This window comes from Ornithorhynchus anatinus, chromosome 3 (genome assembly GCF_004115215.2).
Source record: "Ornithorhynchus anatinus isolate Pmale09 chromosome 3, mOrnAna1.pri.v4, whole genome shotgun sequence".
Lineage (NCBI taxonomy): Eukaryota > Metazoa > Chordata > Mammalia > Monotremata > Ornithorhynchidae > Ornithorhynchus > Ornithorhynchus anatinus.
Window position 1 is genome coordinate 4563238 of NC_041730.1, and position 71483 is coordinate 4634720.

Consider the following 71483-nt stretch of genomic DNA (forward strand, 5'->3'; position numbering starts at 1 on the left):
TCATCTGTAAAATGGGGATTGAGACCGTGAATCCCACGTGGACCAGGGACTGTGTCCAACCCCATTTGCTTGTAATAATAATAATGTTGGTATTTGTCAAGTGTTTACTACGTGCAGAGCACTGTTCTAAGCGCTGGGGGAGATACAAGGTCATCAGGTTGTCCCACGTGAGGCTCACAGTTAATCCCCATTTTACAGATGCGGTAACTGAGGCACAGAGAAGTTAAGTGACTTGCCCACAGTCACACAGCTGACGAGTGGCAGAGTCGATGCTTAGCACACTGTCTGGCACATAGTAAGTGCTTAACAAATACCATCATCATCATCGTCATTATTATTATTGCAGAAACACGTTGCTTCTCAGTAGCAGGCGCAGTATTTTCCCCTGATCAACCAATGGATCACATTATATTTTCTATGGTATTTGTTAAGTGCTTACTATGTGCCAGACGCTGTTCTAAGCACTGGGGTAGATACAGGCTACTCAGGTTGGATACAGTTCATGCCCCTCATGGGGCTCACAGTCTTAATCCCCATTTTACAGATGAGGGAACTGCAGGGATTGTCTCTCTCTGTTGCCGAATTGTCCATTCCAAGTGCTTAGTAGAGTGCTCTGCACATAGTAGGTGCTCAGTAAATACCATTGAATGAATAAGTTCCCGCAGTAAGCACTAAGCACTCAATAAGCACCTAGCACGCAGTAAGCACTCAATAAATAATGATTGAATGAATGAATGAAATACCACTGACTGATGGATTACGGACATCCAGCTCCGGTAGATCTGGAGGCCCGATTTAATAATAATAATAATGATAATGTTGGTATTTGTTAAGCGCTTACTATGTGCAGAGCACTGTTCTAAGCGCTGGGGTAGACACAGGGGAATCAGGTTGTCCCACGTGGGGCTCACAGTCTTAATCCCCATTTTACAGATGAGGGAACTGAGGCACAGAGAAGTTAAGTGACTCGCCCGATTTACCTACCAAGCCGCTTGTCCCAGTGGAAACAGCCCAGGCCGGGAGTCAGGAGACCTGACTTCTCATTCCGGCCCTGCCAACTGGTTGCTGCCTAACCTTGGGCATGTCACTTTGCTTCGCGGTGACTCAGTTTCCTCATCTGTAAAATGGGGATTCAATACTTGTTCTCCCTCTTTACTAGACCATGAGCCCCATATGGGTCAGGGACTATGCCCAATCTGTTTAGTTTGATTCTACCCCAGGGCTTAGAACAGTGTAAATTCATTCCTTCAATCATATTTATTGAGTGCTTACTGTGTGCAGAGCACTGTATTAAGCGCTCAGAAAATACAGTTCGGCAACAGATAGAGACCATCCCTACCCAACAACAAGCTCACAATCTAGTGAATTACACGAAGAGAAAATTCTAGCTCTGACTGCCGTGAGACTTTAGGGAAGTCACTACTACATCCACCCACATGTGGCTTCGTGGCAAGAGCCCCGGCTTGGGAGTCAGAGGACGTGGGTTCTAATCCTGACTCTGTCACTTGTCAGCTATGTGACTTTGGGTAAGTTAATTAGCTTCTCTGTGCCTCAGTTACCTCATCTGTCAAATGGGGATTAAGACTGTGAGCCCCGCGTGGGACAACCTGATTACCTTGCATCTACCCTAGCGCTCAGAACAGTGTTGGCACATAATAAGCGCTTTACCAATACCATTCCAAACAATCTGGCACAGGGACCGGGGCTGCCTGATGATCTTGTAACGTTCACAGTGCTCGACACATCCTAAGCGCTTACAAAATACCATGATTAGTATTATTCTTAACTTGGCTCCCCGCTGTCCCTCTCCTCCTCAACTCCTCTCGGAAACAAACCTCCACCCTGCACGAGTCAGAACCAAAGGAAAAACCATTTCGTTTTATTGTTTAATAAAAAACAAAACAGACGTAACCTTCTGAAAACATCTTTCTACACCGTAATTTCACAGAAATTATCTCAGAAACAGTGTGGGGCCTCCCTCCGGCTCCTCCTCCATCCTTTCCCCCCCCGGGGAAGGGGGGGACCGAGTTGAAGGGATGCCAGACCTCCCCCCCCACCCCATGGTGAGGGGGCGACCCCCGACTCTTCAATCTCCGCCCCCTCCCCCAAGGCACCATTTCCAAGAGGTGCCTTGGGGAGTGGGCTTGTCTCCAGGTTAGGAGCTCCCTTCCTTGGCAGTGATGCCGGGGGGGCAAGGAGACTAGGTGGGGGTGGGCAACACTGGGTCTGAAGGGGGAAAGGGGATCCTCCCCCCATGCTTAGCGGCCCCCGCCCCACGGCCCCCGGGGACCCACGTCTCTAAGAAATCAGACCCTTGAAGAAGAAAGAAAAATCACAAAATAACGCGGCCTCCGGCTGGCGGGTCCGGAGACCCCCTTCAGCTCGTCGCAGCCTGGACAGCCTGGTTGGGGAGGGGGTCCTCTGTGCGGGGCGAGGCCTGGGGGGAGGGTCCCGGGGGTCGCCTGGCATCAGTCCCGGGGAGTTTTCTTGCTGCGGGCGTTCCACATGCCACGCTTGGAGTGGTAGTAATGGTAAAAGTTCCTGAGCCGCAGCCGCTCCACCTCCAGCCCGCTCTGCAAGACCCTGCCGGGCCGGGGGGGTCAAAGATGAGGGGGGTGGACACATGCGGGACGGGGGAACGGAGGGGAGAGGACTTAGGGTCCGGCCTGCCCTGGCCACCAGAGGCCCCAGCTCCCCCTCCGGGGTAGGGGGCAGAGCTTTGGGGCTAGAAGGCCTAGAAATAACAATAATAATAATGATGGTATTATTAAGCGCTTACTATGTGCCGAGCACTGTTCTAAGCGCTGGAGTAGATACAAATAAATGCACTCACTCGTTCGATCGTATCTGTTGAGCGCTCACTGGGTGCAGAGCACTCTACCAAGCGCTTGGGAAAGTACACTACAGCAATAAAGGGAGACAATCCCTGCCCACAGTGAGCTTAAGGTTTGGGCTGAGGGGAGGGGGACAGAAAACAATACAAGTAAACAGGCATTAATATGAATAAATAAAATCGGGTTGGACACAGTCCAATCCGAAAGACTGTGAGCTCGTTTGGGCGGGGAATATGTCTGTTTATTGTTGTAGTGAGCTCTCCCGAGCACTCAGTACGGTGATTTGCACATAGTAAGCGCTCAATAAAAACAGTGGATGGATGGATGGATGGATGGATGAATGAATGAACTCCGGTGGCTTTTGGGGGGTAGGGGTTCCCACTGACGACATCCCCAGCCCCACCTGGGGTGGGTCACCCGTTGTCCCTCCTGGAAAGAGGGTCTCCCACTGCCCCCTCCCTCAGCTACATAGGAGGAGAGTCTTCCCCCGGCCCCACCCCCAGCCCCACCCCGGGGGTCTCCCACGGGCCTGATCCCCACTGGGCCCGGTGTGGGGGTCCCCCAGTGTCCGGGCCCCAGCCCCTCCCGGGCGGTACCTGTCCAGCAGCTCCCAGTCCTCCCCGCCCCAGCGGTCCCGGAACTCCTCCGTGTTCATCCCCCCGACCCGGTCGAAGTCGGACTTGTAGATGCCGAACAGGCCGAAGCCGTTCACCTCCCAGTAGCCTGTGGGCGCCGCGAGGCACGGGCAGAGAAGGGGCGCAGAGGGATCAGCCTGGGGCATCCTGGGACCCGGCGGGCCCAGAAGGGTCGGCCCAGGCCCCTGGGGGGCACAGAGGGGCAGCCCCCCCAGCCGCCCTGGTGTGTGTGTGTGTGTGTGTGTTTGTGAGTTAGAGACATTATTACGGTTGGGATCCTGGTAGGGGGGTTACCACTGGGATCCAGTGGGTTATCACTGGGGACACAGAAACAGGGATACAATTGGGGTCCCGGGGAAGGGGGTTATTAATAATGATAATAACAATTATGGTATTTGTGAAGGGCTTACTATGTGCCAGGCACAGTCCAACTGCCAGGTTGGACACAGTCCCTGTCCCGCAAGGGACTCACACTTTCAATCCCCATTTTCCAGATGGGATAACTGAGGCCCAGAGAAGTGAAGTGATTTGCCCAAGGTCACAAAACAGGCAAGCGGCAGAGCCGGGATTAGAACCCATGAGCTTCTGAATCCCAGGCCCGGGCTCTATCCACTACGCCATGCTGCTTCACACTGGGGTCTCGGGGGGTCATCAGTGGAGTCACAGAGGCAGGGTGGGGGTCCCGGGGAAGGGCGGGGGGGGGGGGGGTTACCGTTGGGCTCCCGGGGCGAGCTCCCACAGCTGAGGCGCATGACGATGGGGGCGTAGGCCAGCCTGCCCTCCACGCAGTGCTTGCGGATGCTGTCCAGGATGTTGGCGGGGAAGTGGATGTGCAGGTCGCAGAGGAACACGATGCCGCCCTCGTCCTGTCCCGGGGCCGCCACGGTCAGAGGGGGCCGCCGGGACCCGCCGCCCCTCTGCCGTCCCCTCCCCGCCTTCCAGCCCCCAGCCCCTCACCTCAATGGAGTCCACCCCGGCCTGCAGCCCGGCCGAACGCTCGAAGTTCCCCATCCGCTTCAGATATTGATACCTGGGAGGGGTGAGAGCCGGTGGGAGACACGCTGGAACGGAGGGTCCCGGCCCTGCGGTGCCCCCCGACCCAGGGTGGGGTGCCCCCCGGGGAAGCCATGAGGCTGGAGGGCCGGGTCGAGGGGCAGCGCTCAATAATAAAGACCGGGGTATTTCGATCTGAAAGCCGGACAGTGGAAAAAACAGGATTAAAAGAGCATCGATTATTTTGAAATGTAGTGTTGGAGAAGGCTTTCGCCAATAACGTGAATGGCCCCAAAAGCAAACAAATGGGTTTTGGGGAGCAAATGAAGCCAGAGTGGTCTTTGGAAACCCAAATGACTCCACTTAGATGAAGCAGCGTGGCTCAGTGGAAAGAGCCCGGGCTTGGGAGTCAGAAGGCATGGGTTCAAATCCCGGCTCTGCCACTTGTCAGCTGTGTGACTGTGGGCGAGTCACTTAACTTCTCTGTGCCTCAGTTCCTTTACCTGTGAAATGGGGATGAAGACTGTGAGCCTCACGTGGGACAACCCGATTACCCTGTATCTACCCCAGCGCTTAGAACAGTGCTCTGCACATAGTAAGCGCTTAACATATGCCAACATTATTATATTTTGGACCCCTGATCAGGAGGACGAATTCTCTGGAGAAGACGCTAATGCTAGGAAAAATCCAGGGAAAACGTGGAAGAGGCAGACTGGCGGCTAGATGGAAGGAGACCATAACAACGCTAACGGAAGAACCGTTAGCAAGCTCACACACTGGGGCAAAAGACAGGACGTTCTGGAGAAAATATATCCACAGAGTCGCTAGGAATCGGAAACCACTCGACGGCACTTGATAATAATAATTTATGTTTACTAAACAGCTGGGGTAAATACTAAATAATACTAATTATCGTGGTATTTGTTAAGCGCTTTACAATGGGTAAAGAGCTGGGGTAAATAGTAAATAACACTAATAACTATTGCGGTATTTGTTAAGCGCTTAATATGTGCCAGGCACTGTTTTAAGCGCTGGGGTGAGCACGAGCAAATTGAGCTGGACGCAGTCTAACTAGTAGATCAGGGACTTTCTCTGTCCCACGTGGGGCTTACAGTCTAAGGGTAGTGGGGATGGAGAACAGGTATTTAGTGCCTGTTTTATAGAACCGAGGCTCAGAGAAGCTAGATGAGTTGTCCAAAATCACCCAGCAGGCAAGTGGCGGAGGTGGGATTAGAACCCAGGTCCCCCGATTCCCAGCCCTGCACTCTTTCCACCGGGCCACGCTGCTGGCCAGAGGCAGGGGCGTGAATGGAAGCCGCACGGTCTAGTGGATAGAGCCCAGACCCGGGAGTCAGAAGGACCTGGGTTCTAATCCTGGCTCCACCCCGTGTCAGTCAGCTGGGTGACCTTGGGCAGGTCACTTCGCTTCTCTGTGCCTCAGTTCCCTCGTCTGTAAAATGGGGATTGAGAGTGGGAGCCTACTGTGGGACAGCGACTGCGTCCAACCTAACATATCTACGCCAGCGTTTAGAACGGTACTTGACACCTAGTGAGCGCTTACCAAATAGCCCCATTATTATTATTCTTCTTTGGTTCTGCCCTGCCCCCACCGGGAGTTGGGGAAGGGAGAAGAGGGAGCGAGGGGGGTGGCGGGTGGGTACCGGGGCAGGCGGGCATCCCTCAGGGCCTGCTCCACGTCCATGTCGTCGCTGTCGAAGTCCACCAGGACCACGCTGAAGTGGGGGTCGCCCGTGACGGCGAACAGCTCGGCCATGTCGGAGATGAACTGCTGCACCCAGCGGGCCTGGTTCTTCACTGCTCGGGCAGAGGGGGTGGGGTGGGGTGGGGAAGGCTGTCAGGACCCGCCCTCACCCCCCACCCCCAGTGCCACCACCTCCTGCCCACGTCCTGCCTCTGGCCTGGAACTCCCTCTCTCCTCATAGTCCACAGACAATGACTCTCCCTCTCCTTCAAAGCCTTAGGGATTGTCTCTGTTCCTGAACTGTACTTTCCAAGCGCTTAGCGCAGTACTCTGCACAGAGAAGCAGCGTGGCTCAGTGGAAAGAGCAGGGGCTTGAGAGTCAGAGGTCATGGGTTCTAATCCCAGCTCCGCCACTTATCAGCTGTGTGACTTTGGGCGAGTCACTTCACTTCTCTGTGCCTCAGTGACCTCATCTGTAAAATGGGGATGAAGACTGGGAGCCCCACGTGGGACGACCTGATTCCCCTGTGTCTACCCCGGCGCTTAGAACAGTGCTCTGCACATAGTAAGCGCTTAACAAATACCAACATTATTATTGTTATTATTACAGTAAGCGCTCAATTAATACGATTGAATGAATGAATGAAGCCCCATCTCCTCCCAGAGGCCTTCCCTGACTCAGCCCCCCCTTTCCTCATCTCCCACTCTCTTCTGCGACACCCTGACTTGCTCCCTTAATCTGTGGCTCAGTGGAAAGAGCCCGGGCCTGGGAGTCAGAGGTCATGGGTTCGAACGCCGGCTCTGCCACTTGTCAGCTGTGTGACTGTGGTCAAGTCACTTCACTTCTCTGTGCCTCGGTCCCCTCATCTGTAAAATGGGGATTAAGACTGTGAGCCTCGCGTGGGACAATCTGATTACCCTGTATCTACCCCAGCGCTTAGAACAGTGCTCTGCACATAGTAAGCGCTTTACAAATACCAACATTATTATTCTGCCCTCCCAGGCCCAAAGCACTTATGTCCCTATCTGTCATTTATTTATTTCTATTTATGTCTGTCTCCCCCTCTAGACTGTAAACTAGCTGTGGGCAGGGAATGTGTCTGTTTATTGTTCTACTGTGCTCGCCCAAGTGCTTAGTACAGTGCTTGGCACACAGTAAGTACTCAATAAATATGATCGAATGAACGAACGAGTGGATGGGAAGCAGCATGGCCAAGTGGCAAGAGTCCAGGCTTGGAAGCCAGAGGATGTGGGTTCTAATCCCAGCTCTGCCACTTGTCTGCTGTGTGGTTACGGTCAAGTCACTTCACTTCTCTGGGCCTCAGTTCCCTCATCTGGAAAATGGGGATTAGAACTGTGAGCCCCAAGTGAGACGTGGGTTGTGTCCAATTTGATGACCTTGTATCTTCTCCAGTGCTTAGAACAGTGTTTGGCACATAGTAAGTGCATAATAAAAACCATTATTATTATTATTATTATTAATAAGGAACCTCAGGGTTTGAGCAGCCTCCTGAGGCAGACCAAACTGTATTGGTACCCTTTGGTTGATTTCTTTTGTCCAGCTGCCCAGGTTCTGGAGCCCCCCAATATCACCCCTTTTATTAATTAATTAATTAATTAATTAATTCATTCATTCATTCACAGAGCCCGGCTTGGGAGTCTGCGGACATGGGTTCTAATCCCGGCTCCGCCACTTGTTTGCTGTGTGACTTTGGGCAAACCACTTAACTTCTCTTTACCTCAGTTACCTCATCTGTCAAATGGGGATGAAGACTGCGAACCCCAAGGGGGACAATCCGATTCCCTTGTATCTCCCCCAGTGCTTAGAACAGTGCTCGGCACATAGTAAGCGCTTAACAAATACCCCAATCATTATTACTATTCTCTGTGCCTCAGTTACTTCAACTGTCAAATGGGGATGAAGACTGTGAGCCCCGCGTGAGACAACCTGATTCCCTTGTATCTACCCCAGTGCTTAGAACTGTGCTTGGCACATAGTAAGCACTTAACAAATACCACAATCATTATTACTATTCTCTGTGCCTCAGTTACCTCAACTGTCAAATGGGGATGAAGACTGTGAGCCCCACGTGGGACCACCTGATTACCTTATAGCTACCCCAGGGCTTAGAAGAGTGCTTGGCATATAGTAAGCGCTTAACAAATACCATTATCATTATTATTACTGTTCAGTACCTTCAATCATATTTATTGAGCGCTTACTGTGTGCAGAGCACTGTACTAAGCGCTTGGGAAAGTTCAATAAAGCAATAAGGAGAGACAATCCCTGCCCACAAGGAGCTGACAGTCCAGAATCTAGTCCGCTCTCATTTCCCTTCCTTCCACGCCCTAGGGAGGGGGTGACATCTGGTGGTGGAAGGATTCATTCATTCATTCAATTATTGTGCGCTCACTGTGTGCAGAGCGCTGTACTAAGCGCCTGGGAGAGCCCAGTACAACAATAAGCAACCCCAATCCCTGCCCACAACGTGTTTACTGTCTAGAAGGGGATTAAAGATTAAGAGATTTAGGATTAAATCGACCACAAAATCCTGCAGAAGCCATCCTGTCCCTACCCCTGCCTCCGGAGAGACCCGCCCTCCCCCTCCCTCGGGGATTAATAATAATAATGATGATGGTATTTGTTAAGTGCTTAGTATGTGCCAGGCTCTGTACTAAGCGCTGAGGGGGCTGCCCTGCTGTTTTGAAGATGCAAACTCTTCAGGGAATGAGGTTCCGTAGCCTCGCTCCCCTCCGGTGCACTCATGGTATGGAAGTTGATGATGATGATGGTATTTGTTAGGTGCTTACTATATGCGCTTAACCTCTACGCCACGTCCTGCCTCTGGCCCGGAACGCCCTCCCTCCTCAAATCCCACAGACGACTACTCTCCCCGCCGTTCAAAGCCTTATTGCAGGCCCATCTCCTCCCAGAGGCCTTCCCTGACTAAGCCCCACCTTTCCTCATCTCCCACTCCCTTCTGCGTCGCCGTGACTCGCTCCCTTTATTCATCCCCCCTCCCAGCCCCACACCACTTATGTCTAGATCTGTCATTTTATTTATTTCTATTTATGTCTATCTCCCCCTCTAGACTATAAGCTCATTGTGGGCAGGGAATGTGCCTGTTTATTGTTTTATTGCCCTCTCCCCAGCGCTTAGTATAGTGCTGTGCACACAGTAAGCGCTCAATAAATACGATTGAATGAATGAATAAATGCCATCGATCGACTGGACCCTCCAAGCCCCTGGCCTTGGTGCCCTCTCCTGGCTATCCTCTCCGAAGTGCTTAGAGCAGTGTTCTGCACACAGTAAGCACTCAATACGATTGATTGATTGATTGGACCCTCCAGCCCGACCCAGCCCCTGGCCTCGGGTGCCCTCTCCTCGCTATTCTTAAAAGAAACAGTGTGGCTTAGTGGATAGAGCCCGGGCCTTGGAGTCAGATGGACCTGGGTTCTAATTCCAGCTCTGCCACATTCCCGCTGTGTGACCTTGGGCCAGTCACTTCACTTCTCCGGGCCTCAGTTCCCTCATCTGTAAAATGGAGGTTAAGAGCGTGAGCCCAACGTGGACGGGGACTGTGTCCAACCTGAATTACTTGTATCTACCCCTGCTCTTAGAACACTGCTTGGCACGCAATAAGTGTTTAACAAGTACCGTGATTTTTATTATTACCATTCAGTGTCCTCTCCCAAAAGCTGAGTCCAGTGCTCCGCACGCCGTAAGCGCTCAATAAATACAACCGACTGGATTGCCCGGCACCAACTGGCACTCACCCGGCACCACGAAATGCACCATGACGTCCTGGCGCCAGCCGAGCCTCAGGGGCCGGCATAGAACGGCCTTGCCGTCGGGGCTGGGCCGGGGGGAGAGGGTGGACGCGGGGCCGGTGGGCGAGTCCTCGGCGCTGTCGGACCCCCGGCCCTGGGGCAGGAGCAGGTAGACGTACTCGGAGAGCCGCACCTTCCGCCGCCCGCGCTCCAGCAGCTCCAGCTCCATCAGGTAGCGGTTGCCCCTCGCCGTGTCCCTCCGCTTCTCCACGTTGACGATTTTCAGCAGGGTGTAGATCCTGGAGTGGGGGGAGAGAGGGGCACCGGGGCTGGGATCGATCCACAGCACTGGGGGTTGGGGGGAATCATCATCGACACATAGTAAGCGCTTAATAATTGCATATTTTTGAAAAAAAAGAAGAGGCAGGGGTGGGGAACCTAGTGGGGAGTGGACAAGGGTTGGAACTCGGGTGGTAGAGGACGTTGGAGCTGGGATCTTGAGACTGGACACCAGTCAGTCAGCTCGGGCCCTTTCTCCCCGGGTGGGCGGTAAAAGCCGTCAGCCCCGCCACCCCCCAGGCCGTAACCTCGTTTTGGGGATGTGTCTGATCTATTTTACCCTCCCAAGCGCTTAGTACAGTGCTCTGCACACAGCAATAATAAGAAATGTGGTATTCGTTAAGCGCTTACTATGTGCCAGACCCTGGACTGAGCGCTGGAGCGGATCCAAGCAAATTGGGCTGGACACAGTCCCTGTCCCACGTGGGGCTCACAGTCTCCATCCCTATTTTCCTGATGAGGGAACTGAGGCCCAGAGAAGGGAAGTGACTTGCCCAACGTCATGCAGCAGATAATTGGCGGAGCTGGGATTAGAACCCATGACTTTCTGACTCCCAGGCCCGGGATAAGCGTTCAATAAATATGACTGACTGATTAACAAATTCCATATTTTAAAAAAAGAAAAGAAAGAGAGGGTTTGGGGGCTGGGGAACCTGATTGGGAGCGGGCTGGGGATAGAAGTTGAGTGGAAGGGGGTGCTGAAGCCAGGATCTCCTTAATAATAATAATAATAATAACAGTATTTGTTAAGCGCTTACTTTGTACCAGGCACCGTACTAAGCGTCGGGTGGACACAAGCAAACCGAGATGGACCCAATCCCTGTCCCACGCGGGGCCCGCAGTCTCAATCCCCATTTTCCAGATGAGGGAACCGAGGCCCAGAGAAGCGAAGCGACTTGCCCAAGGTGACGCGGCAGACAAGCGGCGGAGCCGGGATCTCCTTGGCCGCTCAGTCGCGGACCGCGAGACAGGTAAATGATACCGGGCACCGGCCGATCGGGTGGGGCATTTCCTTCTTCCCGCCCTGGAGGGGCCCTCCCCCGCCCTCGTGACCCACCCTCCGTTCTTGTCGTTGAGCTTCTCCATGTACTGGGCGACCAGGTCGACGACCTCGGGCTCGCCCAGCTGCAGGTTGCCGGACACGTTGCAGCGCAGGTCGTTCCAGTCGGAGCGCAGGAGCTCGAAGTCCACGGCGCCCACGCTGAACGTGCGCTGCCAGTTGATGGCATCCTCCGGCCAGCCCGGCCGCAGCTCGCCGGCCGCCTCGTAGCTGTAGTCCGACAGCTCCTCCTCCCCTTCCTCCTCCTCCTCCTCCTCTTCCTCCTCCTCCCCACCCTCCTCCCGGGCCGGCTTCCCCTCGCCCCCCGGCCGGGAATCAGTCGCCTCGGACACGGCGAGGAACGACGTGGTCCGCGCCTCTTCCGTCGGGGCGGTCTCGGACGCGGGCACGGTGGCCCGGGCCCGGCGGTCCGCAGGCCGGGGCTCTGCGGCCTGAGTCTGGGGGCCCGGGACCCCGGCCCGCTCCGGCTGACCCCTGCCCGGGTCTGGGCTCTCTGCGGCGGGCGGCCTACGGTCCGGCCCCCGGGGGAGGTGGCCGGGCGGGCGGGGGGCGCGGGGCGAACGAGGACGCAGGGCCAGAGGCTTGGGGTAGAGGAAGGCCCCGGGGAAGGCCGGGGCCGGGGGTCTCCGGCGGTGCCCGGGCTGCAGGCGGGTCACGTACACCTTCTCCGTGGCTTTGGGCATCTTCTCCCGGGGCTCGGCCTGGTCCCGCGGGGGCAGGGGCAGGGCCGCACGGGGCAGCTTGGCCCGGCCCGGGAAGAGGGGCACGGACAGCAGCGGGAGCCGGCTCAGGGGGTTCCCGACGTCCCGGCGGCTCCAGCTCAGGGAGCGGGGGGGAGGAGGCGGGGGGCCCCACCGGTGGGGGCGGCCGCCTCGGAGGGGTGACCCCGGAGGGCTCTCTCCTCCGAGTTCCCCGGCCTGGAGGGCGAGGGGGCGCCTTCCGAGAGGCCCCCGAGTCCCCCGAGGCCCGGCCCGGGAGCGGCGGCGGGGGTCTGCTCCTCGCTGGCCGGTGGGCCCTCTGTGGGCTCTGGACTGTCCTCCGCCCCTTCCTCCTCTTCCTCCTCCAGGAAGTCTGAGGCGAGAGCCGGCAGGCCCGCCCTTTGACCTCCCGCCCTCCGGCCCCTCCGGGAGACCCCAGCCCCTCCCGGAGACCCCCGCCGAGGGCCTACGTTACCGAGCCACTTACTGTCCGGGTTCAGGAAGAGGAAGGCTCTGCGCTGAGTGTCTCCCTCCTCCTCCTCCTCCTCCTCCTCATCCATCTTCATGTACTTGTAAAAGCCAAACCTGGGGGGGATGATGGGGTGGGGGCGTAGAGATGTGCAGAGCACCCCCCCCTTCCCACAACATCATCTCCAAGGGATCCTTCCTGGCCGGAGACCCATCTGTGTGTCTGTTTAATGTTGTACTGTCCTCTCCCAAGCGCTTAGTACAGCGCTCTGCACACACGCAGCACCCAAGAAATACGATTGAATGAATGGGGATCAGAGGAGGGGGAAGGAGGCCCCCGGTTGGGGAGACAGTCGACGACCCCAACCCCACCCCAGACCCACATCCAGCCAGACGGTTGGGGTCCCAGCCCCTTCCCCCCCGAGATTCCAGCCGCCCCCCACCCGACCTACTTCTCCAGGTAGAGGGGCGACTCGCGGTAGAAGCACTTGTTTTCAGTTTCCATGTGGGTGAGGCGGGTGAAGTCGTTGGGGTACACGAACGAGAGGTAGACCTGGGGGCCGGGGAGGGGGGCGGGGAGGGCGGTGGGGCCGTGGAGGAGGCGTAGGTAGGTCTGGGCCCCCCTCCTGCCTCCACCCTAGTCCGGGCTCGGGCGACCCCAGAGGGGCTGGCGCTGGGGGTGGGGGGACCCCGAAGGGTCTGACCCGGGGAGGGGCAAGGGGTTCCCGGAGGGTCCCGTGGGGGTGCGGGGGAGGGGTTACTCACAAACTGCAGCCCCTGGTAGCGGGCGATGGGGAAGTCCTTGACCACATAGGTTGGGGCGTAGGCACAGGGCACCAGGACGTTCTCCACGTGGGAGGGCTCGATGCGTGGGGCTGGGGGTGGGGTGGGTTGGGGGCACAGGCTCCAGTCCCCCTGTGAGATCTGGGCTCTCCCCCCACCCCCAGAAGGGCAGGCAGGGGGCCCAAGACACACACAGGCGGCCAGTGCCCGGTTCCGGCCCGAGTCACCTGGACCTCCTGTAGTCCCCCTGCCCCCCGCAACCCTCCCCACCCTCCTAAGCCCCCTCCCCGGGCCCGGGGGACGCCAACCCCGGGGGGTGAAGGAGAGACAGTCATTTCCCCGGCCTCTGTAACAGCCTCCTCCATAGGCCTCCCTGCCTCCAGCCTCTCTCCCCTCCAATCCACAGTCATCGCTGCCGCCGCACAGCTCTTCTCGAAGCGTTGTTCCGCCCACGCATCTCCGCTCCTCAAAACCCTTCACTGGCTTCCCGGTTCCCTCGAGCGCTTACTACACCGCTCGACACACAGTAAGCGCTCAAATCACTTCTCTGTGCCTCGGGTTCCTCGACCGTAAATTGAGGGATCCGGCGTCTGTCCTCCCTCCTACCTGACTGTGAGCCCCATGTGGGACGGGGGACGCGTCCCACCTGATTAACTCATATCTACCCCAGTGCTTGACACAGAGTGAGCGCTAAACAAACACCATTAAGAAAATACCGCTCATTGATTAATCAAGTGAAACCTTCTCTACTTGTAGTTGGAGAGCACGTCTTCATTCTGTCGTTCTTTCCCAAGCGTTTAGTACAGTGTATCGGACCCTGGGGGCTCAATAAATACCATTACTACTCTGGCTACCGCCATCCACCTCTACTATTACTAATTTAGGCCCACGGCCCGATCTCCCTGAGGTCCGCGGCCCGATCTCCCCCCGCACTCACTGAGGAAGAACGTGTCCCGAGGGTCCGGCTTCAGCATGTCAGCGCCATGGTCCTCCCGCGGCGGCCCCCACCTGTGGCCCCCCGCATGGCTGGCCAGGGACTGTGGCACGTGGGACACATCGTTCATCTTCAGAGTCGTCTCGTCTGGGGGAAGGAGCTCCTCAAAGTTCCCCCTTTCTCTCCCCCCCAGCCTCCTCCCCCAGGGCCCACCCAGCCCCGGGGCCGGGGAGGGACGTAGCAGCGGCAGGGGCCGGGAGGGAAGGGACCTGGGTTCTAATCCGGCCTCCGCCACCTTCCTGCTCTGTGACCTTGGGTGAGTCACTTCGGTTCTCCAGGCCTGCTCCTTTCTCTGTAAAATGGGGATTCAATACCTGTTCTCCCGCCTGTGTAAACTGTGAACCCCATGAGGGACAGGATTGTGTCTAACCTGATTATCTCCTATCTGCCCTAGCGCTCAGTATAGTGCTTGGGACGTGGTAACTTGTACATGGTCGTTACTCTTTAATTAATAACAATAATGGTATTTGTTAAGAGCTTACTACGTGCCAAGCACCGTTCTAAGCGCTGGGGAAGGCACAAGGTCATCAGGTTGTCCCACGTGGGGCTCACAGTCTTCATCCCCATTTTACAGAGGAGGAAACTGAGGCCCAGAGAAACGAAGTGACTTACCCAAAGTCACACAGCTGACAAGTGGTGGAGCTGGGATTAGAACCCACGATCTCTGAGTCTCAAGCCCGGGCTCTTTCCATTGAGCCACGCTGCTTCTCATTATTATTATTATTGCTTATTCAGACTCAGAGAGCCACAGACACGGATGGGAGGTGCTCAGATGCAAAGAGAGGGACGGAGAGAGTCAGCTAGGGGTGAGGAGGGGAAGGAAGGCTAAGGGAGAGGAGGAGAAGGGGAGACTGTAAGCTCTTTATGGGCAGGGAGCGTGTCTTCTGATTCTTTCGTACGGTCCTCTCCCAAGCGCTCAGTACAGTGCTCTGCACCTGGTAAGCACTCAATAAATGCCATTGATTGATTTTACCTGTATAGAGCGAGAGGTATGGGGAGTCGATGACTTCGAACTTCAGGCTGGGGAGGAAAGCCCGCCACTGAGGAAGAGAGAGGGGAGTTGGACCTCTGCTAGGTGTGGCTGGGAGAGGGGACAGACCGAGGGTAGGGGCGAGAAGGGTGGGAGAGAGGGGTACCATGGTGGGGAAGAAAAGGGGGGAAGCACGTGGGGATGGGGGTGAGGCGGGGGGGGGGGGAGGACACTCACGCCGACTTCCACGTGGTCCGATCCGTGGTCGTCCTGTTTGTGGAGCAGCTCAAAGTAATAGCGTCGGGAAGACATGAGGCTGCGGCGGATGGGGAAGGGCCGGTTGAAGGCTCTGGTGGGCCCAGGGCACCCATGCCACGCGCATCGTCTCCCCCTCTCCTCTTTCTCCTGTCCCCCCTCCCCTCTGACTCCCACCCCCTCCCCCACCTCCCTCCTGGGTGATGAGATGAGCTCTCCCCACTTGCCCCCTCCCCGCCCGCCTGTCCGTCCGTCCCCCCACCCACTCACCGCATCGGCTTGGAGACTTGGGAGCTGAACTTGGTGAACTCTCCGGGGGCCGTCCACTCTGAGCCCGCCTGGCGGGGAGGGAGGGACGGAGAGGTGAGCAACCGGGGGCCGGGGTTGAGGGGTGGGTGGCAAGAGGGTCTCTGGAAGGTGCCGGGGAGGGGCCGGCAGGTGCCCTCCCTCCTCTGTAAGGTGTCTGTGTGTCCCCCCATCCCCACCCAGATCAATAATAAAAATAATAATAATAATTGTGGCATTGGTTAAGCGCTTACTACGTGCCAAGCACCGTACTAAGCACACTAAGTACTGGAAGGCGGGGATTTTGTCTGCCAACCCCGTAGCTCTCTGGGGACAGTATTCTGCACAGAGAAGCACTCGGTAAATACTCCCGATTGACGGCTTAGTTGGTCAAAGAGGGATCCAGCCTGGGAGAGGACGGGGGCCTGCACGGTCCAGGGCTCCCAGAGGAGGAGGAGGAGGCGACGATGGCAGAGGGCGGGCTGCGGCCTACCTTGCCCACGAATGCCACCAGTCGGGCCCCCGCGGGGCTCTCGTCAGAACTCAGCCACAACTCGGAGTTGTCATCAGAGGCGACCGAAAATTGGAAATCACCTGGTTGGAGGGGTGGGGGGAGAGGCGGTCTCAGTTCAGGGCGCCGGGAGCCCCAAGAGGGAGCACAAGCGGTGAGGAGGTAAAGGGCCTCAGGAAATGGGGGGGGGGGGAAGGGGAGGGAAGATGGAGCCGGGGGACAGTCTGCAAAGGCCCCCCCCCCCCCCCCCCACTTACCATCTCTAAATGGGTGGATGTAACCAAAGATCCTCAGCCCATAATTCTTCCACTTGGGGGAGACGGCCAATTTCTTCACCGTGGTGCGGGTCTGGGGGCCGAGAGACCAGACTGGAGGCCCGTCGTCCACCTGCCGGCCCCCTCCCCCTGGCCAGGCCCCCAGCCCCCACATGCTGCACGAGGTGGGGGGAGACGCCACAGATCTGTGCATAGACACACACACCTTCCCTCCCTCCCCCCAGCTGGGGTTTGACCAGGCCATACCCACAAATACCCCCTCCCATCCCCCATGTGGGACAGGGACTGTGTCCTACCCAATTTGCTTGTATCCAACCCAGCGTTTAGTATAATGCCTGGCACACAGTTAGCGCTTAACAAACATCATCATCATCATCATCATCATCTCCCCAACCCCTGCCGTCCCTTAGCGTCCGGCTTTCCCAGACTGAGACGATGAGGATGGCATTTGTTAAGCGCTTACTATGTGCCGAGCACTGTTCTAAGCGCTGGGGAGATACAAAGTAATCGGGCTGTCCCACATGAGGCTCACAGTCTTAATCCCCACTCCACAGATGAGGGAACCGAGGCACAGAGAAGTCAAGTAATTTGTCCAAAGTCACGCAGTTGTCAAGTGGTGGAGCTGGGATTGGAACCCACAAACTCTGACTCCCGAGCCCGGGCTCTTTCCACTGAGCCACACTGCTAAGACGCCTTCCCTAAGCCCCCATTTTTCCTCATCTCCCACTCCCTTCTGCATCACCCTGACTTGCTTCCTTTGCTCTTCCCCCTCCTCACCCCAGTCCCCAGCCCCACATCACTTACACAAATATATGTCATTTTATTTATTTGGATTGATCTGTCTCCCCGGCCCTCTAGACTGTGAGCTCATGGTGGGCAGGGGTTGTCACTGTTTATCGTTGGTATTTGTTAAGCGCTTACTATGTGCAGAGCACTGTTCTAAACGCCGGGGTAGATATAGGGTCATCAGGTTGTCCCACATGAGGCTCACAGTCTTAATCCCCATTTTACAGATGAGGGAACTGAGGGACAGAGAAGTGAAGTGACTTGCCCACAGTCACACAGCTGACAGGTGGCTTTGCATTGTTCTTTCCCCAGCGCTTAGTCTAGTGCTCTGCACATGGTAAGCGCTTAATAAATTCGAATGAATACTTACGTGGGGGAAGAGAGGGAAGTGCAGATTTCGGCGTAGGTGGCTCACAGCACCGCCACACCAGTCCTCAAACACGTGCAGGTTGGCCTTCCCTCTGTACGGGGGGGGACCGGGGGCTCAGGGGGCTGCTGGACCCCTCGCCCTCCACACTGTCCCCTGCCCCCCCGGCCCCAGGATGACCAGGATGACCAGGGGTGACGGGGATGGAGGGGGTGGGCAAGGACTGACCACGTCAACGTCTCCCCCTCCACCCACCCAGCCGGAGGCCCAGCGTCTCATTCTGAGGAAACTCAAGCGGTCCCTCCTTGTGTCTAACCTCAGTCCCTCCCGCTGCTGGTACAGCCCAGCCCCCCTTGGGAGCCTCGTGCCTAGCGGCCACACTTACCTCCTCGTGCCAGGGGGTGGCATGGCGGGTGAGGTTCAGCAGCGGGGGCTTCCTGGCCCCGGGACCCCTGGGCAACCGGCCCCTCAGCCCCGGCCCCTCCATCTCCAGGAGGCAGAAATGGAAAAGGACCCATGAGATGCGGGGAGGGCAGGGGAAGGCAGGGGGGCCAGAGAGGATCTCAAAACACCGAGATCAGAGGACCTGGATTCTAATCCTAGCTCTGCCACTTGCCTGCGGTGTGATCGTGGGCCAGTCACTTTGCTTCTCTGGGCCTCAGTTTTCTCAGCTGTAAAATGGGCCTGGTTCTCCTTCCTTCTTGGACTGAGAGCCCCATATGGGACAGGGACTGCGACTGACCTGATTAGCTTGGATCTTCCCTAGTGCTTGATACATAGCGTGAACTCACTGTGGGCAGGGAATGTATCTGTTTGGGGTTGTATTATACTCTCCCAAGTGCTTGGTGCAATGCTTGGTACACAGTAAGCACTCAATATATATAACTGAATATTTATTATTATTATTAAATATTATTAATATTTATTATAGAAGCAGAGTGGCTCAGTGGAAAGAGCCCGGGCTTGGGAGTCAGAGGTCATGGGTTCGAATGCCGCCTCTGCCACTTGTCAGCTGTGTGACTGTGGGCGAGTCACTTCACTTCTCTGGGCCTCAATTCCCTCATCTGTCAAATGGGGATAAAGACTGTGAGCCTCACGTGGGACAACCTAATGATCCTGTATCTCCCCCAGCGCTTAGAACAGTGCTCTGCACATAGTAAGCGCTTAACAAATACCAACATTATTATTATTAATAAGGGAGGGGAGGGAGGTGCTGCCATCCAGCCCAGGGAGATCATCCTGCTTCAACAGAAACCAAGGGAAATGATGAATGAGGCGCCCTATCCGGAAGAAATCAGGCTGTGGGCAGGAAAGAAATCAGGTTCCTGACAGGAAAGATCTTTTCTAGAAAGGGAAATTCTGCCCGCAGTCCAGGGTGTTTTCTCATGGGGCCCATAGGCCTGGTCACCCGAGCACGTCCATGCCCCGCACACTCACTCACCGTCCCTTCGCACCCCCGCCCCCTCCCTCCCACACGCACTGGGCTCCCCCCCCGGCCCCCCATCGAGACTCTGAGTTGGGGAGTCCAGTTTGGTGCCCAAGGACGGGGCAGATAGGACATTACCGCCTGGTCGTCCTCCCGGCTCTCGCTCGAGTCTTCGGCTTGCCGCGAAGACGTCACGGCGGGGACCCCGGCCCCCCGCCGCCCGGCGTCTGTCACCGTGCCCAGCTTCTCGCCATCTGCGGGGCAAGGGGGGAGAGCACAGACGGGGTCAGCCCCGCTTCGGGGCACTGGAGCGGAAGCCTCGGGGTTGCCCCAAACCTGGGGTGATGGGGCCCCATGCCAGGGAGGGGGAAAGGGGTAGGCTGGCCCAATAGACTGGAGGTCACCACCAGGTGACCCCCAGTTCCTATTTGTTGTTGTATTCAAGCACTTAGTATAGTGCTTTGCACACAGTAAGCGCTCAATAAATACGATTGAATGAATGGAAGGAAGGAATGAACCACCGCCCCCCGGGGATGCTACTGACAACCAACTCCCTTCCTATCTCCCCAGTAGTACACTGGGCTCAGCATTCCAACCAATCCAGCATTCCTAGCAGGGAAGGCCGGGGGGAGGGGGGAGCCTCGGCAGGACTGAGGGAATGGGGTGGGGAAGGCCTCGGGCTCGTCGGTTGGAGGAGGGAGGGATTCCGGGGCAGGATGAGGGGAGAAAGGCACCCATCTGGAGTCATCATAAAGTGAGTATTTGAGTGTGGGGGTGGCCTGATCCTGTGGTCCTAAGTGACCACCACGGTCAGACTCCTAAACACTGTGAATTTTGGGTCGCTCCGAGATTCCAGCGGCCACCTCCCTCCACTGGGAATCCTGGTATTCCCTGCCCCTTCCCCTTTTCTCCCCCCACCCAAACTGAGGCACAGGTGTGGGGTGCAGAGAGGGGCCAGTTGCGGGGCAGGGCTGCCCTTCCTGGTAACCCCTCGAGAAGCTTGCAGGGGTAGAGAAGCAGTGTGGCTTAGTGGAAAGAGCCCGGACTTGGGAGTCAGAGGCTGTGGGTTCCAATTCCAGCTCCTCCACTTGTCAGCTGCGTGACTTTGGGCAAATCACTTCACTTCTCTGGGCCTCAGTTCCCTCATCTGGAAAATGGGGATTAAGATTGTGAGCCCCACTTGGGACTGCCTAATAACCTTGTATCTCCCCCAGTATTTAGAACAGTGCCGGGCACATAGTAAGCGCTTAACAAATACCATCATTAGTATTATTATTAGTGGGAGGAGGGTGCTGGGAGTTCTCAGCTACGGCCAGGGTTAGTAGGGCACACGTTCTGTAATCCCTGAGGTCTCAGATCCGGCCGGGCCCACTCTGTCGGGGGAGCCGAGAGCTCCACCTCAAACGAAAACTCCTCGCTTTCGGCTTCGAAGCCCTCCATCCCCTTGCCCCCTCCTACCTCACCTCATTGCTCTCCTACTACACCCCAACCGGCACACTTCACTCCTCTAATGCTAACTTCTCACTGTGCCTCCATCTCGTCTATCTCGCCGCCGATCTCTCGCCCACGTCCTGCTTCTGGCCTGGAAAGCCCTCCCTCTTCATATCCAACAGACTGTTATTCTCTCCCCCTTCGAAACCTTATTGAAGGCCCAGCTCCTCCAAGAGGCCTTCCCTAAGCCCTCTTCTCTTCTCCCACCCCAGTCTCCGTCACCCTGATTCGCTCCCTTTATTCATCCCCCCCTCCCAGCCCCACAGCACTTTCGTCCATATCTGTCATTTGTGTATTTCTATTCACGTCTGCCTTCCCCTCTAGATTCTAAGCTCACTGTGGGCAGGGAATGTGTCTGTTTATTGTTCTTTTGCATTCTCCCAAGTGCTCAGTACAGTGCTCTGCACACAGTAAGCGCTCAATAAATACGATAGAATGAATGAGACCCGGTCTCGGAATCCCCAACGACCCCAAGGTCAAGGGCAGGAGCATTTGAGGACTGGGCCGTGGTCAAGAATGGTGGGGGAGGCCTCTCTGCAGTTGGAAATGGCTGACCCTCCAGTGGTTGCCTATCAACCTTCACATCAAGCAAAACCTCCTCCCTCTTGGCTGTCCATCGCCTCGCCCCCTCCTACCTCACCTTCCTTCTCTCCTTCCCCAGCCCACCCCGCACACTCCGCTCCTTTGCCGCCGCTCACCTCCTCACTGGGGTTCGTTCTCGCCTGTCCCGCCGTCAGCCACTGGCCCACACCAGTGTCCTGGAACGCCCTCCCTCTTCACATCCACCAAACTAGCTCTCTTCCCCCGTTCAAAGCCCTCCCGAGTGCCCACTTCCTCCAGGAAGCCTTCCCACACTGAGCCCCCCCTTTTCCTCTGCTCCTCCTCCCCTCCCCATCGCCCCGACTCCCTCCCTCTGCTCAACCCCTCTTCCCCGCCCCACAGCATTTGTGTCTATTTGTACATATTTATTACTCTATTTATCTTATTAATGATGTGTAGGCTGTAAGCCCGTCAAAGGGCAGGGACTGTCTCTGTTACCGATTTGTACATTCCAAGCACTTAGTACAGTGCTCTGCACATAGTAAGCGCTCAATAAATACTATTGAATGAATGAATATATCTATAATTCTACTTATTTATATTGATGCTATTGATGCCTGTCTAGTTGTTTTGTTTTGTTGTCTGTCTCCCCGCTTCTAGACTGTGAGCATTTAATGAGCACTTACAGTGTGCGGAGCACTGTACTAAGCACTTGGGTGGGACAGATACACTAGAGTTGGTAGACAAGTTCCCTGCCCACAAGGAGCTCACGGTCCAGAGGGGGAGACGGACGTTAAAATAAACGGCAGATACGGACATAAGTGCTGTGGGGCTGAGGAATAAAGCAGCGTGGCTCAGTGGAAAGAGCACGGGCTTGGGAGTCAGAGGTCATGGGTTCGAATCCCGGCTCGGCCACTTGTCAGCTGTGTGACTGTGGGCAAGTCACTTAACTTCTCTGTGCCTCAGTTCCCTCATCTGTAAAATGGGGATTAACTGTGAGCCTCACGTGGGACAACCTGATGACCCTGTATCCACCCCTGTGCTTAGAACAGTGCTCTGTACATAGTAAGCGCTTAACAAATACCAACATTATCATTATTATTAAAGGACACAACATGCAGTGCACGCTCCAGGGGTCATCTTGTCCATCCCCCTGCTTCGGAGCAGGCCTGACCTTCACGCAACCCAGAAGGAGTCTCTTTTTGGGGTGGTTAGAGGAGGGGGGTGGGGCGAGGGGATGTGAGGGCAGATGTCTGTGTCAGAAGACTGACCTCTCACCCCTCAGGTCACATGTTCGCCGCCAAGGGTCTAGGAATGGTCCCGGCCGGAAGGGTACAATCTCCCTTCCCCCGGAGAGCCCCATCTCCCTGGGTGCCCACGGGCCAGCTCCGGAGAGGTGCCCCCCAAACCCCCGGCCCTGGCTGAATTGGGTGGGCGGGACCGTCCCTCCCAGAGGCAGGGGAATAGTTAGAATGACGGCTGTCCATCACAAAGACGCCTTGAAGATTTCAGGCCGGGGCAGTTCTGGCGGAGAGGGGGATGCCGGGGTGGGGGTTGGGGTACCCCACAGGAGCTGCCGCAGGAAAACCGCCCCGGCCTGGCCCCAGCCTCAGTCTCGGCCTCGGACCCGGTCTAACCCTCGACCCTGGCCGCTGCCCCAGTCCCAGACCAGACTAATCCTCCGGCCTGAGACCCCAGCCCAGCCCCGGTCTCGGACCCAGCCCCAGTCTCACCCCCTGCTTCATCCTTGGCCTCGTCTTCCGCCCCGGCCTAATCCTTAGCTCCAGCCCCAACCTGATCCTCTACCGCGGCCCCAACCCCAGCCCTGCCCCAGCCTCCTCCTCGGTCGCCCTCCCACCTCCCCCACCCGACTTTGGGCGGGCGTTGGCGTTGGCACGGGGGCCCAAGCTACTTTCAACTTTGCCCCGGTCCTGGGCCGCAGCCCCGTCCCCTCGCCCCCCCCTCCCAGGTCCCCCACGCCTCGGTTAGAAGGCTCCAAACCTCCGGGAGCCATCCCTGAGGTCATTCCAGCCACCACCCTGCCTCCGTGCTCCGAGGATGGGAACCATTTCCGAGCCTCATCCTCCAGCATTCCCAGACCGCTAACCCTAATCCTTTCTGCTGCGGCTCCAGGACCCCTTCCTACTCCCACTTGGTGCTCTCCCCAGCCTCCCCTGACCCCTGAGGGCCTCCCATCAGCCGAAGCTCTACAGAGTCCGGGCAGCGGTGGGTGGGGGGCACTGGAGGGCAGGGGGCTCCGGGGGCAGAGACAAGCTGCAGGTCAAACCTCCCCCAGCTGTTGCTCTCCAGCCGGGGCCTCCGGCTGAGTCGGCATTTCCGCGGGATCCCACAGTCGCCGGCTGAGGTCTTCCCCCACTTCCCCCTCCCACCCCCTCCCGCGCCCCATTTCTGAGAAACGCTCGTCTTCCCTCCCCCGCTCCGCATAAAGAGCAGAGTCACCCGGACCGGTCCTTCCTCCCTCCCCCAGAGGCTGTATCTGATCTACAGTGCTCTGCACATAGTAAGCGCTCGATAAATACCACTGAATGAATATCTCCTTCCTACCCCATCGCTTAGCACAGTACCCAGTAAGAGAAGCAGCGTGGCTTAGTGGAAAGAGCCCGGGCTTGGGAGTCGGAGGACTTGGGTTTTAATCCCAACTCTGCCCTTTGTCTCCTGTGTGACCTTGGGTAACTTAACTTCTCTGTGCCTCAGATACCTCATCTGTAAAATGGGGAGTTTAGACTGTGAGGCCCCCATGGGACAACCTGATTACCTTGTTATCTACCCCGGCGCTTAGAACAGTGCTTGGCACATAGTGAGCGCTTAACAAATACTATATTATTATTAGTGTTTGCAGCATGGCTCAGTGGAAAGAGCCGGACTTGGGAGTAAGAGGTCATGGGTTCGAATCCCGGCTCTGCCACTTGTCAGCTTACTATGTGCAGAGCACTGTTCTAAGTGCTGGGGGATACAGGGTGATCAGGTGGTACCACGTGGGGTTCACAGTTTTAATCCCCATTTGACAGATGAGGTAACTGAGGCACAGAGAAGTTAAGTGACTTGCCCACAGTCACACAGCTGACAAGTGGCCCAGCTGGGATTTGAACCCATGACCTCTGACTCCCAAATCCGGGCTCTTCCCACTGAACCACGCTGCTTCTCTAATGTTGGTATTTGTTAAGCGCTTACTATGTGCAGAGCACTGTTCTAAGCGCCGGGGTAGATACAGCATCATCAACTTGTCCCACGTGAGGCTCACAGTTAATCCCCATTTTACAGATGAGGTAACTGAAGCACAGAGAAGTGAAGTGACTTGCCCACAGTCACACAGCTGACAGGTGGCAGAGCCGGGATTCGAACCCATGACCACTGACTCCCAAGCCTGGGCTCTTTCCACCGAACCATGCTGCTATTCTGCTACATAGTAGTCTCCCAAGCATTTAGTACAGTGATGATATTTGTTAGGCGCTTACTATATGTCAAACACTGGTCTAAGCACTAGGGTAAATACAAGCTAATAATGATGGTATTTGTTAAGCGCTTACTGTGCACAAAGGACTGTACTAAGTGCTGGGGCGGGGTGGGGATACAAGGTGATCAGCTCGTCCCACGTGGGGCTCACAGTCTTCATCCCCATTTTACAGATGAGGTAACTGAGGCCCAGAGAAGTTAAGTGACTTGCCCAAAGTCACACAGCTGACAAGCGGCGGAGCCAGGATTAGAACCCATCACCTCTGACTCCCCAGCCCGGGCTCTTGCCACTGAACCACGCTGCTTCTCATAAGCTAATCAGTTTGGACACAGTCCCTGTCCCACATGGGACTCACAGTCTAAATCCCTATTTTACAGATGAGGTAACTGAGGTGCAGAGAGGTCAAGTGACTTGGCCAAGGTCACACAGCAGCCAAGTGTGGGGCCGGGATTAGAACCCAGGTCTTTCTGACTCTCAGGCCTGGGCTCCATCCATTAGGCCCACTCTGCACTCAGTAAGCACTCAATAAATACCACTGCCAAGGTACTACAAAAAGCTTGGTAGAGAATAGTAAATGTCACCTACAAAACTCCAAGATAGCGGATTCATTGTTCGTTCATTGCTGCCAATCAGTGGCATTTATTGAGCGCTGGCTGTGTGCAGAGCACTGTACAAAGCACTAGGGAAACTACAATACAGGGATAAAAAGTGACATTCCCTGCCCACAGTGAGCTTACAGTCTAGAGTGGGGGGTGGCGGACACCAATACAAATAAATAAAATGACAGATATGGACATAAAATAAATAAATAAATTGTGGTATCTGTTAAGCGCTTACTATGTGCAAAGCACTGTTCTAAGCGCTGGGGGATACAAGGTGATCAGTTTGTCTCACGTGGGGCTCACAGTTTTAATCCCCATTTGACAGATGAGGTAACTGAGGCACAGAGAAGTTAAGCGACTTGCCCAAGGTCACACAGCTGACTAGCGGCAGAGCCGGGATTAGAACCCGCGATCTCTGACTCCCAAGCCCGCGCTCTTTCCACTGAGCCACGCTGCAGTGATGTGGGATGGGGAGAGGGGAAGAGCAAAGGGAGAAACTCAGGGTGACACAGAAGGGAGTGGGAGATGAGGAAAGGTGGGGCTTAGTCAGGGAAGGCCTCTTGGAGGAGGTGGGCCTGCGGGAAGGCTTTGAAGAGGGGGGAGAGTTGTGATCTGTGGGATTTGAGGAGGGAGGGCGGTCCGGGCCAGAGGCGGGACAAGGGTCAGGGGTCGGCGGTGAGACAGACGAGATGGAGGCCCAGTGAGAAGGTTAGCACTGGAGAAGCAAAGTGTGTGGGCTGGGTTGTAGACGGAGAGAAGTGAGGTGAGGTAGGAGGGCGCGAGGTGGTGGAGGGCTTTAAAGCCAACGGTGAGGAGTGTTTGTTTGATGTGGAGGTGGATGGGCCAACCGCTGGAGTTTTTTGAGGAGAAGGGGGTGACACGCCCTGAACGTTTCTGTAGAAAAATGATCCGGGCAGCGGAGTGAAATATGGACTGGAGCGGGGAGAGGCAGGAGGCTGGGAGGTCGGCGAGGAGGCCGATGCGGTCATCGAGGCGGGAGAGGACGAGTGACTGTATTAACGTGGCGGCGGTGTGGGTGGAGATGAAAGGTCTGGTATAAAAACAGTTGGTAGACGTAATCCCTGCCCACAAGAAGTTTAGGGTCTACGAGACTTTTCGGCTTCTTGCTGTCTTGAGATGTTTTCGGCTGATAAGCATCAAGTGGCGTGACTGTGAGGGCTTATGTGCGTGCAGGGGCTGAAATGAATGCAATCCCCTGTGGCTCAGAGAAACGACAGAGAACTCAAAAATTGGATGCATAATGAACTCTGAGCCTGTGGCTTGCTAGAAAGTGGTTCTTAGCTTTTTGCCACTAATCCATCGGCCAGCGGCATTTCCTGAGCTCTGACCTTCATTCGTTCAAGCAGCGTGGCTCAGTGGAAAGAGCACGGGCTTTGGAGCCAGAGGTCATGGGTTCGAATCCCGGCTCGGCCACTTGTCGGCTGTGTGACTGTGGGCGAGTCACACTTCACTTCTCTGGGCCTCAGTTCCCTCATCTGTAAAATGGGGATTAACTGTGAGCCTCACGTGGGACAACCTGATTCCCCTGTGTCTCCCCCAGCGCTTAGAACAGTGCTCTGCACATAGTAAGCGCTTAACAAATACCAACATTATTATTATTATTATGTGCAGAGCACTGTACTAAGCTCTTGGAACGGACGGATGGGTAACAGATAGAGACAGTCCCGGCCCTTTGACGGGCACACAGTCTAATCGGGGGAGACGGACAGACAAGAAAAATAGCAATAAATAGAATCGAGGGGATGAACATCTCATTAAAACAATAGCAGTGGGCTAAGCGCTTGGGAGAGGACAATACAACGGAATTGGTAAACGTTATCCCTTCCCACGAGGGGCTTACGGTGAATGGAGGAATTTACAAATATTTGGGACATTTTGGCTCCTTGCTTTCTGTAGAGTCTTTCAGCTTTTTGGTTTTTTATGGCATTTGTTAAGCATACAACAATGTTACAAGTGTTTATATGTACATACCTATAATCCTATTTATTGATATTAATGCCTGTTTTACTTATTCTGATGTGTATATATATATCTCTAATTCTATTTATTTATATTGATGCCATTGATGTCTGTTTACTTGCTTTGATATTTGTCTGCCCGCTCTTAGACGGTGAGCCCGCGGTGGGCAGGGATTGTCTCTCTTTGTTGCTGAATTGTATTTTCCAAGCGCTTAGTCCAGTGCTCTGCACACAGTAAGCGCTCAATAGATACAATTCAATGAATGAATTAATTAATGAGTGTCAGGCACTGTACTAAGCGCTGGGGTAGATATAGGTTAATCTGGCTGGACACAGAACCTGTTCCGCATGGGAATCATGGTCTTCATCCCCATTTTACAGATGAGGCAATGGAGGTCCACAGAACCAAGTGGCTTGCCCAAGGTCACACAGCAAACAAGCAGCGGAGCGGGATTAGAACCCAGGTCCTTCTGACTCCCAGGCTCAATCAATCGGTCACTGGGATTTATTGAGTGCTTACTGTGTGCGGAACCCTGTACTAAGCACTTGGGAGAGTACGATACATCAGAATTGGTAGACACCACCCCTGCCCACAAGGAAATTACAATCTACAAAAGCTGTGAGCTTGTTGTGGGCAGGAATGTGTCTGTTGTTATACTGTACTCACCCGAGTGCTTAGTTGAGTGCTTTACACAAAGTAAGCGCTCAATAAATATAATAATAATAATAATGTTGGTATTTGTTAAGCACTTATTATGTGCAGAGCACTGTTCTAAGCGCTGGGGTAGATACAGGGTCATCAGGTTGCCCCACGTGAGGCTCCCAGTCTTCATCCCCATTTGACAGATGAGGGAACTGAGGCCCAGAGAAGTGAAGTGACTCGCCCACAGTCACCCAGCTGACAAGTGGCAGAGCCGGGATTCAAACCCGTGACCTCTGACTCCCAACCCCCGGCTCGTTCCACTGAGCCATGCTGCTTCTCCATTTGACTTCTCTGGGCCTCAGTTCCCTCATCTGTCAAATGGGGATTGAGATTTTGAGCCCCATGGGGGACAGGGACTGAGCCCAACCTGAGGAGTTTGTATCTAATAATAATAATAATAATAATAATAATGTTGGTATTTGTTAAGTGCTTACTATGTGCAGAGCTCTGTTCTAAGCGCTGGGGTAGACACAGGGGAATGAGGTTGTCCCACGTGGGGCTCACAGTTAATCCCCATTTTACAGATGAGGGAACTGAGGCCCAGAGAAGTGAAGTGACTCGCCCACAATCACACAGCTGACAAGTGGCAGAGCCGTCATTCGAACCCATGACCTCTGACTCCAAAGCCCGTGTTCTTTCCACTGAGCCACGCTGCTTCTCTCTACTAGCGCTGAGATCAGCGTTTGGCACAGAGTAAGCGCTGAATGGACATTATCATTATGATTACAGTGCTTGGCATACAGCAAGCATTAAATACCCCACACTTCCATCTTGTGATGCCCGGCTGGCAGGCCGGACTCCTGGAGTTCAGGACACACTGGCACAGTGGCTATAAGTGGCCGCGGTACCTAACCTGCCCACCCTCCCCCGACCAGTGCACACGAGCACAGGCCTGGGACTTGGAAGGTCATGGGTTCTAATCCAGCTCCGCCGCTTGCTGTGACCTTGGGCAAGTCGCTTCACTTCTCTGGGCCTCGGTTTCCTCATTTGTAAAATGAGGATTGAGATTGTGAGCCCCACTCTGTGCCCAAAGTCACACACCTGACAAGTGGCGGAGGCGGGATTAGAACCCACGACCTCTGACTCGAGCCCGGGCTCTTTCCCCTAAACCACGCTGCTTCTCTGCCTTCCCCCTGTCCAGACTGGAAGCTTGTTGTGGACAGGGAATGTGTCTGTTTACTGTTCGAATGTCCTCTCCTAAGTGCTTAGTACAGTGCCCTGCACACATTAAGAGCTCAATAAATATAGTTGAAAGAATGAATGAACCAACTTGAGTCTGGATTAATTAATCTGGATTAATTTTAATCCCCTTGAGGCTCACCCTCCCCCGTCCATACCCTGAAACTCTGCCATTTCCCCCTAATTAATTTAATTTGTCTGTCTCCTCCTACTTCCCCTATCTATACTTTAATGACCATCTCCTAGACCGTCAGCTCCTTGTGGGTGCGACTGTGTCTACCAACTCCTGTATTGACCACCCTAGCGCATAGTGCAGTGCTCTGCCCAGATCCAGCGCTCAATAAATACCACGGTGGTCCAAACGGGAGTTTCTGGGACTTCCGTCTGGAGGGGGGCGGTCAGTGCTGAATAGCGGCAGCTGTGGGGGTTGGAGACGGGGAAGTCCTGTCCTGTCCTCCCCCCAAGACTGTGTGTATGTGTAAAAACTTGGGAGAGGAAAGATGTGTGCATAAAAACTCAGGCGAGAGATGTGTGTGTATAAAAACTTGGGAGAGAGAAGGGTGTGAGTGTGTGCGCATGGATAAAAATTTGGGAGAGGAGACGTGTGTCTGTGTGGGCTTGTGCATAAAAACTCAAAAGACGTGTATGTGTGTGCATAAAAACTCAGGGCAGAGGGAGAGAGAAAGAGAGGCCTGTTTGGGCACAAATGTTGGAGAGAGATTTGTGTGCGTGTGTACTTGGGAGAGAAAAGACATTCATTTGTGTGTGTTTAAACCTCAGGGGAGAGAGAGGCCTGTGTGTGCATAAACCTTGGAGAGAGAGGACTCTGTGTGTATATAAACTCAAGATAAAGGGGCCTGTGTGTGTGTATAAATCTGGGAGGATGTGTAGGTGTGTGTATAAACTCAGGAGAGAGGACTGCCTGTGTATAAATTCGGGATAAAGGAGGCTGTTGTGTGCATTGTTGTGTGTGCATTTCTGTGTGTGCATAAACCTGAGAGAGAGAGGGAGGGGTGTGCGTTTGTGTGTATAAACCTGAGAGAAAGAAGGAAGGGGATGTCTGCGTGTGTATGTGCGGAAGCTCAGGATAAAGGAGACAGTGTGCGTGTGTGTGTGAATACACACTCAGGATAAAGGAGAGAGTGTGTGTGTTCTGTTCACATGTATATATTTTTATTACCCTATTTATTTTGTTAATGAGATGTACATCCCCTTGATTCTATTTATTGGTATTGTTTTTGTCCATCTGTCTCCCCCGATTAGACTGTAAGCCCGTCACTGGGCAGGGACTGTCTCTATCTGTTGCCGAATTGTACATTCCAAGCGCTTAGTGCAGTGCTCTGCACATAGTAAGCACTCAATAAATACTATTGAATGAATGAATGAATGCTCTGCACATAGAAAGCGCTCAATAAATACTACTGAATATTGACTGAAAATGTGTGTGAGTACAAACCCGGGATAAAGGACACACTGTGTGTGTGTATAAACTTGGGAGAGGGCTGTGTGTATATAAACTCAGGAGTGAGGGGAGTGCGTGTGTGTGTGTGTATAAACTCAGGAGAGAGGACTGCCTGTGTATAAATTCGGGATAAAGGAGGCTGTTGTGTGCACTGTTGTGTGTGCATAAACCTGAGAGAAAGAGGGAGGGGTGTGCATTTGTGTGTATAAATCTGAGAGAAAGCGGGAAGGGGATGACTGTGTGTGTATGTGTGTAAGCTCAGGATAAAGGAGACAGTGTGCGTGTGTGTGTGTATACACACTCAGGATAAAGGAGTGTGTGCGTTCTGCTCATATGTATATATTTTTATTACCCTATTTATTTTGTTAATGAGATGTACATCCCCTTGATTCTATTTACTGCCATTGTTTTTGTTTCTCTTCCCCGATTAGACTGTAAGCCCGTCACTGGGCAAGGACTGTCTCTATCTGTTGCCGAATTGTACATTCCAAGCGCTTAGTACAGTGCTCTGCACATAGTAAGCGCTCAATAAATACTATTCAATGAATGAATGAATGCTCTGCACATAGAAAGCGCTCAATAAATACTATTGAATATTGACTGAAAATGTGTGTGAGTACAAACTCGGGACAAAGGAGACGTTGTGTGCGTGTATAAACTTGGGAGAGGGCTGTGTGTACATAAACTCAGGAGTGAGGGCAGTGCGTGTGTGTGTGTGTGTGTATAAACTCAGGAGAGAGGACTGCCTGTGTATAAATTCGGGATAAAGGAGGCTGTTGTGTGCATTGTTGTGTGTGCATAAACCTGAGAGAAAGAGGGAGGGGTGTGCGTACGTGTGTATAAACCTGAGAGAAAGAAGGAAGGGGATGTCTGCGTCTGTATGTGTGTAAGCTCAGGATAAAGGAGACAGTGTGCGTGTATGCATGTGTATACACACTCAGGATAAAGGAGAGAGTGTGTGCGTGTGTGCAAGTACAAACTCGGGATAAAGGAATCACTGTGTGTGTGCATAAACCTGGGAGAGGGCTGTGTGTATATAAACTCAGGAGTGAGGGGAGTGCATGTGTGTGTGTCTAAACTCAGGAGAGAGGACTGCCTGTGTATAAATTCAAGATAAAGGAGGCTGTTGTGTACATTGTTGTGTGTGCATTTTTGCGTGTGCATAAACCTGAGAGAAAGAGGGAGGGGTGTGCGTTTGGTGTATAAACCTGAGAGAACGAGGGAAGGGGATGTCTGCGTGTGTATGTGTGGAAGCTCAGGATAAAGGAGACAGTGTGCGTGTGTGTGTGTGTGTATACACATTCAGGATAAAGGAGAAGTGTGTGTGTGTGTGTGCGAGTACAAACTCGGGATAAAGAAGACACTGTGTGCGTGTATAAACTCGGGAGAGGGCTGTGTGTATATAAACTCAGGAGAGATTAGACTGTAAACCCGTCAATGGGCAGGGACTGTCTCTATCTGTTGCCGATTTATACATTCCAAGCGCTTAGTACAGTGCTCTGCACATAGTAAGCGCTCAATAAATACTGTTGAATGAATGAGTGAGGGGAGTGCGTGTATGTGTGCATAAATTCAGGAGAGAGGGGGCTGTGTGTATATAAACTCGGGCGTGAGGGGAGTGTATGCGTGTGTGTGTAAAAACTCAGGACGAAGGACCGTGTGTGTATAAACTCAGGATACTTTCCCAAGCGCTTAGTACAGTGCTTTGCACCCAGTAAGCGTTCAAGGCGATTGAATGAATGGATAAAGGAGGCTGTGTGTGCATGTGTGTATAAATCTGGGAGAAAGAGGGCTGTGTGGCCGGGGTGTGTAAGCTGAGGATAAAGAAGGTAGTGTGTGAGTGTTTCTAAACTCAGAGAGGGCTGGATGTGTATAAATTCAGGAGAGAGGAGGCTGTGTGCTTTGTGCGTGGCTTAAATCCACCTCCCCGCACCCCACCGTCACTTCCCACTCGCTTGCCCACCTCCCACACCCTAATCATGGGGATTGATTGAGCGCTTATGGGGTACAGAGCACTGTACTAGATGCTTGGGAGCCTAAAATACATAGAGCTGGTCCCTTCCCACATGACGCTTACAGTCTACAGGGAGAGACAGTCATTAAAATAATAATAATGTTGGTATTTGTTAAGCGCTTACTACGTGCCGAGCACTGTTCTAAGCGCTGGGGGAGATAAAGGGTAATCAGGTTGTCCCACGTGGGGCTCGCAGTCTTCATCCCCATTTGACAGATGAGAAGCAGCGTGGCTCAGTGGAAAGAGCCCGGGCTTGGGAGTCAGAGAAAATGGGTTTGAATCCCGGCTCTGCCACTTGTCAGCTGACTGTGGGCAAGTCACTTCACTTCTCTGTGCCTCAGTGACCTCATCTGTCAAATGGGGATGAAGACTGGGAGCCTCCCGTGGGACAACCCGATGACCCTGTATCTCCCCCAGCGCTTAGAACGGTGCTCTGCACATAGTAAGCGCTGAACAAATACCAACATTATTATTATTATTATTATTACAGATGAGGTCACCGAGGCACCGAGAAGTGAAGTGACTTGCCCAAAGTCACACAGTTGACAAATAGATTAGGAAGAGTGTCCAGCGGGGCTTGGGGTGGGGGGGCTTCTCAGCAAGGTCAGGCCCCTCTCCCCGGTCTTCCCGTCCCTCTGGTGGGAGGGGGCCCAGGGACGGAGGCGGGGGCTCAGAGGGAGTCTCCCCCCCAAGGAGCGGGCCGTGGGCAGCCGCACAAGGTTGGGGGCAGGGCAGTGGGCCGCAAAGCAGCCCGGGTCTGGGCGTCAGAAGGTCATGGGTTCTAATCCCGGCTCCGCCACTTGTCTGCTCTGCGGCCTCGGCAAGTGACTTCACTTGCCTCAGTTCCCTCACGAGTAAAACGGGGATTGAGACTGTGAACCCCACGTGGGACAGGGACTGGGTCCGACCCGATTTGCTGGTATCCAACCCAGCGCTCAGTACACATAGTAGGTGCTTAACAAATACCACAATTGTCGTTATTATTATTATTCCCCTGCCACTGCCGTCACCCCCCCACCCCACCTATCGGGAGAGATGGGAAGATCCCAGGGAGGCGGCCAAGGCAGGAGGGGGCGAGCAGCCCCAGCTTCAGCTCGGGTCCCCCCGGCCCGGCATCCTTCCTGGCGGTCTCGCTCCCGCGCCGCTCCAGAGTAGCACAAAAGGGCGATTCACTGCAGGCGACACGGGGAGTTGGCTGGGGGGGAGGGGACACAGACCCAAGCTCGGGTGGGCTCGGGGGACCAGGGGCTCAGACTAGCCTTGGGGGGCGGGGAGCAGGGGTTCGCCCCAGACTTGGAGGGACGAGGAGGTCCTGTCCCCGGTTTGGGGCCTTGTTCTGGAGGCGGGGGGTGCAGGGTCACAGGGGCAGAGACCGAGTCAGCGGATACCGGGTGCCAACCATGTGTGCGGGGAGGGGGCCGGGTGGGCAGGAGGAGGCCGGGGATTGGGGGTCCAGGTTCGGTCACAGGGGGGTCACAGCAGACCCCCCCGACCCACTGCCGGTGAAGAGACGGGGGTTAGGGTCGGGGCCTGATTCCCGAGGGTCTGATCTAGCCCCTCTCCCATTGTTTCCGACCTCCAGCTGGGGTGTGAGTTGAGGGGGCGGTCTGTAGACCCCCGGGGAGGAGGGGGACGATGTACGGCTACCAATGCGGAGCCCCTCGTTTCCGCTGCCTCGTTTCTTGGCTTGGGGCCGGGGCCGCTTGCGGGGCGACTTGGGGGTGCTGTGGGGCGAGGGCATCTCCCCGGGGCGGGCCCGGGGAGGGGGTTGGGAGCCAGGAAATGTTGGTGAGGGGTGGGGGAACCTGGCCTCCGATCTCCACGTTCCTGCTCACCCTCCCACTCCGTCCTGCCGGGCCCACCGGCGCCACGGATGGAGACCAGCACCCATCCCTTTCCACTTTCCATCACCTTTCCACTGAGCCACGCTGCTTCTCTCAGACTGTTAGACTTCTTAGACTTCTCTAAGACTGTTTTCCAAGACAAATCACCCCACTTGTCTCTCCCCACCACCCCTCCCCAAGACTCTAATCTCCTAGGGGGCAGGGGGCATCTATATTTACTCATTTACACTGCCCTCCCCCAAGCTCTTGGTAAAGAGAAGCAGCGTGGCTCAGTGGAAAGAGCCCGGGCTTGGGAGTCAGAGGTCAAGGGTTCGAATCCCGGCTCGGCCACTTGTCAGCTGGGTGACCGTGGGCAAGTCGCTTCACTTCTCTGGGCCTCAGTGACCTCAGCTGCAACACGGGGATGAAGACGGTGAGCCTCACGTGGGACAATCTGATGACCCTGTATCTACCCCACTGCTTAGAACAGTGCTCTGCACATAGTTAGTGCTTAACAAATACCAATATTATTATTATTAAAGTGCTCTGTACATAGTAGGTGCTCAATAAATACTATTGATTGATTGGTGGCTCTGATTAACCCACTTTGGGGAACTCTCCCTAAACCTGGTCTGCGTGTGTGTTGGGGAGAGGAACAGGAAGAGGGGTGGGAGGGTACAGGACCACCAACAAAACCCGTAACCTGCCCCCTGGTCCCAGCGTGGACCCCGGAGATCGGACCCCTGCCTCCCCACCCTGCTTTTCCCTGAGGGATGCTCGCTCAATGATGGGCGATGACCCTCAAAGTGAAACAGTGTGGTCTAATGGTCAGAAGACCTTTCATCCATTCATTCGATCATACTTATTGAGTGCTCACCCTGTGCGAAGCACCGTACGAAGCTCTCGGGAGAGTAAAACGTAACAATAGACAGACATTCCCCGTTGTCCACAGCGAGCTCACAATCTGGGCTCTCATCCCAGCTCAGCCACCTGTCTGCTTTGTGACCTTGGGTAAGTCACTTTTCATTCAATAGTATTTACTGAGCGCTTACCGTGTGCAGAGCACTGTACTAAGCGCTTGGAATGAACAAGTCGGCAACAGATAGAGACAGTCCCTGCCGTTTGACGGGCTTACAGTCTCTGTGCCTCAGTTCTCTCATCCATAAAATGAGGATTAAGACTGTGAGCCCCATGTGGGACAGGATCTGTGTCCAAACTGATTATCTTGTATGTACCCTAGCGCTCAGTACAGTGCCTGGGACAGAGTGAGCGCTTGATACCATTAAAGCAACGATAATAAAAATATTGATCCATCTAGACCCTCCTCCTCTCCCGGACCCTAGGCCAGCCCACCGCTCGGCCTCTAAGAACTGGTCATGGGGACGGGGCTGACGAGATCAATCCACCACAGGTATTTACTGAGCGCTTACTACGTGCAGAACACTGTACTAAGCACTTGGGAGAGGACAACATATCAGAATTAGCAGGCACAGACCCTGCCCCTAATAAGCTTACAGTCTTAGAGTCCAGATGCCCCAAATAATAATAGTAAGTGTGGTAACTGATACTATGTGCCAAACACTGGGGGACATACAAGGTAATTGTCAGACATAGTCCCTATCCCACATGGGGCTTGTGGACTACACAGAAGGGAGAATGGATATTGAATCCCCATTTTACAGATGAAGAAACTGAGGCACGGAGAGGTAGGTGACTTGTCCAAGGTCTCACAGTAGGCAAGTGGCGGAACAGGGATTAGAACCCAAGCATGTAAGAGGCTCACTCTACCCCGGCCCCACTGCAATTAATAATAATGATGGTATTTGTTAAGTGCTTACTACGTGCCGAGCACTGTTCTAAGCGCGGGGGGGGATACAGGGGAATCAGGTTGTCCCACGAGAGGCTCAAAGTCTTAATCCCCATTTTACAGATGAGGTCACTGAGGCACCGAGAAGTCAAGTGACCTGCCCAAAGTCACACAACTGACAGGTGGTGGAGCCGGGATTCAAACCCATGACCTCTGACTCCTAAGCCCGTGCTCTTTCCACTGAGCCACGCTGCTTCTCTAATAATGTTGGTATTTATTAAGCGCTTACTATGTGCAGAGCACTGTTCTAAGCGCTGGGGGAGATACAGGGTCATCAGGTGGTCCCACGTGAGGCTCCTAGTCTTCATCCCCATTTTCCAGTTGAGGTCACTGAGGCCCAGAGAAGTGAAGGGACTTGCCCACAGTCACATAGCTGACAAGTGGCAGGGCCGGGATTCGAACCCATGACCTCTGACTCCCAAGCCCGGGCTCTTGCCACTGAACCACGTTGTTTCCAAATTATAGAGAATCTTGCCCATTTCTTAACAGGGAGGGCGTCTAAATGGGGCTAGGAGTGCTGAGAGCCCTGGGAACGCGCCAACCAGGAAGAAAATGAGAAATGTTCTCATTTTCTGTTCTTCAGAAACTCGGCAAACAATTCGCTTAGGAGAGGTGTGACACAGCATGCTTGCACACACACACACACACTTGGGATGGTACACAAACCTGTATCCACATCCCTAGATATGCAGAGACACGGAAACAGGTACACCTCCGAGACATAGGCACGCATTCAGATTTGCACATTCCAAGCGCTTAGTACAGTGTCTGCACATAGTAAGCGCTCAATAAATACTATTGAATGAATGCAAACACACACACAGACACACACCAGGTGTGTGCGTGCGAATATACACACTCACGGACACCCCCACCCCTCTTGGGATGAGCACAGACACAGACACACACAGACACACACATACACACCCCTCTCCCTCTTGGGATGTGCACAGAAACACACACCCTTTGTTTTGTTCTGCCGTCCGTCTCCCCCTCTTAGACCGTGAGCCCGTCGGCGGGCGGGGATGGTCTCTATCTGTTGCCGAATAATAATAATAATAATAATAATAATGTTGGCATTTGTTAAGCGCTTACTATGTGCAGAGCACTATTCTAAGCGCTGGGGGAGATACAGGGTCATCAGGTCGGCCCACGTGAGGCTGCCAGTTAATCCCCATTTTCCAGATGAGGGAACTGAGGCCCAGAGAAGTGAAGTGACTCGCCCACAGTCACACAGCTGACAAGTGGCAGAGCCGGGAGTCGAACTCATGACCACTGACTCCAAAGCCCAGGCTCTTTTCCACAGAGCCACGCTGCTTCCCAATTGTCCGTTCCAAGCGCTGAGGACGGTGCTCTGGACACAGTAAGCGCTCAATAAATACGATAGAATGAAACATCCTTGAGACGGAGATGAGCAGAGGCGGGCGGAGAAGGAAAGACATCCCTTCCGGCCTTTTAGACGCAATCCCGCGAAGATGTGCACGACCCCTTCCTGCCCCCCACCCCCTGCCCCCCTCAACTGTGTGCATGCAAGTGTGTGTGTGTGTGTGTGTTTGTGTCTGGGAGCAGTGAATCACTCGGGAAGCGGCTCAGCCCAACACCTTCCCCAGCGACGATGGAGAGCCTGACCCCGGCTGACCTGCCTTTAAGAAGATCTGGGCGTTCTGGGCGGCCCAGCCTAACCCCCGCTCGGTGCCCGGACTGAGCTGCTCCCGGGGGGGTCCCCTCTGTCCACCCCCAAACCCCCCAAGGGCCCTGAGGGGAGAAGGGGAACGACCCCTGCCCGGATCCGGGAAGCAGCGCGGCTCGGCGGAAAGGGCCTGGGCTTGGGAGTCAGAGGTCATGAGTTCGACTCCCGGCTCTGCCACTTGTCAGCTGTGTGACTGTGGGCGAGTCACTTCATTGTGCCTCAGTTACCTCATCTGTAAAATGGGGAGCCTCACGTGGGACGACCTGATGACCCTGTATCTACCCCGGTGCTTTGAACAGTGCTCTGCACATAGTAAGCGCTTAACAAATACCAACATTATTATTCTCTGACTGACCTCCCCACTTCCCTCTTCTCCCACTCCCTTCTGCGTCGCCCCGAATTGCTCCCTTCGTTCATCTCCCCCTCCCATCCCCACGCCACTTATGTCCATATCTCATTCATTGATTTATATTAATGTCTGTCTTCCCTCTTCTAGACTGTAAGCTCGTTGCGGGCACTGAATGCGTCTGTATATTGCTCTATCGGACTCTCCCAAGCGCTTAGTACAGTGCTCTGCACACAATAAGCGCTGGATAAATACGACTGAATGAGCGAATGAATCTGGCTATCAGAGCACACTTTCACTCATTCGATCGTATTTACTGAAGGCCTACCGAGCCCCATACTAAGCGCTCAGGGCCGGAGACAGAGCTGAGAGCCGAGGAGAAGATCCCGGCCTTCTTCTCTGGGTCCCCTACACTTGGCCCCCTCTCCGAATTCGCCCTGAATTCCCCCGCCACCGCCGGCCTCATTATTTCGGCCAAGGAATCTGAGTGTTCAATTAGGCAGAGAGGGTAATTATCTCCTTGTAGGCAGATAAGGAAGGGTTTATTTTATCAGGAACATGACGCCGCGCTGGATCCGAGCCAGCTCGCCCAGGCCGGATGGGTTGCTTCCCGCCTCTCTCCATCCCCAGCACCAGCCTCACCGGACCCCCCCGACACCCCCGGGCCCTCCGGTGGACCCCGCCTCCTCCCAGCCTCCCCCCGCTCCGTCATTCGATCCTATCGAGCGCTTACTGTGTGCAGAGCACTGGCCTAAACACTGTACCATCAGGTAACTCGATCCTGTCTCTTCCCTCCCGTCAACCAGCTCCTTGGCCTAACACCCCCCCCACACACACACACTCTGCTCCTCTAATGCCGACCTTCTCCCTGTCCCTCCATCTCTTCTATCTCACCGCCGAACCCCGGGCCCACATCCTCCCGGCTTGGCCACTTGTCAGCTGTGTGACTTTGGGCAAGTCACTTAACTTCTCGGTGACCTCATCTGTAAAATGGGGATTAAGACTGTGAGCCCCACGTGGGACATCCTGATTCCCCTGTGTCTACCCCAGCGCTTAGAACGGTGCTCGGCACATAGTAAGCGCTTAACAAATACCAACATAATTATTATTATTATTAAATCCCCCAGACCACCGGTCTCCCCTTCTTCAAAGCCGTACTGAAGGCCCACCTCCTCCAAGAAGCCTTCCCCGACTAAGCCCCCGTTTCCTCTTCTCCCACTCCCTCCCACGTCACCCCGACTCGCTCCCTTTATTCATCTCTCCCTCCCAGCCCCACGCCGCTCGCATCCATATCCATATTTATTTATAATAAAGCCTGTCCCCCACCCCCCCAGACTGTAAGCTCGTTGTGGGCAGGGAATGGGTCTGCTATAGTTTACGTCGTCCTCTCCCATGCGCTCAGACCGGCGCTCTGCACACAGTGAGCGCTCAATAAATACGATGGACTGACCCCCGGTGGGGTCGGGGGTCTGACGAGAGCCCCTGTCCGATATCCCTGACTCCGAGGTTGCAAAAAATAAATTAAAAAAATCGCTTGCAGCCCCTCCCCCGTCCTCCTGTGGGTTTTGGCCAAGGCTCGGCCGCGGTAAAACGAGGTCACATCCCGGGCCGGGGAGGGAGAGTCGGGGGAGGGTCCCCCCCGTCCCCCAACCAGCGTTCTCCCAGGCTGGGGGTTGGGAGTGGGGGGCGAGTTCGAATTGGCATCCTCCACAGACCCTGTGCTCGCCCCGATCCTCTATTGTATCATAAAAATAATAATAATAATGATGGCATTTGTTAAGCGCTTACAATATGCAAAGCACTGTTCTAAGCGCTGGGGCAGATACAAGGTCATCAGGTTGTCCCTCATGGGGCTCCCAGCCATTCATTCATTCATTCTATAGTATTTATTGAGCGCTTACTATGGGCAGAGCACTGTACTAAGCGCTTGGAATGGACAAATCGGTAACAGATAGAGACAGTCCCTGCCCTTTGACGGGCTTACGGTCTAATCGGGGGAGACGGATATCGGATAGGGGCTCTCGTCGGACCCCCGACCCCATTGGGGGTCAGTCCATCGTATTTATTGAACGCTCACTGTGTGCAGAGCGCTGCTCTGAATCGAGGGGAAGAGCATCTCATTAAAACAATAGCAAATAAATAGAATCAGGGTGATGTACATCTCATTAACAAAATAAATAGGGTAATGTCTTCATCCCCATTTTACAGTTGAGGGAACTGAGGCCTAGAGAAGTGAAGTGACTTGCCCAAAGTCACGCTGCTGACAAGCGGAGGAGCTGGGATTGGAACCCGTGACCTCTGAGTCCCCAGCCCGGGCGCTTTCCACTGAGCCACGCTGCTGTCATGCACCTCCGGTCGCTTAGGACAGCCCTCTGCCACAATAAGAATTGCGGGACTTCATTCAATCGTATTTGTTGAGCGCTTACTACGTGTAGAGCACTGTGCTAACAGCTTGGGAGTGTCCAATACGACAATCGACAGGCATTCTGGGAAAGCAGCATGTGTTAGTGGAAAGAACATGAGCTTGGGAGTCAGAGGACCTGGGTTCTAATCCCGGCTCTGCCAATTGTCTGCTGGGTGACCTTGGACAAGTCACTTCACTGGGCCTCAGTGACCTCATCTGGGAGCCGCCTACGGGACACGGTCTGTGTCCAACCTAAAGCAGCGTGGCTTAGTGGAAAGCGCCCAGGCTTGGGAGTCAGAGGTCGTGGGTTCTAATTCCGCCTCTGCCACTTGTCAGCTGTGTGACCTTGGGCAAGTCACTTCACTTCTCTGGGCTTCAGTGACCTCATCTGGAAAATGGGGATGAAGATGGCGCGCCCCATGTGGGACAACCTAATTCCCTTGTATCTCCCCCAGCGCTTAGAACAGTGCTTGGCCCATAGTAAGCGCTTAACAAATACTAACCTGACTGTCTTACGGTCCTGTAGACCGTAAGCTCGTTGTGGGCGGGGAATGTGTCTGTTTACTGCCGTATCGCACCCTCCGGATCGCTTAGTCCAGTGCGCTGGACACAGTAAGCGCTCGATAAATACGATTGGCTGAATGATCTTGCCTCTTCCCCAGCGCTTAGTTCAGTGCTTGGCACACAGTAAGCGCTTAACAAATACTAACCTGATTGTCTTACGGTCCTGAAGACCGTAAGCTCGTTGTGGGCGGGGAATGTGTCTGTTTACCGCCGTATCGTACTCTCCCGATCGCTTAGTCCAGTGCGCTGGACACAATAAGCGCTCGATAAAAACGACTGATGGATGAATGAATGATCTTGTCACCACCGCAGCGCTTAGTTCAGTGCTTGGCACATAGTAAGCGCTTAAACATCACAGTTATCACGAGTAGTAGTAAGCCCTCAATAAATACTATTGATTGATGGAGTCTCCAGCCAAGAGGTTGGACAGAAATCAATCGCAAGTTAGGGGCTGGGTCACCTGGTCCTTCCCCTTATTGATAATAATAATTTTTTACGCATTTATTATAATAACGTTGGTATTTGTTAAGCGCTTACTATGTGCAGAGCACTGTTCTAAGCGCTGGGGTAGACACAGGGGAATCAGGTTGTCCCATGTGGGGCTCACAGTCTTCATCCCCATTTGACAGATGGGAACTGAGGCCCAGAGAAGTGAAGTGACTTGCCCACAGTCACAAGCTGACAAGCGGCAGAGCTGGGATTCGAACTCATGACCTCTGACTCCAAAGCCCGGGCTCTTTCCACCGAGCCACGCTGCTTCTCTATTATATACTAAGCACTGGGTGGAGACAAGCAAATTGGGTTGAACACAGTCCCCATCCCACTTGGGACTCACAGTCTCCATCCCCATTTTACAGATGAGGTCACTGAAGCGCGGAGACTAATGATAATAATGATGGTATTTGTTAAGCGCTTACTATGTGCCAAGCACTGTTCCTAGCGCTGGGGTAGATACAAGGTAATGAGGTTGTCCCCCGTGGGACTCACGGTCTTAATTCCCATTTTACAGACGAGGGAACTGAGGCACGGAGAAGTTAAGTGACTTGCCTAAAGTCACACAGCTGATAAGTGGCGGGACCGGGATTAGAACCCACGACCTTCTGACTCCCAGACCCGGGCTCTATTCACCACACTATGATGCTTCTCCATCCCTCGCCTCGAGATGGGAAGTTTTTCGTCCCCAGCCCGCTCCACCTGCTCTCGGGGAGTCCAAAATCTTCCAACCCCACCGGGAAGTTCTTCCTGTTATCTAAGCTGATAATACTAATCATGATAATAACAACAATGATGTCATTTGTTAAGCAGTTACTACGTGCCAAACACTGTTCTAAGCACGGGGGTAGTTACGAGTTAGTTCATTCAATTGTCTCTATTGGGTGCTTACTGTGTGCAGAGCACCGTATTAAGCGCTCGGGAGAGCCCAATACGACAACGGACACCTTTCCGGCCGACGCGTGGTGGAGCCGGGATTAGAACCCGGGTCCCCCCGACTCCCAGTCCTGTGCTCGATCCACTAGGCTCGGGACGCAGCACGGCACAGTGGATAGACTCCGGGCCTGGGAGTCGGAAGGTCACGGGTTCTAATCCCAGCTCTGCCCCTTGTCTGCTCATTCAATAGTATTTATTGAGCGCTTACTACGTGCACTGTCCTAAGCGCTTTGTGACCTTGGGCAATTCAGTTCACTTCTCTGTGCCTCAGTGACCTCATCTGTAAAATGGGGACGGAGACTGTGAGCCCCAAGTGGGAGAGGGACCGTGTCCATCCCGATTTGCTGGTCTCCACCCCAGCGCTTAGTACGGTGCCTGGCACCGAGTCAGCGCTTACCATAATCATTATTATTATTATTATCGGGCCACGCTGCTTCTCTAACTCCCTTCTACTGCAGCTCCGGGTCAGCCCCTCCCAACTTCCCAGGTGATGGAGGATGAGGGTCTCGGGCCAAGCCCTGGGGGCCCCCCACCCCAAAGGTTGGCTGCCCGTTCTCAACCCACGCCCAGGGTGCCCACGACCACGACGAGCCTAACTCATTGGTCTGGCTAAGACAGAGCCCCCGGCCCCGAATCCCGCCTGCCTCCCCTTGTCCCCTCCCCGCCCCCCGGTCCGGCCAACGGGCAGGAGCCGGACCCCAATACCCCTCCCAGGGAGATGCCCCCTGGTTGCCATGGAAAACCCATCCCTTCTCCCCCCTCCGCCCGCTAAACTCTCCTTTTACCAGGGAAGCGATAGAGCCCGGGCCTGGGAGTCCTAACAACAATGTTGGTATTTGTTAAGCGCTTACTAGGTGCAGAGCACCGTTCTAAGCGCTGGGGTAGATACAGGATAATCAGGTTGTCCCACATGAGGCTCACAATCTTCATCCCCATTTTCCAGATGAGGTAACTGAGGCACAGAGAAGTGAAGTGACTCGCCCACAGCCACACAGCTGACAAGTGGCAGAGCTGGGATTCGAACCCATGACCTCTGGCTCCCAAGCCCATGCTCTTTCCACTGAGCCACGCTGCTTCTCTGCTCCTTGCCTGCTATGTGACCTTGGGCAGGTCACTTTTTTTTTTAAATTAGTATTTGTTAACCACTTACTACGTGCAGAGCACTGCTCTAAGCGCCGGTCAGGGTAATCGGGTTGTCCCATGTGAGACTCACAGTCTTCAACCCCATTTTCCAGATGAGGGAACTGAGGCCCAGAGAAGTGAAGTGACTTGCCAACAGTCACACGGCTGACAAGTGGCAGAGCAGGGATTCGAACCCATGACCTCTGACTCCCAAGCCCGGGCTCTTGCCACCGAGCCACGCTGCTTCTCTAAGTACAGTGCCCAGCACGGTAAGCGCCTAATAAATACCATAACAATAAGCATTATTATAATAATAATGTTTGGTATTGTTAAGCGCTTACTGTTGTGCAGAGCACCGTTCTAAGCGCTGGGGGAGATACAGGCTCATCAGGTTGTCCCCACGTGAGGCTCACAGTCTTCATCCCCATTTCCCAGATGAGGGAACTGAGGCCCAGAGAAGTGAAGTGACTTGCCCACCGTCACCCAGCTGACAGGTGTCAGAGCCGGGATTCGAACCCATGACCCATTATTAATTAAACAGCATTATCATTCTCCTCATCACCTCAGGGAGGAGGATGGGGTAGCCCTCAGCCAGAAGGCTGTCCACACCACAGGCAGCAACACTGCCAGTTATTCTTCATTCATTCATTCAAATAGTATTTAATTGAGCGCTTACTATGTGCAGAGCACTGGACTATTCTTCCTCCACAGGGGGATGGGCACGAGGCTGACCTGTCTGGGGACGGGATGGCCTAGTCCGGTGCCCTCGGAGAACGTGGGAAAAGAGCGTGATCCGGAATGAGGAACAACACTGGGTCGGGCCGGGCGACGGACAACCGGTTGGTAAGCGGGATGCCGGAAGAAAGGTCACTGGGAAATCCTCAGACCCGGCATCTCCCCCACCCCGAAGTGTGGTTATGGTGACTTCCTCAGCTGCGGAGCCCAGTGGCCATCCTCTTTTTTACAAGTGGGGGAAACTGAGGCCTAGAGAAGGGGAGGGGGACCTGCCTTTGTCCCCTGGAAGGCAGAACCAAAGAGGAGGAGAAGGAGGAAAAAGAGTGAAGCGACAGCGGCCTAGCGGATAGAACCCGGCCTGGAATTCGGAAAGACCTGGGGTTCTGATCCCAGCTCCAGCCCCTGCCGGCTGCTGGGTGACCTCGGCACGTCGCCTTCGCCTTCTCCGGGCCTCCGTTACCTCACCTGCAAAATGGGGATTAAACCGGGAGCCCCGTGTGGTCCGAGAGGTCACGGGTTCTAATCCCAGCTCCGCGCTTGTCAGCTGGGTGACTTCGGGCAGTCGCTTAACTTCTCTGTGCCTCGGTTCCCTCATCTGTAAGGAGATTAAGACTGGGAGCCCCGCGAGGGGTAACCTGATCACTCTGTATGCCCCCAGCGCTTAGAACAGCGCTTTGCACGTAGTAAGCGCTTAACAAATGCCGTCATTATTATTATTATTATCTACACCAGTGCTCAGTAGAGTGCCTGGGACCGAGTAAGGGCTTAACTAATACCATGAAAGAAAATGAAGAAGGTTAGACTTCCAGAAGGACTTGCTAACCGGAAGGTGGGAAACGGGTGACTGGGGGCCAGGCGGGATGGGAGATCCTTAAGGACGGGGTGCGGCCGAGGAGGCAGGGCAACGGAGAGGACGGCTCCTTCGGGGTCGCGGGAGGACGTCAGCCGGTCCTGCTGTGGAGTCCCCCCCCAGTCGACCAGTGGTTTGGACTCCTCCCTCCCTCACGGCCGCGCTCGGGCCACCCCCACCGGGCCGGCCCCGCTCCACGGCCGGCAAGGCCACGGGCACGGCCCGGACGTCGCGGGTCGCCCCCGGGGCCTTCCCGGACCGTCCCGAACTCCAAGCCCCCGGAATTTGGGGGAAGGGGAATGCGGGGCTCAAGCTGGCAGAGGACACCCTCGAGGACGGGCCAGAGGTCACCTCCGCCCCGGATCCCTGGGCCACGACGGGCAGACCGCAGACACCAGCTCTGGGGTCCCCCCGGCCCTGGAAAAGCCCCCTCCCCCAAACCCCGGTCGGAGCCCAGAGAGGGTGGAAATGGCAACAGGTCCCCTAGACCGTAAACTCCTCGAAGGCAGAGATTTTTCTCCTACCACCTCCGTTGTATTAGCGAAGGAGCGACCGGGGGATAGACCCCAGGCCCGGAAGTCGGAAGGATCTGGGTTCCGATCTGGGTTCCGATCCCAGCTCCACCGCTCGTCCGCCGTGGGACCTCGGGTCCGTCACTCCACTTCTCGGGTCGGGAGGGTCTCGTCCCCCTCGTCCGTCAAAGGGGATTAAGACCGCAAGCCCCACGGGGGACGGGGACTGCGTCCGAACCGGATTCGCCCGTCCCACCCCGGTGGCTCCCACGGTGCCTGGACACACGGCGAGCCGTTGGATGCTTCAATCGCCGTCACCCTCCCGAGGCAGATCGGCACAGCACGGCGCTCGTAAGTACCACCGACTGACCCACGGAAAGCCCCGCTAAATTCCCCGGAGAGCCGACGGGAGTTCCCGCAGCCGCATCCCTCCGTTTCCCCGCCGTCCCCCACCACGTCCCTCGGAATCCCCGGGGGAACCGGGGACGGGCAGCTTGCGGTCTTGACTCCGGGTTCGAGGCCGCCGGCAGGGACGAGCGGATACGGCCGGGACGCCAGTCGGGGCCTAACTGGAAAGGCCAGACCGCCCCTCTCCGTCACCCGCCCCGACGTGTCCCCTTTCCTTCTTAGCTCTCCGCTCCCAAATCCAGAGACCCCCTCGTCCCGCAGAGGTGCCCCTCCTCCGCTCCCAGAGGGGTAAACTGAGGCACAGGGTGGCGAAGGGGGAGAGGGGGGATCCGAGGGTCTGTCTGGGGGGCGGGGGCGGGAGGGGGAGGGGGTCCCCGCCTGAGCCCGGGTCAGGGCCCCCCCGGGCCCCCCGTCCCGGGTACCTCGGCCGTATCCGAGGCGCAGACGCAGCGCTTGTCCCTGGCGCACGAGGCTGATGTGCAGGTAGGTGAGCCAGGCGGCGCAGGTGACCAGCACCAGCAGCAGCAGCAGCTTAAACTGTTTCCGGACCTTCTTCACCGGGAACCACAGCATCCTCGGCGGGCATCGCCGGCCCCCAGGCCGGCCGGGGACGGGGGGGGGGGGGGGACCCTCGGGAGATGGGGAGGGGGAGGAGGGGACGCTTGGGGGGGGTGGGGAGGGGACCCTCGGGGGGATGGGGAGGGGAGGAGACCCTCAGGGGGAGGAGGGGCTTGGGGGGGATGGGGGGGCTCAGGAATGGGGGGAGGAAGGGGGAGAGGGGGCCCAGGGATGGGGAGTGGGGGAGGGATGAGAAGGCGACCCTTGGAGGGGGATGGGTCGGGGACCCTTGGGGGAGGGGGTGGGGGCTCTCGGGGGCCGGGTGGGGGACCGTGGGGGGAAGATGGGTGGGGGTCGCTCAGGGCCCGCGTGTCCCCGGGCCGCCCCGGCGGCGGGGGGGCGTCTGCAGGCTGCGGCTCCGACCCCCGCCCGGCCCAAGCTTCATCTCCCCGCCGGGGGCCGGGCCGGGCCCGAGGGCATCATCTCCGGCGGAGGGGGGTGGTGTCCGGGGGGGAGGGGATGTCGGGGGTGGGATGACCAGGGGTGGGGGATGGTGACCGGGGGGGGGGGATGTCTAGGGGTGGGAGATGATGTCCGAGGGATGATGTCCGGGGGGGGGGGGGATGTTCGGGGGGGAATGTCCGGGGGGGGATGATGTCCGGGGGGGGGGTGTCCAGGGGGGGATGTCCAGGGATGGGGGGGATGATGTCCAAGGGGGGGAGGGGATGTCCAGGGATGGAGGATGATGTCCGGGGGGGATGTCCAGGGGTGGGGGTGGGGGGAACGTCCGGGGGGGGGAGGAGATGTCCAGGGGGTCTCTCAGCAGCTGCAGCAGCAGGAGGAGGAGCAGGAGGAGGAGGCGATGGTCACCGGTGCCGGAGGCTTGGAGGAGGAGGAGGAGGAGGAGGAGGCCGACCCCCGTGCAGGACCATCCGGGCCCGGGGGAGGGGGAGGGGCGGGAGAGGGGGGACCCAGCCGGGCCCGGCCTCTACGGGGAAGGAAGGGAAGGGAAAGGAGAAGGAAAAGGAAGGAGGAAGGGTGAGCGGGCGGGCCGAGCGGGCCCGGACCACGGTGCCCCCGCCGCCGCCCCGCGCTCCTTTGTCCGCCGCCGCCGCCGCCGCCGCCGCCGCCGCCGCCGCCGGGCCGAGCATCCCCGCTACCGCGCTACCCACCCTGAAAGGGGGACCGCTAGCCGCCGCGCCGCCCCCGGCCAATCGGAGCCCGGCCTTCCCCGCCGCAGCCAATGGGCCGCCGGGACGGCCGGGAGCCCGACAGGTTAGGCTGCACCCGGCCTTCATCTCCACGCCAACGCGCAAACATCCACCTGGCGGGAGGGACCATCTGGACGCCCTCCGGGGGGGGGGCCCGGGGGGAAGCCCCCGCCCCAGAAAGGACGGTTGAGGAGGAAAGGGGTTGGAAAAGGGGGAGGGGAGAGAGGAAGGTGGGTCATTCGTTTTGGGGGGGAGGAATAGCGTCGGGAGGGGGGGCTGGAAGAGGTGAACCCCCCCCCCCGAGGGGACATGGTGCCGGCCGGAGCAGATGCGAGAAGCGGCGCCGCCGCCGATGGTCCAAGATCAGCAAAGAGGGGATTCATTCATTCATTCATTCATTCATTCATTCATTCATTCATTCATTCATTCATTCATTCATTCGTTCGTTCGTTCGTTCGTTCGTTCATTCGTCCATTCATTCGTATTTATTGAGCGCTTACTTTGTGCAGAGCGCTGGACTCAGCGCTTGGAAAGTACACTACATTAATTAATTAATTCATTCATTCCATTCACTCATTCATTCATTCATATTTATTGAGCACTTACTGTGTGCAGAGCACTGGACTAAAGCGCTTGGAAAGTACATTTCATTCATTCATTTCACTCAATCGTATTTATTGAGCGCTTACTGTGTGGCAGAGCACTGGACTCAGCACTTGGGAAGTACAGTTCGTTTGTTCGTTCGTTCATTCGTTCATTCACTCACTCACTCACTCACTCACTCATTCATTCGTATTTATTGAGCGCTTACTGTGTGCAGAGCACTGGACTCAGCACTTGGGAAGTACAGTTCATTCATTCATTCACTCACTCACTCACTCATTCATTCGTATTTATTGAGCGCTTACTGTGTGCAGAGCACTGGACTAAGCACTTGGAGAGTACACTTCATTCATTCATTCACTCATTCAATCGTATTTATTGAACACTTACTGTGTGCAGAGCACTGAACTAAGGGCTTGCAAAGTGCACTTCATTCATTCATTCATTCATTCATTCATTCATTCATTCATTCATTCATTCATTCATTCGTATTTATTGAGCGCTTACTGTGTGCAGAGCCCTGGACTCAGCGCTTGCAAAGTACACTTCATTCATTCATTCATTCATTCATTCATTCATTCATTCATTGGGAAGCAGCGTGGCTCAGGGGAAAGAGCCTGGACTTGGGAGTCAGAGATCATGGGTTCGAATCCCGGCTCTGCCACTTGTCAGCTGTATGACAGTGGGCAAGTCACTTCACTTCTCTGGGGGCTCAGTGACCTCAATCTGGAAAATGGGGATTAACTGTGAGCCTCACGGGGGACAACCTGATGACCCTGTATCTCTCCCAGTGCATAGAACAGTGCTCGGCACATAGCAAGCGCTTAACAAATACCAACATTATTATTCATTCGTATTTATTGAGGGCTTACTGTGTGCAGAGCACTGGACTAAGCGCTTGGAAAGTAGAATTCATTCATTCATTCATTCACTCATTCAGTCGTATTTATTGAGCGCCTACTGTGTGCAAGCACTGACCTAAGCTCTGGGGAAAGGATGATACGGTAATAAAGAGAGACCATCCCTGCCCACAACGAGTTGGCAGTCTGGAGGGGAGACACACACCAATAATCATTCATTAATAATAATGATGATGATATTCGTTAAGCGCTTACTATGTGCCAAACACTGATCTACAGTGTTGGGTACATACAAGGTAATCAGGTTGTGCCACGTGAGGCTCACAGTTCTTCATCCCCATTTTCCCATCTGAGGGAACTGAGGCCCAGAGAAGTGAAGTGACTTTGCCCACAGTCACCCAGCCGACAAGTGGCAGAGTCAGGATTAGAACCCACCACCTCTGACTCCCAAGCCTGGCCTCTTGCCACTGAGCCGCGCTGGCTTCGTCAATCGTATTTCTTGAGCGCTTCCTGGGTGCAGAGCCCTGGACTGAGCGCTCGGGAAAGTACAATTCGGCAAACAGATGGAGACAATCCCTGCCATCGACGGGCTTTACGGTCTAGAAGGGGGAGAGACAGACAACAGAACAAGTAGACAGGCACCAATAGCAATCAAACATAAACTACTACTAATAATAATGTTGGTATTTGTTAACTGCTTACTATGTGCCGAGCACTGTTCTAAGCGCTGGGGTAGATACGGGGTAATCAGGTTGTCCCACGTGGGGCTCACAGTCTTCATCCCCATTTTACAGATGAGGTAACTGAGGCACAGAGAAGTGAAGTGACTCGCCCACCGTCACCCAGCTGACAAGTGACCGAGCTGGCATTCGAACCCATGACCTCCGACTCCCAAGCCCGGGCTCTTTCCACTGAGCCACGCTGCTTCTCTAGTAGAGTGCTCTGCACACAGCGAGCGCTCAATAAATACGATTGGACGAATGAATGAACCTTTCCTCCAAACTGGGAGGTCCATGAGACTGAAATTCAGCCCTGGGACCCAATCCACGAGGTGATGAGGATGCCAACGCTGATTTTTTTTTTTCTTTAGGGTTTTTAAGTTACTTACTTTGGTGTCAAGCACTGTTCTAAACTTATCTGCTGTGTGAACTTGGGCAAGTCACTCAATTTCTCGAGCCAGCGTCACCTCGTCCGTAAAATAATAATGTTGGTATTTGTTAAGCGCTTACTATGTGCCGAGCACCGTTCTAAGCGCTGGGGGAGATACGGGGTCATCAGGTTGTCCCACGTGAGGCTCACAGTCTTCATCCCCAATTTTACAGAATGATGGGAACTGAGGCACAGAAAGTGAAGTGACTTTGCCCACCGTCACCCAGCTGACAAGTGGCAAGAGCCGGGATTCAAACCGTGACCTCTGACTCCCATTAAGACTGTGAGCCCTATTGTGGGACAGGGACTGTATCCAACTGGACCTACCCCAGCACTTAGTAAAGTGCTCGGCACATAGTACGCGCTTAACAAATACCATAATTTATTCTTATTTATTCAAGTTAATCGGGTTCAGATCCCTTTATTCATTCCCCCTCCCAGCCCTACAACACTTATGTACATATCTGTAATCTATTTATTTCTATTAATGTCTGTCTCTGCCTGTGGCTCAGTGGAAAGAACCCGGGCTTGGGAGTCAGAGGTCATGGAGTTCTAATCCCAGTTCCGCCGCTTGCCAGCTGGGTGACTTTGGGGCAAGTCGCTTCGCCTCTCTGTGCCTCAGTTCGCCTCATCTGGAAAATGGGGATTGAAGACTGTGAGCACCACGTGGGAACAACCTGATGACCTGTATCCCCCCCAGCGCTTAGAACAGTGCCTTGCACATAGTAAGTGTTTTAACAAATGCCAACAATTATTATTATTATTATTAGACTGTAAGATCATTGTGGGCAGGAATGTTTCTGTTACAGTGTATGCTTCCAAGAGCTTAATAACAATAATAACAATAATGTTAATACAGTGCTCCTCATACAGTAAACACTCAATAAATATGATTGACAGATATATCCAGTCCCTGTCCCACAAAGGGCTCGCAGTCTTAATCCCCGTTTTACAGATGAGGGAACTGAGGCCCAGAGAAGTGAAGTGACTTGCTCAAGGTCGCACAGCGGGTAAGTGGGAGAGCTGGGATGAAAATCCATGACTTTTTTATTCCCAGGCCTGGGCTCTACCCATTAGGCAATGCTGTTTCTTGGATATATATTAAAATATATATTGGGTGAAAATGTTTCCAAGCATCTAGTACAATGCTCTACCCCCGGGCAGGCGTACTACGTAAAATAATAATAATAATGTTGGTATTTGTTAAATGCTTACTAGGTGCAGGGCACTGTAAAAGGCTGAGGAGGGTGGCCAAAGATTCGTCCTGACAACTGAGCAAAAGTTTAGGTCAGAAAGGACGTTTATTTTCCCCTGAGATGTTCATCCCCTTGATTCTATTTATTGCTATTGTTTTTGTCCGTCTGTCTCCCCCGATTAGACCGTGAGCCCGTCAACGGGCATGGATTGTCTCTGTTGCCGAATTGTCCATTCCAAGCGCTTAGTCCAGTGCTCTGCACATAGTAAGCGCTCAATAAATACTCAATAAATATTGAATGAATGAACCCAGATGCCAGGGCCGGAGGGGATCCAGAAGCCTGAAGACCCCCGGGGGGAGCTTACCCCTAGAGAAGCAGCGAGGTTCAGTGGAAAGAGCACGGGCTTTGGAGTCAGAGGTCATGGGTTCGAAGCCCGGCTCTGCCACTTGCCAGCTGTGTGACTGTGGGCAAGTCACTTCACTTCTCCTTGCCTCAGTTACCTCATCTGTAAAATGGGGATTAACTGTGAGCCTCACATGGGACAACCTGATTCCCCCGTGTCTACCCCAGTGCTTAGAACAGTGCTCTGCACATAGTAAGCGCTTAACAAATACCAACATTATTAGAGAGGGGAAAGAGAAGCAGAGGGGAGAGGGTTGCCCGTAACATCCTTGTCTCCAGCCCAACCGTTCCCTGCCCCCAGCAATCCCAGAGCCTGGCTGGGCCCCTGAAATCAACAGCCGTGGCATCTTTTTGGTAGAAAACAAACCCTGATGGAGAGAGATATTGATTAGTTCTAAATATAGATCAGAGAAGGAACAGGGTCGAGATACAGATTGTACCGTGGATCGGTACAGCCGGTCCCAGGGCCCGGCGTTAGATGCGGTCCGGGAGGCCCGGAGGGGGTGTTGACCTACGAATGTCCTCGGGTCTGTGTCTCCGAGACACCCCACGACCAAGTGACTTTCCCAAGGTCACAGAGCAGACAAGCGGTGGAGTCGCATCTAGAACCCAGGTCCTTCCGACTCTCGGGCTCCAACCACTAGGCCTTTTTCCCTGTTTCACTGTCCCCTTCTGCATCGCTTCTGCACTTGGGTCTGTGACCTTTGGGCATTTGATATTCGCCCCACCCCCAACCCCACAGCACTTATGCCCATGTCTTTAAATTATATATTAAAATTACTTATTTATTCATATTGACGTCCGCCCCTCTAGCCCGTAAGCTCACCATAAGCAGGGAACATGACTGTTAATTCTGTTGTCCTCTACTCTCCCGAGGGCTTAGTACAGTTCTCCGCATCGCGTGGCTCAATCCCAGCTCTGCTATCTGTCTGCTGGGAGACCTTGGGAAAGTCACTTCACTTCTCTGTGCCTCAGTGACCTCGTCTGTAAAATGGGGATTAAGACTGGGAGCCTCATGTGAGACAGGAACCTCATCATCTTGCATCCACCTGAGAGCTTAGAACAGTGCTTGGCACAAAATAGGCCCCGAACCAGTATTACTATTATTATTAATAATAATGATCATTTTTATTATTATGCTTGCTATTATCATAGGATATCATTGGTTAATTGATTGGATCCTGGTTGGGGGCCGGGTGACTTGCTTTTCTGCTGTCAACAGGTTATACATCGACCAAGTAGGTCCACCACACCAATCCAGAATGTTGTGGGGGACTCAACTGCTATCCTTGATTCTATTTATTGCCATTGTTCTTGTCTGTCCGTCTCCGCCGATTAGACTGTAAACCCGTCAAAGGGCAGGGACTGTCTCTGTTACCGATCTGTACATTCCAAGCGCTTAGTACAGTGCTCTGCCCATAGTAAGCGCTCAATGAATACTATTGAATGAATGAATGAATGAACCCACTTGAAAAGCAGCACGGTCTCAGTGGAAAGAGCACGGGCTTTGGAGTCAGGGCTCATGAGTTCGAATCCCAGCTCTGCCACTTGTCGGCTGTGTGACTGTGGGCAAGTCACTTCACTTCTCGGTGCCTCAGTTCCCTCATCTGTAAAATGGGGATGAAGACTGTGAGCCCCACGTGGGACAACCTGATTCCCCTATGTCTACCCCAGCGCTTAGAACAGTGCTCGGCACATAGTAAGCGCTAAACAAATACCAACATTATTATTATTATTATTAGTGGCCAGAGCCCTGGCCTGGGAGTCAGAAGGACCTGGGTTCTAATCCCAGCTCTGCTACTTGTTTTCTGTGTGACCTTGGGAAAGTCACTTCACTCCTCTGGGCCTCGGTGACCTCGTCTGGAAAAGGGGGATGAAGACTGTGAGCCCCATGCGGAACAGGGACTGTGTCCCAACCCGATTTGCCTGGATCCAACCCAGCGCTTAGTACAGTGCCTGGAACAAAGAAGCAGTATGGCCTAGTGGATAGAGCACGGGTCTGAGAGTCAGAAGTTTCCAGTCCTGGCTCCGCCACGTGTCGGCTGTGTGACCTTGGGCAAGTCACTTCACTTCCCTGGGCCTCGGTTCTCTCATCTGTCAAATGGGGATTGACTGTGAGCCCTGTGTGGGACAGGGATTGGGGCCAACCCGATTATCTTTTATCTACTCCAGCATTTAGTACAGTGCCTGGCACATCGAAAGCGTTTAACAAATATCATAATGATTAATTATTATTATTAATAATGATGATGTTGGTACTTGTTAAGCGCTTACTATGTGCAGAGCAGTGTTCTAAGCACTGGAGTAGATACAGGGTCATCAGGTTGTCCCACGTGAGGCTCACGGTTAATCCCCATTTTACAGATGAGGTAACTGAGGCACAGAAAAGCGAAGTGACTTGCCCGCAGTCACACAGCTAAGTGGTGGAGCCAGGATTGGAACCCATGACCTCTGACTCCCAAGCCCGGGCTCTTTCCACTGAGCCACGCTGCTTCTCTGATAAAAAGGGAACTATTATTATTATGGTTGTATTATTATTATTAAAGGCGCTATTATTATTATGATATTATTTTCATTATTATAGTTCAGGGGTGCAGGTTCAAATCGGTGTTGTTTCTGGCGGAGAGTTCTGGCGCCATCCTCTGCTGTCTTGGGCAAAATGCGCATTGGTTTGCCCAAAATGTCGAAGCCGGAGTATGAAAGGAAGCCCAGACTAGGCCCACACCCTTCCCCGCCCACCCCCCCAAAACAAAACAATTAAATAAACAAACCCAAACCCCCAAAATTATGAAGACAATTGACCAGGAGTCTATTTTTATCGCTAGTTTATCAGATCATCTTGAAGGATTTCCCCCGATTAACCCGTTGAAACTGAAAATGCTCCAATCCGTCGAACTCCAGGCTGTAAACTGGTCGTGGGCAGAGCATATTCATTCAATAGTATTTATGGAGCGCTTACTATGTGCAGAGCACTGGACTAAGCGCTTGGAATGGACAAGGGGGCAACAGATCGAGACAGTCCCTGCCATTTGACGGGCTCACGGTCTAATCGGGGGAGACGGACAGACAAGAACAATGGCAACAAATAGAGTCAAAGGGAAGAACATCTCACAAAAACAATGGCAACTAAATAGAATCAGGGTGATGTACATCTCATTAAACAAAATAAACAAAATAAATAGGGTGATAAAGATATAGACAGTCGAGCGGGCGAGTACAGTGCTGAGGGGGTGGGAGGGGAGAGGGGGAGGAGGAGAGAGAAAAGGGGGGAGAAGAGGGTTTAGCTGCGGAGAGGTGAAGGGGGGATAGAGGGAACAGAGGGACAAAGGGGGGAGCTCAGTCTGGGAAGGCCTCTTGGAGGAGGTGAGTTTTCATTTATTCATTCAATAGTATTTATTGAGCGCTCACTATGTGCAGAGCACTGGACTAAGCGCTTGGAATGTACAATTCGGCAACAGATAGAGACCACCCCTGACCACTGACGGGCTCACGGTCTAATGGGGGGAGACGGACGGACAAAACAAGACAACTTGATCACAATAAATAGAATCAAGGGGATGGACACCTCATTAACAAAATAAATATCTCTGTTTATAGTTATATTGTACTCTCCCAAGCGCTTAGTACTGTGCTCTGCACACAGGCAGTGCTCAATACATGCGATTGATTGAATGAATGAATGAGTGGAACTTAACTCAACCACCGTTGATCTCTTGCGGCACCTACATCAGAGAAGCAGTGTGGCTTAGCGGCAAGAGCCCGGGCTTGGGAGTCAGAAGGTCCTGGTTCCAGTCCCGACTCCGCCACTCGTCTGGTGTGTGATCTGGGAAGTCACTTCACTTCTCTGTGCCTCGGTTACCTCGTCTGGAAAAGGGGGATGAAGACTGTGAGCCCCATGCGGAACAGGGACTGTGTCCCAACCCGATTTGCCTGGATCCAACCCAGCGGCTTAGTTACAGTGCCTGGAACAAAGAAGCAGTATGGCCTAGTGGATAGAGCACGGGTCTGAGAGTCAGAAGTTTCCAGTCCTGGCTCCGCCACGTGTCGGCTGTGTGACCTTGGGCAAGTCACTTCACTTCCCTGGGCCTCGGTTCTTCATCTGTCAAATGGGGATTGACTGTGAGCCCTGTGTGGGACAGGGATTGGGGCCAACCCGATTATCTTTTATCTACTCCAGCATTTAGTACAGTGCTGGCACATCGAAAGCGTTAACAAATACATAATGATTAATTATTATTATTAATAATGATGATGTTGGTACTTGTTAAGCGCTTACTATGTGCAGAGCAGTTTCTAAGCACTGGAGTAGATACAGGGTCATCAGGTTGTCCCACGTGAGGCTCACGGTTAATCCCCATTTTACAGATGAGGTAACTGAGGCACAGAAAAAGCGAAGTGACTTGCCCGCAGTCACACAGCTAAGTGGTGGAGCCAGGATTGGAACCCCATGACCTCTGACTCCCAAGCCCGGGCTCTTTCCACTGAGCCACGCTGCTTCTCTGATAAAAAGGAACTATTATTATTATGGTTGTTTATTATTATTAAAGGCGCTATTATATTATGATATTATTTTCATTATTATAGTTCAGGGGTGCAGGTTCAAATCGGTGTTGTTTTCTGGCGGAGAGTTCTGGCGCCATCCTCTGCTGTCTTGGGCAAAATGCGCATTTGGTTGCCCAAAATGTCGAAGCCCGGTAGTATGAAAGGAAGCCCAGACTAGGCCCACACCCTTCCCGGCCCACCCCCCAAAACAAAACAATTAAATAAACAAACCCAAACCCCCAAAATTATTGAAGACAATTGACCAGGAGTCTATTTTTTCGCTAGTTTATCAGATCATCTTGAAGGATTTCCCCCGATTAACCCGTTGAAACTGAAAATGCTCCAATCCGTCGAACTCCCAGGCTGTAAACTGGTCGTGGGCCAGAGCATATTCATTCAATAGTATTTATGGAGCGCTTACTATGTGCAGAGCACTGGACTAAGCGCTTGGAATGGACAAGGGGCAACAGATCGAGACAGTCCCTGCCATTTGACGGGCTCACGGTCTAATCGGGGGAGACGGACAGACAAGAACAATGGCAACAAATAGAGTCAAAGGGAAAGAACATCTCACAAAAACAATGGCAACTAAATAGAATCAGGGTGATGTACATCTCATTAAACAAAATAAACAAAATAAATAGGGTGATAAAGATATAGACAGTCGAGCGGGCGAGTACAGTGCTGAGGGGTGGAGGGAGAGGGGGAGGAGGAGAGAGAAAGGGGGGAGAAGAGGGTTTAGCTGCGGAGAGGTGAAGGGGGGATAGAGGGAACAGAGGGACAAAGGGGGAGCTCAGTCTGGGAAGGCCTCTTGGAGGAGGTGAGTTTCATTTATTCATTCAATAGTATTTATTGAGCGCTCACTATTGCAGAGCACTGGACTAAGCGCTTGGAATGTACAATTCGGCAACAGATAGAGACCACCCCTGACCACTGACGGGCTCACGGTCTAATGGGGGGAGACGGACGGACAAAACAAGACAACTGATCACAATAAATAGAATCAAGGGATGGACACCTCATTAACAAAATAAATATCTCTGTTTATAGTTATATTGTACTCTCCCAAGCGCTTAGTACTGTGCTCTGCACACAGGCAGTGCTCAATACATGCGATTGATTGAATGAATGAATGAGTGGAACTTAACTCAACCACCGTTGATCTCTTGCGGCACCTACATCAGAGAAGCAGTGTGGCTTAGCGGCAAGAGCCCGGGCTTGGGAGTCAGAAGGTCCTGGGTTCCAGTCCCGACTCCGCCACTCGTCTGGTGTGTGATCTTGGGCAAGTCACTTCACTTCTCTGTGCCTCAGTTACCTCATCTGTCAAATGGGGATTAAGCCTGTGAGCGCCACGTGGGACAACCTAATTACCTTTTATCTACCCCAGCGCTTAGAACAGTGCTTGGCAGGAAGTAAGTGCTTAACAAATACCATCATCATCATTATTATTATTATTAAATAGACGTGGACACCTGCTGGACCTCATCCTCTCCACCGCTATCACCTCCTCCAAGAGGCCTTCCCAGACTGAGCTTTCCCTTTTCCCTCTGCTCCTTCTGCTGCCTCTCTGCCCCCCTTCACCTCCCCTCAGCTAAGCCCCCTTTCCCCCCTTTCCCTCTGCTCCTCCCCCTCTTCCTTCCCCTCTCCTCAGCTCTCTGCTCATTTGTATAGATTTTTATTACCCTATTTATTTTGTTAATGAGGTGTCCGTCCCCTTGATTCTATTTATTGCTTATTAAGTTGTCTTGTTTTTGTCCATCTGTCTCCCCTGACTAGACTATGAGCCCGTCAGTGGGCAGGGATGGTCTCTATCTATTGCCGTATTATCCATTCCAAGTGCTTAGTCCAGTGCTCTGCACATAGTAAGCGCTCAATAAATACTATTGAATGAATGAATGAATCTATCGCCCCATCCCCTCTGGAATGACCTCTGAACACACTGCGCCTGTCTCAGGGTATCACACCCCTCCTGGTCTCCCTTCCACTCTTCCTTCCCCTCCCTTAGTGGCAAGGAGAGGGTGCGATTTGCACACAAGGTCTTGGGTTGGATTCTGAATGCCTCTGGCCATTCTTTCGAATCTACCCATTCCTCGTAGAAGGGGTTGAATTACAACCCAACATTAATTCATTCATTCAATATTATTTATTGAGCACTTACTATGTGCAGAGCACTGTACTAAGCGCTTGGAATGGACAAATCGGTAACAGATAGAGACAGTCCCTGCCCTTTGACGGGCTTACGGTCTAATCGGGGAGACGGGACAGGCAAGAACAACAGCAATAAAACATGGCTCATGATCCCATTTGGTTGACATCTGCCAGTCAAATGATGAATTCTAGTACTGGTCTAGTGCCTGCCTCCAGTCCACTCCCTGGACACTACCCTCTCTAATAATAATAATAATAATAATAGCAAGCTGTGTGACTGTGGGCAAGTCACTTAACTTCTCTGTGCCTCAGTTCTCTCATCTGCAAAATGGGGATTAAGACTGTGAGCCCCATGTGGGACAACCTGATTCCCCTGTGTCTACCCCAGCGCTTAGAACAGTGCTCTGCACATAGTAAGCGCTTAACAAATACCAACATTATTATTATTATTATTAGAGAAGCAGCATGGCCTAATGGATAGAGCACGGGGTTGGGAGTCAGAAGGTCGTGGGTTCCAATCCCGGGTCCGCCACTTGTCTGCTGTGTGGCCTTGGGCAAGGCACGGAGGAGCAGCGTGGCTTAGTGGAAGGAGCACGGGGTTGGGAGTCAGAGGCTGTGGGTTCTCATCCCGTCCCTGCCACCTGTCAGCTGTGTGACTTTGGGCAAGTCACTTCACTTCTCTGTGCCTCAGTTACCTCCTCTGAAAAATGGTCTTTGTTAAGCGCTTACTATGTGCAGAGCACTGTTCTAAGCCCTGGGGTAGATTGTGTGAGGTTCACAGTCTTAATCCCCATTTTACAGATGAGGGAACTGAGGCACAGAGAAGTGAAGTGACTTGCCCACAGTCACACAGCTGACAAGTGGCAGATCCGGGATTTGAACCCATGACCTCTGACACCCAAGCCCGGCCTCTTTCCACTGAGCCACGCTGTTAAGACTGTGAACCCCACATGTAACAACCTGATGATCTCGTATCTACTGCAGTTCTTGGCACATAGTAAGCATTTAACAAATACCATCATTATTATTATTATTCACTCCTCTGGGCCCCAGTGACCTCATCTGTAAATGGGGATGAAGACTGTAAGCCCCATGCGGGATAGGGATTGTGTCCATGCCGATTTGCCTGTAACCCCCCCAATGCTTTAGTACAGTGCCTGGCACATAGTAAGCACTTAACAAATACCCTAATCATTATTATTATTATTATTATTCTCTGCACCTCAGTTCTCTCATCTGTAAAATGGGGATTAAGACTGTGAACCCCTTGTGGGACCTGGACTGTGTCCATCCTTATTAGCTTGTATTTATCTCAGAGCTTAGTACAGTGCCTGGCACATAGTAAGTGCTTAGCACATATAATAATAATAATACTTGTATTTATTAAGCACTTGCTATGTGCCAAGCACTCTTCTATTCAGGCTCTCACTAAATCCTGCTGGATTTTCCTGAATATTTCTCAGTACCACCCTTTCCTCTCCTCCCTAATAGCCAACCCTCCCTGGTTCAAACTCTCAACATTTTACCATTAGATTACTGTAATAATAATAATGTTGGTATTTGTTAAGCACTTACTATTGTGCAGAGCACTGTTCTAAGTGCTAGGGTAGATATGGGGGTCATCTTGGGAGTCAGAGGTCATGGGTTCTAATCCCGGCTCCGCAGGCTTGTCAGCTGTGTGACTTGTGGGGCAAGTCACTTAACTTCTCTGTGCCTCAGTTCCCTCAACTGTAAAATGGGGATTAACTGTGAGCCTCATGTGGGACAACCTGATTACCCTGTATCTACCCCAGCACTTAGAACAGTGCTCCTGCACATAATAGCACTTAAATACCGACATTATTATCAGGTTGTCCCTGCTTGGGGCTCACAGTCTTCATCCCCATTTGCGCTTACTATGCGCAAAGCACGTTCTACGCGCTGAGGTAGATAGCTGTGTGACTGTGGGGCAAGTCACTTCACTTCTCTGTGCCTCAGTTCCCTCATCTGTCAAATGGGGATGAAGACTGGGAGCCTCACGTGGGACAACCTGATGACCTTGGATCTCCCCCAGCGCTTGGAAACAGTGCTCTGTACATAGTAAGCGCTTAACAAATACCAGCATTATTATTATTATTATACTTCACTCTGCTGCCCGGATTATCTTCCTGCAGAAAGGCTCTGGGCCTCACTCCCCTTCTTAAAAACCTCCAGTGGTCGCCTATCGACCTCCGCACGAAGCAAAAAACTTCTCACCCTAGGCTTCGAGGCTCTCCGTCCCCTCGCCCCCTCCTACCTCTGCTCCCTTCTCTCTTTCCGCCGCCCACCCCGCACGCTCCGCTCCTCTGCCGCCCACCTCCTCGCCGTCCCCCCCGTTCGCTCCTATCCCACCGTCGACCCCCGGCCCACGTCCTCCCGTTGACGGAACGTCCTCCCTCCTCACCTCCGCCAAACTCCACTCTCTTCCCCCTTCAAAGCCCTACTGAGAGGTCACCTCCTCCGGGAGGCCTTCCCAGACTGAGCCCTCCCTGTCCCTCTGCTCCTTCTCCCCTCCCCATTCCCCAACTCCCTCCCTCCGCTCTTCCCCCTTCCCCTCCCCATTGCACTTGTGCCTATTGTGTATATATTCTTTATTGCTCTATTCATTTTATTAACGAGTGTGTCTCTATCTATGATTCTATTTATCTATTTTGATGCTATTGATGCCCGTCTACTTGTTTCGTTTTGTTGTCTGTCTCCCCCTTCTAGACCGTCAGCCCGTTGTTGGGCAGGGATTGTCTCCATCTGTTGCCGAATTGTCCATTCCAAGCGCTTGTCCAGTGCTCTGCACTCAGTAAGGCGGCTCATAAGTACGATTGAATGAATGAATGAGCTAGAACAATGCTTTGCCATAGTAAGCGCTTTACAATCCCATCATTGTATTTAGACTGTGAACCCGTTTATTGGGCAGGATGGTCTCTGTTGCCGAATTGGTCCATTCCAAAGGGCTTAGTCCAGTGCTCTGCCACATTGCAAGCCGCTCAATAAATGCGATTGACATGAATACGATTGAATGAAATATGATTGATTGTTTGAATGAATGAATGAATGAAGGCACCCAGGGACCCCCGCGGAGACGCCCCCCGCCCCCACGGCTTGGCGCCACGCCCAGGATGGATAGAGAAGCAGCGTGGCTCAGTGGAAAGAGGCCGGGCTCGGGAGTCAGAGGTCATGGGTTCGAATCCCGCCTCAGCCCACTTGACAGCTGGGTGACTGTGGGCCAGTCACTTCACTTCTCTGGGTCTCAGTTCCCTCATCTGTCAAAATGGGGATAGAAGACTGGGAGCCTCACGTGGGGACAACCTGCTGACCCTGTACCTCCCCCAGCGCTTGAGAACAGCGCTCTGCACATAGTAAGCACTTAACAAATACCAGCATTGTTATTACTATTAACTTCTCTGTGACTCAGTTACGCTATCTGTAAAATGGGAAGGAAAGACTGTGAGCCCCACGTGGGACAACCTGATGACCCCGTATCTCCCCCGGCGCTTAGAACAGTGCTTGGCACATAGGTAAGCGCTTAACAAAATATCAACATTATTATTATTACTATTAACTTCTCTGTGGCCTTAGTTCCCTCATCTGTAAAATGGGGATGAAGCCGGTGAGCCTCACGTGGGCCCACCCTGAGGACCCTGTATCTCCCCCAGCGCTTTAGAACAGTGGCTCTGCACACAGTGAGCGCTTAACAACTACCAACATTATTATTACCAACTTCTCTGTGACTCAGTTACCCTATCTGTAAAATGGGGATGAGACCGTGAGCCCCACGTGGGAGCAACCTGATGATCTTGTATCTCTCAGTGCTTAGAACAGTGCTTGGGCACAGAGTAAGCGCTTAACAAATGCCATCAGTATTATGATTTTTATGGCCGCGAGGGGGCGGCAGAGGCTGAAACTTTGCTTTCCCTCGCTCCGGCCCTGCGCCTAATGCTGCGGCCAGCAATGTCACTGTTTAAATAATAATAATGTTGCATATTGTTAAGCGCTTACTATGTGCCGAGCACTGTTCTAAGCGCCGGGGGAGATACGGGGTCATCAAGGTTGGCCCTACGCGAGGCTCCCAGTTAATCCCCATTTTACAGATGAGGTCAACTGAGGCCCAGAGAAGTGAAGTGACTTTAATAATGTTGGATTTGTTAAGCGCTTACTATGTGCAGGAGCACTGTTCTAAGCGCTGGGGAGATACGGGGTCCTCAGGTTGGCCCACGTGAGGCTCACAGTTAGTCCCCATTTTACAGATGAAGTAACTGAGGCCCAGAGAAGTGAAGTGACTTGCCCACAGTCACACAGCTGACACAGTATACAATAAATATATATCTTTACAGTATATATACACACAGTATACAGTATACATATATACACACATATACACACATATACACACACACGTATACACATACATATATATACATGCACATATATGTGTAAGTCATATACACACATACACACACACACACATATCCCCCCCTACGTATATATATTTACAGTATATATTTACAGTGTATGTAAAGTTCTTAACAAATACAATATATATATACTGTATACTGTATATACATACATATATATTTACAGTATATATTTACAGTGTGTATATGACTATATATGTATGTGTATATGTGTGTGTGTGTGTATGACTTACACATATATGTGTAAGTCATTGCTCTATTCATTTTATTAATGATGTGTCTCTATGATTCTATTTATCTATTTTGATGCTATTGATGCCCGTTCTACTTGTTTTGTACATATACATACTGTAAATATATACTGTAAATATATATGTATGTATATACAGTTAGCTCACAGTTAAACCCCATTTTACAGCTATGAGGGAACTGAGGCAGAGAGAAGCGACTTGTCCAGAGTCCCCACAGCTGACAAGGGGCAGAGCCGGGATTTGAACCCCTTTTATCCCCATTTTACAGATAACAGAGGCCCCAGAGGAAGTGAAGTGGTTCGCCCAAAGTCACCCAGCAGACAGGTGGCGGAGACGGGATGAGAACCCACGACTCGGACTCCCAAGCCCGGGCTCTTGCCAATAAACCACGCTGCTTCTTAAGCGCTTTGTACTTTCCCAAGCGCTTAGTGCCAGTGCTCTTCACGTAGTAAGTGTTTAATAAATACGATCGAATGAATGTTCTTGCTCCTGCTCCAGAGGGTGGGGAATGTCACTGTTGCCTGCTTCAGGCAGCCCAGTCCCCGTATCTATTAAGCGCCTTACTATAGTGTAAAAAAAAAATACATTGTTAAGCGCTTACTATGTGGCCAAACACTGTTCTAAGCAGTGGATAAATACAAGCTAATCGGGTTGTCCCACGTGGGGCTCACAGTCTTTATCCCCATTTTACAGATGAGATAACAGAGCCCAGAGAAGTGAAGTGGCTCACCCAAAGTCACCCAGCAGACAGGTGGCGGAGCCCGGATTAGAACCCACGCTCTCGGACTCCCAATGCCCGGGCGCTTGCCAATAAAACCACGCTGCTTTTCAATGCTTGTACTTTCCCAAGTGCTTAATAAATACAATAATACAATCGAATTAATGCTCTTGTTCCTGCTCTGCGGGCAGGGAACGTGTTTAATGGCAAGAGTCCCGGGCTTGGAGTCAGCGGTCGTGGGTTCTAATCCTAACTCCGCTGTGTGCTGTGTGACCTTGGGCAAGTCGACTTCACTTCTCTGTGCCTCGGTTACCTCATCTGCAAAATGGGATTTAAGATTGTGAGCCCCACGTGGACAACCTTATTATCTTGTGTCTACCCCCAGTGCTTAGCAGGGTGGCGTTTGACACATAGTAAGCACTTCCCAAATACCATCATTATTATTATTGTTCAGTCAGTCAGTTGCATTTATTGAGGCTTAGTGTACACGAACGCTTCGTACAGTGCTCTGCACATAATAAGCGCTTAATAAATACGAATGGATGCATGAATTCTCTTGCTCCTGCTCCTGCTCAGCTCCTTCTGGTCCAGTCCGCGGGACCAACCTGCCGAAGGTAGGCCCGGCCCCGGGGGGGCGTCCAGCAAAGGCTCTGCCAGGAACAGCGACCGTGGGCTTAGCCGTCACTGCTCGGAGCTCCCGGGAAGGGCAGCCCTCCCTTCCTGCCTTCCCACAACTTCCTCTTCCACTGCATGATGACGGGAAATTATTTTTTATTAGCATTTGTTTAGCGCTTACTAATGTGCCTAGCACTGTACTATACGCTGAGATAGATACAAGCTAATCAGGTTGGACCCACATGGTCTTAATCCCTGTTTTAGAGATGAGGGAATTGAAACCCAGAAAAGTGAAGTGACCTGCCCAGGGTCACCCAGCAGACCTGTGGTTAGAGCTGGGATTATTAATAATGATAACATCTGTGGTATTTGTTTACCATCTACTATGTGCCTAGCACTTGTAGCTATACGCCGAGATAGATCACGAAGATAATCAGCATTGAGGACCGCATGGCCTCACGGTCTTAATCCCTGTTTCACAGATGAGGGAACTGAAGCCCACGGAAAAGTGAAGAGTGACTTGCCCATGGTCACCGCAGCAGACCTGTGGTACAGGGCGTAGGGATAATAATAATAATTAGATATCTGTGGGTTATTTGTTAGACCGTTTACTATGTGGTCCCCGGGAATATCAGCCGGGCACCGGCTGAGGTCCAGCCACCTACCCGTCTTCCCGGGACTCCCACCCCGCCGCGGTTTCTGGGCACTCTGACCAATACGGCCCCCACCAGCCGTGAGGAATGATAATAATAATAATAATAACCGTGGTATTTGTTAAGCATTTGCTCTACATAAGGCACTGTACTAAACACTGGGCTAGATGTGAGCAGATTGGGTTGGACCCAGTCCCACGTGGGGCTCAACAGTCTCAATCCCCATTTTCCAGAGGAGGTACACCGAGGCCCAGAGAAGTGAAGCGACTCCCCCGCAAGATCAACACAGCGGACAATTGGCGGAGCCCGGATTTGAATCCATGACCTTCTACGCCTGCCTCGCGGTGTCCCCCGGCCAGAGCAATGGGGTCTGAGGGGATCAGAGGCTTCTGTCCCCGGACAACCTGATTACCCTGTATATCCCAGCGCTTTAGAACAGTGCTCTGCAACATAGTAAGTGCTTAATATACCAAACATTATTAACATTATTATTAAACAAGAGCCCCCCTCTCACCACCCTGACGGGGCATGGGACGGGAAATGGAATGAACAAGGAGCCCATGGGGTTGGGGATGGCCATACATCACACGAGGGGAGAGGGACCAGGGTCTCCTAATAATAATAATAATAATATATGGTGATATTTGTTAAGCGCTTACTATGCGCAAAGCACGTTCTAAGCACTGAGGTAGATAGCTGTGTGACTGTGGGCAAGTCACTTCACTTCTCTGGGCCTCAGTACCTCCTCTGGAAAATGGGGATGAAGACTGGGAGCCTCATGTGGGACAACCTGATGACCCTGTATCTACCCCAGCGCTTAGAACAGTGTTCTGCACAGACGAAGCGCTTAACAAATACCAACATTATTATTATTATTATTACAAGGCGATCAGGTTGTCCCATGTCGGGCTCACAGTTTTTAATCCCCATTTTCCAGATGAGGTAACTGAGGCACAGAGAAGTTAGAGAAGCCAGCGTGGCTCAGTGGAAAGCGCCACGGGTTAGGAGTCAGAGGACAATGGGTTCTAATCCCGACTCTGCCACCTGTCAGCTGTGTGACTTTGGACAAGTCACTTCACTTCTCGGTGCCTCAGTGACCTCATCTGTAAAATGGGGAATAAGACTGTGAGCCTCACATGGGACAACCTGTTACCCTGTATCTACCCCAGCGCTTAGAACAGTGCTCGGCACATAAGTAAGCGATTAACAATACCAACATTATATTATTAAAGTGACTTGCCCAAAGTCACACAGCTGGCAAGCGGCAGAGCCGGGATTGAACCCACGACCTCTGACTCCCAAGCCCGGGCTTTTCCACTGAGCCAAGCTGCTTCTCTGGCCACAGCCCCGGCCTGGGCGGTCAGAAGTCATGGGGTTCTAATCCCGCTCCGCCACTCGTCCTTCGCGTGACCTTGGGCAAATCACTTCACTTCTCTGGGCCTCAGTTCCCTCATCTACCAAATGGGGGTAGAGACTGTGAGCCCCACGTGGGACAGGGACTGTGTCTAACCCGATATGCTTGTACCCACCCAGCGCTTAAGTACGTGCCTGGCTTCATAGTAAGCGTTTTAACAAATCCCCCTTATTATTATTATTATTATTTTATGAAGGGAGAGGGTGGTCCAGCCCAGAAGAAGGACGCGGGCAAGAGACTGGCGGCGAGACAGATGAGATCGAGGTCCAGTGAAAGGGGAGAAAAGTGGAGACGGGAACGGAGGGAAAGAGACCTGGATTCGCGGGAGGAAGAAGGGACGGAGGAGGACGGAGAAGGGAGGTGGGAAGAGGGCGGCTTGTCCCGCTCAGACCTCCCTCTTTGGCTCTCAAGGTCATTCATTCAGTAGTATTTATTGAGCGCTTACTATGTGCAGAGCACTGTACTAAGCGCTTGGAATGTACAAATCGGCAACAGATAGAGACAGTCCCTGCCCATTGACGGACTTACCTTTCGTCTGGAAGAGCTTCCCCGCTTCCATCTGCCATGTCTCCTCTGCCCCCCTCCCCGCCACCGCCTCCAGGAAGCTGTCCCGGATTACCTGCGGCCTAACGGAAAGCGCATGAACCTGAGTGTTCGAGGATCTGGGTTCCAATTCAGGCTCCATCCCTTGTCTGTTGCGCATATCACTTAACTTCTCCGGCCTCAGTTTCCTCATCTGGAGGATGAGAATTAAATTCTATTCATTCACTTCAGTCGTATTTACTGAGGGCTTACTGTGTGGAGAGCACTGTATTAAATACTTGGGAGAATCATTACAACACTAAGCGCTCAATAAATACATCTGAGTGAACGAAATCCCATCGCAGAGCAGCGTGGCCTATTGGAAAGAGCAAAGGCCTGAGAGAATTAGAGGACCTGAGTTCTTATCTCAGCTCCATCACTTACTTGCTGTGTGACCTTGGGCAAATCACTGAACTTCTCTGTGCCTCAGTTTCCTCCTCTGTAAAAGGGAGACAGTGGAAAGAGCCCAGGCTTGGGAGTCAGCGGTCATGGGTTTGAATCCCGGCTCTGCCACTTGTCAGCTGTGTGACTGTGGACAAGTCACTTAACTTCTCTGTGCCTCAGTTACCTCATCTGTAAAATGGGGATTAACTGGGAGCCTCATGTGGGACAATCTGATTCCCCTGTATCTAACCCAAGTGCTTTAGAACAGGGCTCTGCACATAGTAAGCGCCTTAACAAATACCAACATTATTATTACCTTATCTCCCTCCTACTTAGAATGGGAGGCTTGGGTGAGACCCGATTATCTCGTGGTGTAGCAGTATGGCCCAGTGGATAGAGCACGGGTCCGGGAGCCAGAAAGACCTGGGTTCTAATCCCGGCTCTGCCTCTTGTCTGCTGTGTGACCTTGGGCAAGTCATCCCACTTTTCTGTACCTCAGTAACCTCATCTGTAAAATGGGGATCAAGACTGTGAGTCCCACATGGGACACAGATTCTGTCCAACCTGATTAGCTTGTATAATAATAATAATAATAATGTTGGTATTTGTTAAGCGCTTACTACGTGCAGAGCACTGTTCTAAGCGCTGGGAGAGATACAGGGTAATCAGGTTTTCCCACATAAGGCTCACAGTTGATACCTTGTATCTACCCCAGGGCTTAGAACAGTGCTCGACAGATAGTGAGCACTTAATAGATACATCATTTTTATTTCAGCGTTTAGTTCAGCAGTTAAGCTCTTAACAAGTACCACAGTTATTATCATTATTATGACTTCCTCCTACTTAGACTACGATGATCTTGTAAAATAATAATTATAATCGTGGTATTTGTCACATGCTTTCTATGTGCCAGGCACTGTACTAAGCGCTGGGGTAAATACGAGGTAATCAGATTGGCCACATTCTCTGTCCCCATTAATCCCCATTTTACAGGTGAAGTTACTGAGGCCCAGAGAAGTGAAGTGACTTGCCCAAGGTCAAACAGCAGACAAGTGGTGGAGCTGGGATTAGAACCCAGATCCCTCTGACTCCTAGGCCCTTGCTCCATCCAATAATAATAACAATCAGAGAAGCAGCGTGGCTCAGCGGAAAGAGCATGGGTTTTGGAGTCAGGGGTCATGAGTTCGACTCCCAGCTCTGCCACTTGTCAGCTGTGTGACTGTGGGCAAGTCACTTCACTTCTCTGGGCCTCAGTTACCTCATCTGTAAAATGGGGATGAAGACTGGGAGCCTCATGTGGGACAACCTGATGACCCTGTACCTACCCCAGCGCTTAGAACAGTGCTCTGCATGTAGTAAGCGCTTAACAAATACCAACATTATTACTATTATTATAAATACTATTGAATGAATGAATGAATGAATGAATGGTTCCTGAGCCCAGCCTTTTGGGGGAGCAGAAGTGAGGGCCGAGGCTGGTGGAAAAGTAAAAAATAAGGCAGTTTATTAGGGTCGCCGCACCCCCCACCCACCCACTGGGTCCTCGGTCACGGTCCCGGGGGACGAAGGGGGGACGCTAGGCTCTCCTCCCGCACCTCTCGCTTCTGGGGCTTCGGTCAGCGGAGTTCAGGCCGGCGAGGGGGAGCGGAACGGGGCCCGTGCGGAAGGGAAAAGGTCGGGGTAGGGGGGCTCTGCCGGGGGGCTACACGTAGGGCAGCAGGTAGGATTATGACACCATGTGGAACAAAGCGAAGGGCCCGATGGCCAGGAGCACGGCGATGAGGATGATGAAGGCCAGGCTGAGGACCAGGGCCGTGATGTTCAGACATCTGGATGTGGAGCCGTAGCTGTGAGCCCCGCTCACGTCTCCGAGGACTTTGCGGTCTCTCGCCTGGGGGACGGACAGTCAGAGGCCATCGGTCAGAAACTGCTCATTTGTCCATATTTTTATTACCTTATTTATTTTGTTAATGAGATGGACATCCCCTTGATTCCATTTATTGCTATTGTTTTTGTCTGTCTGTCTCCCCTGATTAGACTGTGAGCCCGTCAATAGGCAGGGACTGTCTCTATCTGTTGCCGAATTGTCCATTCCAAGGGCTTAGTACAGTGCTCTGCACATAGTAAGTGCTCAATAAATACGATTGAATGAATGAAACAGCCGGAGAGACGGTCAGAAAGATAGGTGGATAGACATAGTCCCGCCGTTGACCCCTGGCCCATGTCCTTCCTCTGGCCCGGAACGCCCTCCCTCCTCACCTCCCCCAAACTAACTCTCTCCCCCTCTTCCAAGCCCTCCTGAGAGCTCCCCTCCTCCGGGAGGCCTTCCCAGACTGAGCCCCCCTTCCCTCTGCTCCCCCTCCCTTCCCCATTCCCCCTTCTCCCGCCTTCTGCTCTACCTTCCTCCCCGCCCCGCTGCACTTGTGTCTATATGCACATATTTATTATTCTATTTCTTTAATGATGTGTATATGTCTATAATTCTATTTATCTACCTTGATGCTATTGATACCCGTCTATTTGTTTTGTTTTGTTATCTGTCTCCCCCTTCTAGACCGTCAACCCGTTGTTGGGGATCGCTATCTGTTAAAACAGCGATCTTTTAAGTTTAAGTTTAAATTAATTAAGATTAAGTTTAATCTGCTAAACTTCTCACTCTAGGCTTCAAGGCTCTACATCACCTAGCCCCCTCCTATTCCTCCCTTCTCTCTTTCCATTGCCCACCCCACACGCTCCGCTCCTCCGCCGCCCACCTCCTCACCGTCCCCCGTTCTTGCCTATCCCGCCGTCGACCCCCGGGTCACGCTCTCCCGCCGTCCCGGAACGCCCTCCCTCCTCACCTCTGCCAAACTCATTCTCTTCCCCTCTTCAAAGCCCTACTTACAGCTCACCTCCTCCAAGAGGCCTTCCCAGACTGAGCTCCCCTTCTCCCTCTACTTCCTCTACCCCCCCTTCACCTCTCCGCAGCTAAACCCTCTTTTCCCCCCATTTCCCTCTGCTCCTCCCCCTATCTCTTCCCATCCCCTCGGCACCGTACTCGTCCGCTCCACTGTATATAATTTTATCACCCTATTTATTTTGTTAATGAAATGTACATCGCCTTGATTCTATTTTATTTGCTATTGTTTTAATGAGATGTTCATCCCCTTGATTCTATTTATTGCTATTGTTCTTGTCTGTCTCCCCGATTAGACCGTAAGCCCGTCAAAGGGCAGGGACTGTCTCTAACTGTAACCGATTTGTACATTCCAAGTGCTTAGTACAGTGCCCTGCACATAGTGAGCGCTCAGTAAATACTACTGAATGAATATTGAATGAATGTTGCCGAATTGGAGTTTCCAAGCTCATAGTCCAGTGCTGTGCACACAGTAAGCGCTCAGTAAATACGATTAAATGAATGAATGAATAGCTGGGCAGACGGGAC

The 71483-nt window shown here is 53.1% G+C and overlaps 2 protein-coding genes across 2 annotated transcripts in view; both read right to left on the reverse strand.

Annotated features, from left to right (window-relative positions):
• Positions 1-1854: 1854 nt before the first annotated feature.
• Positions 1855-46957, reverse strand: B4GALNT4 (beta-1,4-N-acetyl-galactosaminyltransferase 4). The gene is given in 21 exon segments (XM_029061721.1): positions 1855-2583; positions 3431-3557; positions 4182-4335; positions 4427-4499; positions 6124-6277; positions 9942-10234; positions 11332-12155; positions 12158-12405; positions 12520-12617; positions 12953-13053; positions 13266-13375; positions 14221-14364; positions 15251-15317; positions 15485-15563; positions 15773-15840; positions 16281-16381; positions 16556-16646; positions 17730-17826; positions 18113-18213; positions 19291-19406; positions 46769-46957. Coding segments are annotated over 21 exon segments (3312 nt in total). The 5' UTR covers positions 46920-46957; the 3' UTR covers positions 1855-2468.
• A 22583-nt stretch (positions 46958-69540) lies between these two features.
• The window catches only part of LOC114810183 (dispanin subfamily A member 2b-like), a 3640-nt gene continuing 1697 nt past the window's right edge, over positions 69541-71483 (reverse strand). Inside the window, exon 2 of the mRNA XM_029060779.2 lies at positions 69541-69950. Coding sequence (XP_028916612.1) covers positions 69786-69950 — 165 coding nt within the window. The 3' untranslated portion in view covers positions 69541-69785. The remainder of the gene's footprint in view (positions 69951-71483) is intronic.